The 63,802-nt window shown below is 42.0% G+C and overlaps 1 protein-coding gene across 1 annotated transcript; it reads left to right on the forward strand.

Annotated features, from left to right (window-relative positions):
• The first annotated feature begins 3,973 nt into the window (after nt 1–3,973).
• Nucleotides 3,974–56,348, forward strand: TYMP (thymidine phosphorylase). The gene is made up of 11 exons (XM_089655329.1): nt 3,974–4,262; nt 19,646–19,676; nt 27,097–27,222; nt 31,337–31,539; nt 38,762–38,860; nt 39,240–39,369; nt 48,319–48,437; nt 49,221–49,383; nt 49,632–49,844; nt 53,604–53,744; nt 55,659–56,348. Exons 2-11 carry the CDS (start codon nt 19,646–19,648, stop codon nt 55,844–55,846), a joined length of 1,413 nt encoding a protein of 470 aa, XP_089511455.1. The 5' UTR covers nt 3,974–4,262; the 3' UTR covers nt 55,847–56,348.
• Nucleotides 56,349–63,802: the final 7,454 nt, after the last annotated feature.

Consider the following 63,802-nt stretch of genomic DNA (forward strand, 5'->3'; position numbering starts at 1 on the left):
AAAGGGGAAGTAGTAAAAAGGTATAAAAAGACGTATTCTAATACGAACATAGAAAATAATATGTAAAAGGAATAAGGAACAAAATAAACAAAAAAGAATAAAACAGAATAATATATAAAGAAAGTATAAAAGATGTATATGAAAGACGTATATGGAGAGGAAAAAAGGTATAAAAAGCAAAAAAAAAGAAAAAAATAGAAAACAAAGAAAAAAATTAAAAAATGCTGCTCCACTCTCTTTTCTCTGACTTTCACCTGTATTGAGCCTTGAGCGGCTCCACAAGTCTCCCATATGGTTAATACAAAATGTATGGAAGCAAATTGTACCGCAAAGGATGGCATGCGATTTCAACAGGAATGTAGTGCGATTCCTGTCCAAATCACACGCTGTATCTCTACTGCTCCTTTGTGAACCCAGGTTTGTCATAGCCTGAATTCTCGCAGGAGCAGTGCGCAAAACCTCCCTGCAAACCAATCCCATGCTGTCACAGAAGGATAAGCAGCTTCCCAGGTCTGGGGATTTAACATCCTTGTGGCTTTCTCTCCTCTCTGTGCAGTGATGACACTGCATACCTGTTCAAATTGCATGTGATACTTTGTGGTGCAATTTGCGTCCATAAGCGCACTCCAAAGGATCAGTACTTGGTATCAGTGAGTACTTGACAAAAAGTAGCAGTACTCGTACTAGCCAATCAAAAAAGGGTATCTGTACATTAGTAATCACTATAATTGTTGTCTGGACTCCAATGTTAGTGGTACCAGAACATCACAACTACTACCAGATTCTCTAGCCACACTTTTCTGGCGGTATGGCCCTTTAAATCAGCCTTTGCTAGATTTAAAAAATCCCTGCCAACCATATCGGTAGATTTACCTGAAAAGGGAAGTTCCATTCCTCCTACCATCCATCACCGTCACTGTGCACAGGTACCCACTCCCACTTCTGCTCAGCTTGCCTTGGCAAGCAGAGCAGATGTTCAGCACCACCTCCCTCCCCTGTAACCTCCTGGGACACATCACAGGTTCCAGGAGACTGTGGGACAAAGTGTGTTGGGGAATTCTTGTTTGTGACATTCACAAAGTTCCGCATGTCTCATGCATGCACAGTAGGAAGCTGACTGTGAAACACCATAAAGTCACAGCCAGCTTCCCACAAGCTAGAGCAGGGGTGGGCAAACTTTTTGACTTGAGGGCCGCAATGGGTTCATATATTGGACCCGGGGGCCGGACCAAGAGTAGATGAATGAATATTCCCCCATAGTAAGCATAGTAATTAATCCCCCATATAGTAATTCATCCCCCATAGTAATTCATCCCCCATAGTAATTCATCCCCCATATAGTAATTCATCCCTCCTATAGTAATTCATTCCCCATATTAATTCATCCCCCATATTAATTCATCCCTCATATAGTATTTCATCCCCCATAGTACTATTCCCCCCCAAGTAGTAAGCCAAGCCCCCCCTGTGTCAATTTACTTACCTTTGCTCCGCGCATTCCTCTCGCCGTGTTCCCGCGCCGTTCCGGTCTTCAGGGCGGACTGTGAGAGGAGCCTAGCTCCCCTCACGTTCGTCACGCTGCCCCGCCTACACACATCCTGACAGCCAATGTTTGCCTGCCCTGGCTGTTTTTTTTTTTTTATCACGCTCCGCGGGCCGGATTAAAAAGGTCCCGCGGGCCGTAGTTTGCCCATTGCTGAGCTAGAGGGTGGTGGAACCGGGGATCGATCGGTGAACTGGCCCAGGCAGAGCCGATGCTTCCACTAGGCAAAGATGCACTGCCACCTAGGGGCACCTGGGCATAGAACAGGCCAGCACTGTGTGGGAAGCCTTCACGTCATGAATGATCCTTCTGCTGAGAGGAAGGGTGACAGAAGGGAGGAAGAAAGGATAGAGGAAGATGCTGGTTGTCTTGAGCCAGTGTAGCAGCTAAACTGCCGCTCCTTCTAATGTTCCTCTCAGACTTAGTCCCTTACTGCAAGCTGGCTGGTGATCACTGCAGTTCCAGCCATTCTCTTTCCATTCATCAGCAGAGGTAGAGCTGTGCTTGCGGAGGAAGGTAATATCTGAATCTGATGTCTCATGTCTGTGTGAGTGTGTGACCTGGCCGGCCATCCATCACATGTGCAATGTGTCAGCGAGGGATGACATCATCCCAATCCCACAGCCTGCTCTTCTAGAGCCTGCTGATCTGTGCCAGTGTTAGTGTGTTGTGTCAGATCTGTCATTGTGTGGGATCGCTCAATTCTTGTGGGGGGGTGGGGGGGGGTGTGTGTGTGTGTGTGCGTGCGTGCGTGCGTGCGTGTGTGTGTTGCTTGCTGTTACAGCGTTTTAGCCCCCCATTGCCTGGGCAATTCCAGCCTGGGATCTGTCAGTGTGGCTCCATCATCCTCCACTCACTGCAACTGTCATCCTGCCACTGCCAGCCACAGATACAGTCCATCCTTGGCACTGATTTTGTCTTTGTCTTTAATATTTGTGCTGGTGGCATCTTATGGCACTTATTTAAAAAAACAAATAGTGGGGGGAGGGGGGGCACAAGTAGTAGGTCTTCCCTAGGACACTAAATAGTCTAGCACAGGTGATGACAGCGCTGGATCCCTGGCCTGGTAAGTGTTTGTATATTAAAAGTCAGCAGCTACAGCATTTGGAGCTGCTTACTTTTAATTTTTTTCATATTGACTGTTCTCCAAGTTGGAATACAGAGACAGGCAGAGTGCCTGTCTCTGAACACAGTGTACCAGTGTTTGTCACTGTTTCCCCCTCCCCTTCCCACCTGCCACTGGTTGTTAGGGATTGTCAGCTTCACAGCCTCCTGGGTGAAGCCTGATGGTGAAGCTGTTACTTCCCCATCAGGTCTGCCTCTCCTTGATAGACAGCAGGCAGTGGGCGGGTCTATTGACAGTATATTGTCAAAGGACCCGCCCACTCTGTTCTGTGAATGAAAAGTGAGGCAGACCTGATCTTGAACTTGGGATAGGGTTCCCCAGGCTCCGCCCACCCAGTTCAGATGCTGTTCTGTTTGACAGCTGTAGTAGTGGGGAGCAAATACACCGAGCGGCCATAATTAGTGCCACCTAAGCAAATCAACAACCAAATGATGTGCAAAGATATGCAATAATCCTAACCTGAACAAATGACTACATTTTCCTGCACTTCAGTCTGATGATTGTAAAACATTGTTCACCCCATATACAAAAGGATTCTGATTGGACGTTCTAATGGGCAGCATTTGTATGCCTCAGATATTTCATAGTCACATTATAACTGCTGTAATCCTTTTAGATCTAAGAAATGAGTTTCATCCCTCTGTTACAGGACCCTGTGCAGTCTGTATGATGGTATAGATCTTCTTTCAGCTGCTATAGCAGAAGACATGGATTGCACTGTACCAATGTCATCTCTACGCTAAAAGCAGCAGAGGGCACAGTCTGCGCTGTACCAGTGTCATCTCTACGCTAAAAGCAGCAGAGGGCACAGTCTGCGCTGTACCAGTGTCATCTCTACGCTAAAAGCAGCAGAGGGCACAGTCTGCCCTGTACCAGTGTCATCTCTACGCTAAAAGCAGCAGAGGGCACAGTCTGCCCTGTACCAGTGTCATCTCTACGCTAAAAGCAGCAGAGGGCACGGACTGCGCTGTACCAGTGTCATCTCTACGCTAAAAGCAGCAGAGGGCAAGGTCTGCGCTGTACCAGTGTCATCTCTACGCTAAAAGCAGCAGAGGGCACGGACTGCGCTGGATCAGTGTCATCTTGGCGCTAAAAGCAGCAGAGGGCACAGACTGCTCTGGATCAGTGTCATCTCTGCGCTGAAAGCAGCAGGGGGCACAGACTGCGCTGCACAAGTGTCATCACTGCGCTGAAAGCAGCATAGGGCACAGACTGCTCTGGATCAGTGTCATCTCGGCGCTGAAAGCAGCAGAGGGAACAGACTGCGCTGGATCAGTATCATCTCGGCGCTAAAAGCAGCAGAGGGAACAGACTGCGCTGGATCAGTGTCATCTGTGCGCTAAAAGCAGTAGAGGGAACAGATAGCGCTGTACCAGTGTCATCATTACTCTACATTCCGGGTCATGTCCCCTGACCACATTCAGCATGGTGTCACTGCCCCCTCCCTCCTCCCGGAACGCCTCTGTCACTCGGATTTTGTTTTGAAAAGGTTTGTTTATTGAAAAGTCCAACCGACTGCAGAAGCATCCGAGGAAGGCTCCCTGATTGAGGGCACAAGACTCACCCTGGGCTCATTCTGCACGGAGAATCCAGGTGAAGTGATTATGGCATAGGCATCCCTCTCCCCTGCAGGATATGCATTCTCCTCTGGCTGGGGAAGGGTTACCCATAGCCTGACATTGTGTGCTACAAGTCAGAGTACAATTGATATTTCTAATATATAGATATAGACTATACTGTATATATTTGTTTATTATTTTTAATACGTTATCTATTTCTATTTCTCTTATATTATTTCTGAACTTTCCAATCTTTACTGTTCAAACATTTTGCTTTCCTTTTAAAGCTCATTTGTACTATTTTCATTTAAATAAAAGCAGTATTGAACCCAAAAGTAAAAAAACAAAAATGTAAGATATCCCAGCTTATCAATCATTAGATGTGATAGATGCATTCGTTTTCCTTTTGGTTTAGTTTTTTTTCCTTCTGTTTTCACCTGGGGATCTGGCCAATAACACACCTTGTATTAGAGCGCCCCCACTCTGTATGAATGAGCACAAGGGGCACTTCTGGGCAGCAGCATTGTCAGTCTGGGGGTAGGGGAGTGTTAGATGTACTAGCAGATTTAGATACACGAACAAATTGAAGCAAACTGTTTCTTTTTTCCTTTTGGGATAAAGGTTTTATAGAAATAAATAAAATCTGATCATTGTAAGCACCCCTGTCAGTGGTAAATGGTTTGTCTGAACCCTCTAACTGCAAGAGATATTCTGTTGAAAAACAAGATCTTTTGGCCAGATCACCAAGTGGAAAGAAAGCCAAAAAAAAACAAATGCAGCCATCATACCTAAGGATTGGTAAACTGCAATATAATACATGTCTGCTTTTGGGTTCAGGCTCTGTTCACACCAATGCGTTTTTTAGTGCTTTTTGCAGAAATGCACTAAAGTCCATTTAACATGGTTTCCTATGGAGCATGTTCACATCTATGCTTTTTTGAGCTGCTGCATTTTAGGAAAGGGTCAGGGACTTTTTTAAAAGCAAAAAGCAGTGTTTTTTGCTACAATTAAGTTCAATGGAGAAGCTGCTGAAATGCATGGTAGTGTGTTTTTGCTGTGTTTTGCATTTTTATTCTGCCCAGCAACAAAAAAATTTCACTTTAACAAAAAACAAAATCTGATCAAAACACAAAGCGGTAAAAACGTATGTAGAAAAGGCAAAACAAACTGCGAAAAGCACTGCAAAATGGACAAAAAGCATAGGTGTGAATGGAGCCTTAATACTGCTTTAGGCTAGGTTCACACCTATGCAGTTTGCGTTTGATCTGTTTCTGCAGTGCTTTTTGCAGATGCATATTTGCTGCAATTTTGCTGCGTTTTTCTTTTTTTAAATTTTTTTTGCTGGGCAGATTAAAACGCAAAATGCTGCAAAACGCACTACATGCTTTCCTGCAGCATCTCCATTGAAGTCTATAGAACCAAAAATGCAACTTTTTGCATTTAAAAAAGTCCCTGACCCTTTCCAAAAAACGCTCCAGGTGAAAACGCGGAGATGTGAACCTGGCCCATAGGAAATCATGTTAAACGGACTGTAGTGCGTTTTTGCAAAACGCTTAGGTGTGAATCTAGACTTAATAGTAATATATTTTTGTTGCTGCTGATTGTCTATCTTGTGCTTTTTGAGCCTTCATGAAAACCTGAGAACTAAATTGAAGTAGCTGCTCATAGCGTCCAATCAGATAATCTTGTTCAGTTTTCCCATAAGATGAAACTTCACTGTTTGCTATTAGTAACAGCTCACAGCCTTGTTCTTTTTCTTTTCTCAAGTTTCTATGCTTTAGTTCCATCATATAAATAGGGTCCTTTCAGATGGGTGTTCCGATCAGATCCATTTGTCAGTTTTTCAAGTGAATCCAAACGGTAGCTCAGTGTTAGTCTATGATGAGCAGGCATATGTAAACAGACATGCATCCATTTACATGGGAGTATCTCAGGGGAAAAAAAACAGAAAAGGTTTACATCCTTTTTACATTTATTCAGACCTAAAGATGGCGGATAGAAGCTTACATGGTGCATGTCCATTTTCTTCCACCTGCCCATAGAGCTAACAGGGGTCCATCCAGTGCAATAAGTAAAAAACTGAACGGACACATCTTACAAACGTGACATCCGTTCTGTTCTGCACACATTCAGCAGGGGTTCTAAGACACAGACAATCTACTAGGACCCTTATAGATCCATTAATTCCATTATCAGGACTGCGTTGTAATTTTCACTAAACCCACAACAGTAAAATCAGTCTGCATATGCAGTAAAGTATGCTTGTTATACTCACTGTGGAACCTAAGGGGTTAATTCTCTGCATTGTGTAAAAAGGATGTTTGATCCTGTCTTCTCTGATCCTCCTTATACTGTCCCCAAAATATTTCCTGATAGAACAGAGCTTTGGGGGCAAGCTGCACATGCTCAGTTTGGTGTGTATTGCCAGAGAGTTTTTTTTCCTTGGGAGAGTGCATGTGATCAGCACAGGACCAATCAGCACTGTCCAGACAGAGGGTCAGGGGTCCTGCAGTCTCATAGGGGAGAATGAAAACTCCTACAAGCTTTAACCAGTGCTCTGCTGAACACTGATAGAAGTCACAAGACTGCTCTAACTGCTGATGAGAAAAGGTATTTAGCAGTTTATATTTACTAAAATAATTGCATTTCCATGTTGTGTGTACTGTGGGGGACCAGATATAGTGAATGCAGGATCCTGGGTTTAACACTTTTAACTAAAATAATTGCATTTCCATGTTGTGTGTACTGTGGGGGACCAGATATAGTGAATGCAGGATCCTGGGTTTAACACTTTAAGTCTTGAAACATTAGTTTTTCTGTGGCTCCATGTTTGAAATTTGTACCAGAGCTGTGTTAGCCATGCAGCGTTCCCAGCATCTGCCTAAAAGTTGTGATTTTTAGATCTGCACACACCTAACACATATGGTATCCCAGACATTCACACACCTTGCATTAATGGCAGCCAATGAATTTAAATGGACCTACGACTGCGCCAAACAAGACTGATGCAACAATTTTACCAGTGCAAAGCACCACAACCATACGTTGTATGCACTGTGTTGGGAAAGATGCATTGTGGTGCAGTTCAGAATGGATGGCACCACAATGCTCCAACTGGCATAGCTTGTGAATCTGGCCTTACCGTAGGTTCACACCTAAGCACTTTCTGCAGTGCTTTGCATTGTACAGAAATGCAGTACAGTTCATTTAACATGATTTCCTATGAGACTTGTTCACACCTGTGCGTTTTCACACGGTGCATTTTTTGGAAAGGGTCAGGGACTTTTTTGAATGCAAAAAAGTTGCATTTTTGTTTCTATAGACTTCAATGGAACGCTGCAGAAAAGCATGTATTGCATTTTTTATGCATTTTGCATTTTAAATCTGCCTAGCAACAAGAAAAATTAAAAAGAAAGAATGCAAAATGCATCAAAAACGTGGCAAAAATGTGGAGAACTGAAAGTGCAAAAACGCAATGCAGAAATGGCTCAAACACAACCTGCATACAGTTGCAAGAAAAAGTATGTGAACCCCTTGGGATTACGTGGAGTTTTGCATGAATTGAGCATAAAATGTGCTCTGAACGTCATCTAAGTCACAACAATAGAAGAACACAGTCTGCTGAACATAATACTACACAAACATCAGATGTTGCCATGGTTTAATTGCACTTAACATGTAAACATTCACAGTGCAGGGAGGAAAAAGTATGTGAACCTTTGGACTTAATAACTGGTTGACCCTCCTTTGGCAGCAATAACCTCAACCAAACGTTTCCTGTAGTTGCAGATCAGACCTGCACAACGATCTGGAGTAATTTTGGACCACTCCTCTTCACAAAACTGTTTCAGTGTAGCAATATTCTTGGGATGTCTGGTGTGAATCGCTCTCTTAAGGTCATGCCACAGCATTTCAATCGGGTTGAGGTCAGGACTCTGACTGGGCCACTCCAGAAGGCGTATTCTGTGCTGTTGCAGTCATTGTTTTGTTGAATTACTTGTATGCTTTTGGTCATTGTCCTATTGCATCACCCATCCTCTGCGGAGCTTCAGTTGGCGGACAGATGGTCGTACGTTTTCCTGCAAAATGTCTTGATAAACTCTGGAATTAATTTTCCCATCAATGGCAACAATCCGTCCAGGCCCTGAGGCAGCAAAGCAGCCCCAAACCATGATGCTCCCTCCGCCATGTTTTACAGTGGGGATGAGGTTTTGATGTTGGTGTGCTGTGCCTTTTTTTCTCCACACAGTGTTGTGTTTTCTTCCCAAACAACTCAATCTTGGTTTCATCTGTCCACAGTATATTTTGCCAGTAGTGCTGTGGAACATCCAGGTGCTCTTTTGCAAACTTCAAACGTGCTGGAATATTCTTTTTGGACAGCAATGGCTTCCTCCGTGGTGTCCTCCCATGTATTCCATTCTTGTTTAATGTTTTCCTTATTGTAGATGTGTCAACAAAAATGTTAGCATGTGCCAGAGATTTCTGTAGGTCTTTAGCTGACACTCTGGGATTCTTCTTTACCTCATGCAGCATTCTGCGCTGTGCTCTTGCAGTCATTTTTACAGGACGACCACGCCTAGGGAGAGTAGCAACAGTGCTAAACTTTCTCCATTTGTAGACAGTCTGTCTTACCATGGACACATGAACATCAAGGCTTTTGGAGATACTTTTGTAACCTTTCCAGCTTCATGCAAGTCAACAATTCTTGATCGTAGGTCTTCTGAGAGCTCTTTTCTGCGAGGCATGGTTCACATCAGACAGTGCTTCTTGAAACCAGTAAACCCAAAACAGGTGTGTGTTTTTAAAGGGCAGGACAGCTGTCAGCAACACATCCAATATCATCGCACTGATTGGAGTCAAGGTTGGCTCACTCCTGGCTCCAACTAGCTCTGGGAGAAGTCATTAAGCTAAGGCCTCACATACTTTTTCCTCCCTGCACTGTGAATGTTTACATGTTATGTGCAATTAAACCATGGCAACATCTAATGTTTGTGTTGTATTATGTTCAGCAGACTGTGTTCTTCTATTGTTGCAACTTAGATGATGTTCAGAGCACATTTTATGCCCAATTCATGCAAAACTCCACGTAATCCCAAGGGGTTCACATACTTTTTCTTGCAACTGTAGGTGTGAACCTAGTCGCAGACACAGGGCCGTGTTCTGCTAACATGGTGATGCACAGGTGTTTCATCCATTCCCATGCAGGCAGTTCCATTGTTGTCAATTAGGATGCAGCGGCTGCACAGACATCAGCACTGCCCCCAATATGACACCAATGCAAGTTCGAGTGTACAGCCCCGAATGCACCTTGAGTGAATTCAGGGACACGCACTTGCACCCACTTGGATGTCATATTGGACACAATGGCTGTGTCCTTGCAGTTGCTGTGTCCCAATAGACAGCTGGCACAGGGATGCACAAAACACCTATGCATCCCCATGCTGGCAGAAAACAGGCCCTGCGTGGGTCATGTATGTAATTGCCCTGTATGAACAAGGCCTTTAATGCATTATGATTCTGTTTGTAATCTGACAAAGGAAAATAAACAGTTAAAATGATAGATTTCTCATGACATGCTGCTGTCACTTGAGAATTCATGTACTGCTACAGTATATTAAATAAAATCTGTAATCTAGCACAAACAGACTCCAAAGGGAAAAGTAATTCCCATGAAGTATGTGCCACATAAACTTTCACTGGGTTGGCTTACTAAAGGAACAAACAAAGTTTGATAAGTGAAGAAAGTCAAACAATGTTTGTGAAAATCATCCAGTTATGTAATTTCACATGATTGGGCACTTAATATACCTCTTGGCCATATTTGTTCAATAATGTCAGCCAACATCCATGACCCTTTGTTAAATTCACCTGCGAGCCCGAAATCTTTCCGTTCTAAGGCATGGCTCACATCTGTGCGGGTGATGCCACTGCGAGACCCGCACAAATACCTCCACCCACACAAAGGAATGCGGGACCCGCGGGTGGCTGCCATTAATTCTAATGGCACGCACTTGCACTGGAAATCACAACCATACTGAGAACCTCAGTTTCCGTGCGGGCTGCTATTTTCTGAAGAAGTGCAGGGACTTCTTCCCTGCTTGTCCTGGGACACGGGAGTCCTTTCAAATGAATGGGCTCTCGTGCCCATGCAAATCGCAGACTTCACAACTGCACATATGTGATCCTGACCTTATAAATGTCCTTTGAGATGGACATTGGATCTTCATCGTTGGAAGATGTGATTGACCATAGATTTACACTGTGGAACATTTTTTTTTCTTTAGGGGGCTGGCTTTTTTATAAAGAAGGCGTTACAGCACAAAATGCTTGATCAGTGCGGGGCTCAGGTTGCAGAACTTGGGGATGGTTATCGTGTAACTATTTTTGCAGCTTCAGATAACATCTGTAACTGCACTGTTCAGGCACTGTAAATATCTGTGGCTGTTGTCTCTCAAATACTCTCACTTTTCTATTTCAAGATAAAACCCATCTTGTGTCTCCCTCTTATTTGTCAGCCTAACCAAGCTGCTTACATGCTATCCAGCCATTAAACAATATTTGTGGCTGTTGCCACTCAGAAAATACCCTGGCCCAAAATATTGGGCCCACACACATGAGACAGCGGCAGCAACCTTAATTTATTCTCCCCTTTTAATAATAATAATAATAATAATAATAATAATAAATTTGGGTTACTGGCCGTTTAGGATGTACTTCTTCAAGAAATAACTACTATTTACTTACATCCAGATGAGGTTAAAGTGTATCATCTGCATCTCTATGGTGCTTCTAGGAAGACTGATACTGTATTTCTATTAAAAGGCTGAGGAGACTCAATCTAAAACAGCCTTTTTCAACCAGAATTCCATGGCATCTTGGGGCGCCTCCTGGGTTCCTCAGGGGTGCCGTGGCAAAATTCATAAAATTTTCCCAAAATTTAACAAAGTGTCCACAAGCTAGCAAGTGGATTAAGCCTGCCTTTTTGTTACATGAAGCCACAGATTTGTATTGTGCAGCATTACAAACAGCAGCAGGTGTCCGGAGAACCATTGAGCAAATTGGGTGGTCCTTGTTTGCCCCTCTCCTGACCCTCTGTCGGCTCTAGGGTCATGTTCCTGGAGTAAGGAAGAGAAATTAAGGAAGAAGAGAAATGCTGGAATACTAGTCAGTACCAGTGTGGATCGGTGTATATGCTTTATTAGAATAAATGACCTGTAATGTTGGGTGTCCTACGTGTGGGAATGTTGAGTTGTGTAAAGTTATTAGTTTTAGCTTTTTACATTTTACAATGGGGTGCCTCGACATTGTGCAGAGTTTTAAAAGGTGCCGTGATTGAAAAAAGGTTAAGAAACACTGATCTAAAGTCACAAAACCTCGCTACAGTATTTCTCTACTAGCAGAAGTGGAACTCTTTTTGGATAAAATAGAATGCTAGCTCTAGGAACCAACTTCCCAATACATTGACAGCAGTAATAGCCTCAAATTCAATGTAAATTAGGCCATACTCCATTAGTTGTATTATTTTACTTCAGCACACAAACACGGTGGATAGAGGAATCTCTCCTACGGAACATTGTATCCTGACAGCGGCATCTGCTGCTATAGTACCCTGAACAGTGGCTATAGCTGGTTGACCAGAGCCACTGATAAATAAAACATTTTACAACATGTCCTTTCATCCATTCCAGCATGTCTCTTCATCCCTTCCACCATGTCCCTTCACGGATTAAATAATCGACTTGTGTCGAGAAGGGACTGCAACATACTGATTGAAATTTGCCCAGTCCGTACTGAACCAGATGAATTTTGATCAATGTATAACCATCTTAAGATTCCAAAAATTTTTTTCATTAATCAGGAAAATTAGGTTTTTTGATTGCTCTTGGTGTCCCTGTTAGAGATTTCCCTTCATTTTTTTTCTTTTCTTTTCAGACTTTTCTGACAAGAAATTTCTTTAACTGAATGCAAATTTTCAAATGGAAGTGGAGTACAAATTATTTTTCACACTGAATATCCAATTATGTGCAGATGAAAGTAAACTGGAAATTGTTTTTCACATGATTGGATAATTGAAGTGAATATTCTCACAGTTTGTGTGAAGATCCTAAACGTCTTTAGTAAATGAGTCTCAGTGTGTAGACTCTCCTGTTGAGCCGGACACACATAGGGCTCTTTATGACAGGCATCCTCACACTTGTCAAATTAGAAGGGCTATGTTGGTGCAGCCACTGCGATCCCATAGACTTACAAGGGCTGCCTGCATGTGGGACCTGGACAGCCAATTCGCGGTGTACAGGGCTCAGCCCCCATGTGAATGAGGCCTTACAGGACCTACCTAAATGATAAATTACATTTATTTTATGTTTAATCAGGCAGGCCCTCACATGCATAGTTGCTGGAGATTGTACAATTAGAATGGACTGTGTGTAGCCATTTTCAGATGAAGAAAACCATCTAGTTTTAATATGTCCAGGAGCACAACACAGGCTACATTGATCAAATAGCAAAGTGTCTGGTGAGGGAAGAGTTGGGGCTCTGACATAACTCCCATTTCGAAATGAGTCTTCAGTAAATACAGACTATAAAAGAGGTGTTTATTGTTCATGTTTCATGCTTGCGAAGCACTCTTGGATTAAGCTGAATAGCTCTATATACAAATTTTCCAGGCAAAGAGGTTACTTTGGGTCAAATTGCATAAAAACTGCTGTATGAGGTTACATGTGACCTTTCAGTGCATTCTTCTCCTGGAGATGCTCTGACTGTGACAAATGCAGCCAGTGCAGCCGTCCGAAATTTTGGGGCCCCTTATACAGCTTTAGGCCAGGGCCCCCAGGGCCTGACCACCAACATTCCCCAGGGCCCCCCCCCCCCCACTGGCCATCCCACTGAATCCACCCACTGGCCATCCCACCAAGTCCTTCATTGCACCCACGTTTATTTTAACACTCTTACAACTTAATATATCCTCCATCCCATGTGTCCTTCTCCAGTCCCAGCTCCTTCATCCCATGTCTTCCTCCCCCTCCAATCCAATCGCCTCCATCCCATGTCCTCCTCCTGCAGTCTCATCTACTCCATCCTATGCCCTCCTCCTCAAGTCCCATCTCCTCCATCCTTTGTCCATCTCCTCCAGTCCTATCTCCTCTTCCTCCTCCAGTCCCATCTCTTCCATCCTATTTCCTCCTCCTTCAGTCCCATCTCCTTAATCTCATGTCCTCCAGTTCCATCTCTTCCATCCCATGTCCTCCTCCTCTAGTCCCATCTCCTCCAAAACATCTCCTCCTCCTCCTCCGTTCCCATCTCCTCCATCAGATGTCCTCTTCCTCCTCCATCCCATGTCCTCCTCCAAAACATGTCCTCCTCCAGTCTCGTGTCCTCCTCTCCCTCCAGTCCCGTGTCCTCCTCTTCCTCCAGTCCCGTGTCCTCCTCCTCTTCCTCCAGTCCCGTGTCCTCCTCCTCTTCCTCCAGTCCCGTGTCCTCCTCCTCTTCCTCCAATCCCGTGTCCTCCTCCTCTTCCTCCAGTCTCGTGTCCTCCTCCTCTTCCTCCAGTCTCGTGTCCTCCTCCTCTTCCTCCAGTCCCATGTCCTCCTCCTCTTCCTCCATTCCCATGTGCTCCTCCTCTTCCTCCAGTCCCGTGTCCTCCTCCTCCTCCAGTCACATCCCCACCCCGATCCCATGTCGTCCTCCTCCAGTCACATCCCCCCCCCCCGATCCCATGTCCTTCTCCTCCTCCTCCAGTCACATCCTCCCCACCATGTGTCCTCCTCTTCCAGTCTCATTTATCCCATCACATGTCCTCCACTTCCAGTCTCATTTATCCCATCACATGTTCTCCACTTCCAGTCTCATTTCCCCCATCACGTGTCCTTCTCCTCCTGCCCATATATACTGATCATATATACTGATCATATACAATATACTGATTCTATATTCCTATATACTGCTCATACATCCTCCTCCATCAGCTGCTCCTGATTAAATATCGAAGTGACTTTTTATTATCTCTGATGATAGTTCTAAAACACTTAAAAAGCAATATATAGTGAGCGCTCTCAGATGTATACAGCAGCTAGAACACTTCAGGTAACCACAATACCTTTAAAATATACGCATATCAATACAACAAAGAACAGTGCAGCGCTCAAGAATTATTAACTGGATGAAGACAAAAAAGTATATATAAATGTACACATATAAAGTCTATGCAATATCCGCAGTATTGTCTGATAAGATGAATATACTTCCGAGGTATGTACTGCCTTGAAATAACAGCAATGCGCACTCACCAGAAACGCATGGATTATGCGCATATAGGAATAATCATCCCAGGTATCCGATCCAACGAAGACCGAGTGGTGGGCGTCCTGTTCACTGTGGGTCATCAGAAACAACACGACAGGTCCAGAGGTCCCCTTAAGGCTAGTCACACTGGTAGTGTTGATCCCTCTTCTGGCTGGTGAGGGCACCCTTTCTGTGGGAGTAACAGCTCCAAGAAGGAGCCCCAAAAAACAGGTGCCAGAGATAGTGTAGTATGTTCTTACGGTGATTTTATTAGTCAGACATAGCAATAGGGCAGTATGCACATCACAGCAAATGTGTATAGGTAGAAGACAGCATTACTGACCCTAGTAAAGATGGCCGCCGGGCCTCCTCGTGGCTCCGGCGGTAGGAAATGACGTCACGCTCTGCACAGCTCCTCCTTAGGCCTTTCGTGCTACAGGCACATCATCAGAGGGGAGGCTCCCCTCTGATGATGTGCCTGTAGCACGAAAGGCCTAAGGAGGAGCTGTGCAGAGCGTGACGTCATTTCCTACCGCCGGAGCCACGAGGAGGCCCGGCGGCCATCTTTACTAGGGTCAGTAATGCTGTCTTCTACCTATACACATTTGCTGTGATGTGCATACTGCCCTATTGCTATGTCTGACTAATAAAATCACCGTAAGAACATACTACGCTATCTCTGGCACCTGTTTTTTGGGGCTCCTTCTTGCAGCTGTTACTCCCACAGAAAGGGTGCCCTCACCAGCCAGAAGAGGGATCAACACTACCAGTGTGACTAGCCTTAAGGGGACCTCTGGACCTGTCGTGTTGTTTCTGATGACCCACAGTGAACAGGACGCCCACCACTCGGTCTTCGTTGGATCGGATACCTGGGATGATTATTCCTATATGCGCATAATCCATGCGTTTCTGGTGAGTGCGCATTGCTGTTATTTCAAGGCAGTACATACCTCGGAAGTATATTCATCTTATCAGACAATACTGCGGATATTGCATAGACTTTATATGTGTACATTTATATATACTTTTTTGTCTTCATCCAGTTCTAAAACACTGACAGCCCCTGATCCTGTAGATGAGTGTATGGTGGGATCTGTGGGTTCTCCTGTGGGATGTATACAGGGAGGAAATCCATATCCTCTCCCTTCCCTGGGATTAGAATGGTGCAATCACAGAGGATTATATTGCATAGGAATCAGTGGATTGTCCAGCTGCCATTGAAAGTTTGAACCGTCCTTCCTCCATCCCTCCATGCGGGTCCCATAGGAAGCACCTGATCCCTCTTCCTCTTCCCTCTGTCCAGCTGTCAGGGTCTTGTGTAGACAAGGGGGAGATCCCAACCCTGGTGAAGATCGTGGCCTCCCTTAAGATCTAGCCCAGTGATGGGCTGGCCTATTTTTAAGTGCATGGACATGTCGGGTAGAGGTTCGGCCAGAGTCGGACAACTAAAATTACTGCCTGGGGCCAAGTACAAGATTGGGGTCATGCTGAAAGTAGCGGATCTGTGTGTGCCACTGTGTGGATGCTGAGAGCAATTATTGCGGGGTAAGACAGCCTTGGTTGGGGCTTGGGCCCCTTGGGACACCTGGGCCCCCTACATGTGTATGGGCTGTCTCCCCCTGATGGCAACCCTGAATGCAGCATGCTAGGTATTGGAGTCAGGAGTTCAATGCTGTTAGTTCTCAGTGCTCAGTGCAAAACAAGTAAAAATTAGTGTTCAAAAATGTCCCTAGCTTGTAACCTAACTCTCAACTTCACCCTCAACATAACCTAATAGTTTCTTTATCCTAACCTTTAAAATAAAGTGGTATTAAACCCAAAACCAAAAATGTAATATACTGTATTGTAGCTTACCAGTGAGATGTGGTAGAACCATTAGTTTTCTTTTTTAGGCTTTTTTCCCTCTATTTTCACCTGGTAATCTGGCCAGTAATACACCTCTTGTATTACAGTGCCCTCACTCTGGATGAAGGAACACAGAAGGCACCACTGGACAGCAGCATAGTCAGTCTGGGGGAGGGGAGTGTTATATGTACTAGCAGATTTAAATAGACAAATAACAAATTGAAGCTAAACTCCAGCTAATACTTTATAATCAGTTATGACCGTTTTTTCATAAAAGTTTTACATAAACAAGAGCTGGTCATTGTACAGCCTTGGCCAAAAGTTTTGGGAATGACACAAATATTAATTTTGACAAAGTCTGCTGCTTCAGTGTTTTTAGATCTTTTTGGCAGATGTTACTATGATATACTGAAGTATAATTACAAGCATTTCATAAGTGTCAAAGGCTTTTGTTGACAATTACATTAAGTTTATGTAAAGAGTCAATATTTGAAATGTTGACCCTTCTTTTTCAAGAACTCTGCAATTCGCCCTGGCATGCTGTCAATCAAATTCTGGATCACCATCCTGACTGATGGCAGCCCATTCTTGCATAATCAATGCTTGGAGTTTGTCAGAATTTGTGGGTTTTTTTTGTTCACCCGCCTCTTGAGGATTGACCACAAGTTCTCAATGGGATTAAGGTCTGGGGAGTTTCCTGGCCATGGACCCAATATTTCGCTATTTTGTTCCCTAAGCCACTTGGGTTTCACTTTTGCCTTATGGTAAGGTGCTCCATTATGCTGGAAAAGGCATTGTTCTTCACCAAACTGTTCTTGGATGGTTGGGAGAAGTTGCTCTCGGAGGATCTTTTTGTACCATTCTTCATTCATGGCTGTGTTCTTGGGCAAAATGGTGAGTGAGCCCACTCCCTTGGCTAAGAAGCAACCCCACACATGAATGGTCTCAGGATGCTTTACTGTTGGCATGACACAGGACTGATGGTAGCGCTCACCTTTTCTTCTTCAGACAATGATTTTTCTGGATGCCCCAAACAATCAGAAAGGGGATTCATCAAAGAAAATGACTTTACCCCAGTCCTCAGCAGTCCAATCCCTGTACCTTTTGCAGAATATCAATCTGTCCCGATGTTTTTCCTGGGGAGAAGTGGTTTCTTTGCTGCCCTTCTTAACACCAGACCATCCTCCAAAGTCTTCACTTCACTGTGCAAGCAGACGCACTCACACCTGCCTGCTGCCACTCCAGAGCAAGCTCCTGCAGCTGAATCAACTTTAGTAGATGTTCCTGGCGCTTGCTGGACTTTCTTGGACACCCTGAAACTGCCTTCACAACAATTGAATCTCTTTTCTAGAAGTTCTCGATTATCCGATAAATGTTTGATTTAGGTGCAATCTTAGCAGCAATATCCTCGTCTGTGAATCCCTTTTTGTGCAAAGCAATGTAGACTGCACTTGTTTCCTTGCAGGTAACCATGGTTAACAGAGGAAGAACAATGATTTCAAGCACCACCCTCCTTTTAAATCTTCCAGTCTGTTATTCCAACAGTCAGCATGACAGTGATCTCCAGCCTTGTCCTCGTCAACACTGATACCTGTGTTAATGAGAGCGTCACAGACATGATGTCAGCTGGTCCTTTTGTGGCAGAGCTGAAATGCAGTGGACATTTTTCTTTTGGATTAAGTTCATTTTCATGACAAAAAGGGACTTTGCAATTAATTGCAATTCATCTGATCACTCCTCATAACAATCTGGAGTATATGCAAATTGTCATTGTAAAAACTGAGACAGCAGACTTTGTAAAAATTGATATTTGTGTCATTCTCAAAACTTTTGGCCACAGCTGTAAGCACCCCTATCAGTGGTAAATGGTTTGTCTCATCACTGTAACTGATGCATATACAAAATAGCATGGTCTTTTGAAAAACAGAATTACTGACTGGATCACCAGATGAATACAGAAGAAAGAAATCCTAAAAAAGAAACCTAAGGTCATGGGTGGAACAAGTTTTAGAATTTTTATTGTCTGGACTTAAGTGTTTTGATTCCTTTTGGTTGCATATGTGACACCTTCATGACTTCCTTCCCTTTCTCTGTGTTTGATATTGCTCAGTTCTCTGGTATTATGTTGACATTTTCTCCCAAGGCCTCCTCTGGTGTTCCCGAGGTCCAGTCTAACCTGTTTGGATGTATGGATTGACTTTGTATGTAGCTTTGAGTCCTCGTGCACAGTTTTTTTTTTTTTTTTGGCTAAAAATATATTTTTTGGTAAAAAAAATGCTAACACAGAGAAACATGGCAAAACAACGCTAAACACGAATGCAAAAATGCTAAAAAAAAAGCTGAACAACTCACGTGACTTTACACAGCTAACGTTACCAACATTATCAAAATGTCCAGTGTGCATGAGGGCTTAGAGTGGCTGTGATAGCTCAGCATTCAGCAGTCGTGCTCAATCAATAGACACACAGTGGGGTTTATTTACTAAAGCTGGAGAGTCCAAAATCAGACTCCCTTCTGCATAGAAACCAATCAGCTTCTAACCTCAGCTTGTTCAATGAAGCTTTGGCAATGAAACCTGGAAGCTGATTGGTTTCTATGCAGAAGGGAGTCTGATTTTGGACTCTCCAGCTTTAGTAAATAAACCCCACAGAGCCCGGCTGGGAATCAAACCTCCATGAGTGCTGCCATAGCAAGCAGCTTGCTATGGGAGCTTTCAGGAAGTAGGAACCAGGAGCGCCGGCAATGGACCTAAGAAGAGGAGGATTGGGGCTGCTCTGTGCAAAACCACTGCACAGAGCAGGTAAGTATGACATGTTTTGTAATTTTTTCATTCTGCCAATAGCACACTTTCTGTACTAGGGTGACAATGCCCACAGAAACTGTTATGAATACAGAAAAACTTTCACTCTCCTCTTCACAACATTTTAATGGGATTGTACTGGACCAATGGGAGCAAATAAGAAAAAAATGTATATTGTTTGCATACACTTCAATGTTACCTTATAGGTTAAAATAGAATTCCAATCTAAATCTAACTAGTCTTACAATTACATTACATTAGGCTCTGCTGAGGGGTGAGGTCTAAAGCCATAGATACTGGGTGCTGTTTCACAGAATCTGTCAAAGAGCTGTGAATATAGTTGGGTATAACTTTGGCCTTGTGCGGAATGAGTAGAATTAGAAGGTGTAATCAGTATATGGAAAACATTGTTTAATTGAACCATCACTGCCAATAAGACTATAATCTGTGTATATACAGAACTGAATTTTCATTTTCTTCTTATTTTTCAGATGGCTTCCACAACAGCGGAGGGATGTAATGGTTCGTGTTCGATATTGTACTGTATTTTACTGCTATAGTATACTGCCATATCTATTTAAAATTAAGTATTCTTGTGTTTCCTACTGCATATTTTCTTTTGAGTATAGAAGTATTTAGCATACTGTATATTAAGACAGTGATATTGTGTATATAATCAGGGCATCTGCACAGATAAACTGTGGATTATAACATTTGCTAGCATGTATAAACCTTCCTTATTCATCTAGAAAATTACATTGACTCCCTTCTTGTTTGGGTTGAGAGAAGAGAAATCACAAACAGCAAAATAATTTTGACAGAGAACCCCAACTTTCCACACTCTAATCAAAAAAATAAATCAAAGTTTTTCCTGGAGAAAGACTCTAGGGCCGATTCACACCACAATTCTTGAGATACGGATGCATTTGTGTATGCATGTTATTTTATGCATTTTGGTGCATTTTTCCCCTCTTCTTTTTTTTTTTCTTTTTTTTTTTTTCATCTCAGTTGAGGACTTTAGGTGCATTCTGCTGCAGTTTTGATGCATTCAGCCACGTTCCAGATGTTTTTCATACAGAAAAATTTGACACGTTCTACTTTTGTTGACTGCATTGGAATGTACTGCACTGGTGTGAACTAGGATAATTGGAAGTCATGATATACACTGTCCATGCGCTTTTGATGCAGAATAAAAATGCATTGGACTTTATCTGGTGTTAACCAGCTCTAACGACTCATTCACACCAGCAAAACAAACTGATTGCATGGCCACTACAGTGCCAATGCACCAATCCCTTTTGTTAAAACTTAACTGAAATGTCACAAGAGATCTCATTAAGTTGCGTTGCAAAAAAGTAGTTTGTGACGCAACACGCTGCACTGAAAAAAGTACGGCATGCACTCATACAACTGCCCTCATAGGGAACAAAGCCCTTTGCCTTGTCTTGTATTGGGACTGCGCTGAACAAGGCTTCCCAATGCAGTTCCATTACACAATGTACTTTGTAGCCAATCAGGTAAGTAGTATGTTCTCAAAACTCTCTACTTTTTGCATATGCCCGTGTGTACCGTATATTCATGTTTTTGATAGCACCAGCATATAGCTGAGAATAGCAGCAGTGTCATATGCAAATAAAATCTTATTGAAAACTTGTTGAAATAAATGTTTTGGCAGCAAGATATCTTTAAGCCTATCAAATCTTTTAAGAGTGTTATTGGTATTACATGTCCAAGATAAGATTTTAATATATCTGGCCTACAGATATAGATTTCGTATTGTATTTAAATGGCCCTTTAAGGGCATTTGTGGAGACTAGTGTTTGAATGCACAAAACCTTTGCCTACCCACTGTCCAAATTTTAAGAGTTGTAATTTGGGAGTATGGGCGGGTACCCTGAAACACAGAGCTCCAGTAATAAATAAAGAGCAACTCCACTTTTGGTGAGAAAAAATAACAAGCCCCTTTGAGTGATGAATGTACATTGCAAGGTTTTTACCAAACTTTGTTGCAGACTCCTACCTTTTGTTGTTTGAAAGAAATAGCTGTTTGGTTGTGTCAATGTTCAAAGTGAATCTGAATGGAAACGACTTCCATTATCAAGCAACTGATGCAATGGAGTGTTCTAATAAGGAAAGTAGAAGGTTATGCATCCCTTTAGAAGTGACTAACCCTTTTGGAGCATTTCACCAAAACTGAACCCTTTTGTTGCAGAGGATGCCTAAAATTTCACTTGTATCTAAATGTAGGTTTCTGGGAAAATTATTGAATCATTCTCACAATTGTATATGCTACAGTATATTTCTTTTCTTTTTTGCAATATTTTGCTCCCACAAAAGTGGAGTTGCCCTTTACGTTAAGTAGAGAAAAACCAACTATATGTGAGAGAAGTTGTAGGGAAGCAAGTACAATTCTTGGTCTTTTCTTTGACCACATAAGAGAAGTAAGGGTTTGGTGAAGTTTTTAAATGGTGTATATTTTCATGAACTATCCCATTTAACGACCCACAAGCCTATGGTCACTATTCTGTATTCTTACTCTAGGACCTCTCTGCTGCCTGTGATACAATTGACCACCCCCTCCTCCTCAAAAAACTCTATTCCCTTGGTCTCTCTGATTGTACTCTAAATTGGTTCTCACCGTACCTATCTCACCGCACCTTCAGTGTCACGTACAGCTCCACCTTCACCTCCTCCTCTCCTATTCCTTTTTCCATTGGAGTCCCCAAAGGTTCTGTCCTTAGATCTCTCTTATTCCCACTTTACACCTCCTCCCTGGATCCTCTGTCAGCTTCCCATGACTTCCGATACCATTTCTATGCTGATGAGACCCAAATCTATCTTCCAACCTCTCAACTTACCCCATCAGTTTCCTAACACATCACTAAATTACTAACAGACATATCAATATGGATGTCACATCTACAAATATATGTTGCGCTCCTAAATACTTCTCAATAAATAATAATTAAATTATTACCATTAAATTAATTCAAATTATGATACAAATAACTAATAAAAGTGTATAAATACCAAAAAATTTTTAAATAGATAATTTCAACTAATCAATCTCCTCCAAATAAATATCAAAATAATTCCACATGAAATACTCCTCTAAAAAATATTTTACCAAGTGCTCATAAATCATCTATTAGTGACATGATGTACTTACTAATACCCTCAATTTCATTTATATTCATAATATAATATACTTAATATACAACATAATATGGATGTCATACCCCTTCCTCAAACTCAATCTATTCAAAATGGCGCTCCTAATATTTCTTCCCTCACATATCCTTTCCACCCCAACTTCTCTGTCAAGAATGATGGCACAACTATCAGTCTGTTCCCACATGCCAGAGTGCTAAGGGTAGCCCTGGACTCTGAACTCTCCTTTCTGCCCCACATCCAATCACTGTCTAAATCATGCCGCTTCAACCTCTGCCACATCTCCAAAATATGCCCCTTCCTAACCAATGATACCACAAGCTCCTAATTCACTTCCTTTTCATCTTTTACCTTGATTACTGACACAACCCCCTCATTGGCTTACCTTTACATAGACTATCCCTCCTTCAGTCTTTCATGAATGCTGCTGCCAGACTCCCCCACCTTACACCTTACCAACCATTCAGTGCCTACTCCTCTCTTCAATTCTCTCCATTGGCTTCTGCCTAACAAATAACATTCACAATTCTAACAACTTACAAAGCCATCCACAACTCTGCTCCCAGCTACATCACTAACCTAGTCCCAGAATACCAACCAAACCGCTCCTTCGGTCCTCTCAGGACCTCCTCCTCTCTAGCTCCCTTGCCATGCTCTCCCATGCTCACCTCCAGGACTTCTCCAGAGCCTCTCCCATACTCTGGAACTCCTTACCCCAATCTGTCCAACTTTCTCCTAACCTATCCAACTTTAGGCAATCCCTGAAAAACCATCTCTTTAAAGAGGCCTATCCTGCTCCTAACTAATATACTGTGTTTTTACTTTCTCCATCAACTCATCCCCCACAGTTAATACCTTTTGTATCATTTGACCCTTCTTAGATTGTAAGCTCTAATGAGCAGGGCCCTCTGATTCCTCCTGTATTGAAATGTATTGTAACTGTAATGTATGCCTTCATTTTGTAAAGCACTGCGCAAACTGTTGGCACTATATTAATCTTGTATAATAATAATAGTTAAACCTTAATTGACGCAACATTAGATGCATTTCATGACCTTGCCAGGGTCGTGGGTTTTGCTAGTTCTCCGGGTCCTCTCACTCCTATTACTGGTAATCCAGAGTTTCCCCCCTGGGTTAGAGACTGGAATGATTCCAGTTGACGAGTCAGGTCTATCTTTGTTGGAAAACCATTGCCTCAAACATGGGGGAGTCAAGTCCAAAGGAGAGCTCCAGGAACTTTGCGGAAAGGTTTCGATTCCGTACTGGACTTATTTTCAAATACACAATTACCTGACTAATCACAGATGGAAGGAAACTTTTTCTAGACCCCTCAACTCTAGAAATGCTTTGTTTAAAGGGGAAACTAGTCGACAAAGCCACCTCTTTGGCCTATACATGGCTTCAAAACACTCACTCTGATCATTTTTGGACGGGTTGGGAATCAGCCCTTCAGGTAAAGTTCTCTGAGCAATGGAAAAAAACCTGCATTTTTGCTCACAAATGCTCCATTAGCACTAGAATCCAAGGAACCTCTTACAAAGTATTAACAAGATGGTATGCTACACCAAGGGGCGAACTGACCATTCGGGTGCTCGGGCACTGTCAAGGTCCTACCTTTCCTCAGGGCTTGTGCTGCTCCATGTGCTGGCATCCATCTTAGGTGTCTGCAAAGCATTGTGGGATCCTTTATGCTTTCATTCTCTGCGGCTTCTCCCCCAGGAGGTGGCGCCTTATCACATATAAGTCTGCTGTTTGTAGCTGTCCATTGCATTCGTGTCCTGTCTGTTGCACAGCAGCAAGCTGCTGTTTAGTTCTCATTGCTCTCCTGGATACCAACTCGGCTTTGGCAAGACTCCTTCCTGGCTTCTGACCCCGGCTCTGGCGACCATCCTTCCTGGCTTCTGACCCCGGCTCTGGCAACCATCCTTCCTGGCTTTTGACCCCAGCTCTGGCGACCATCCTTCCTGGCTTCTGTCCTACCAAGTCATCCACTGTTGCTGTTGGACTTGCATAGACTCTGTCTTGTTTTTGTACAATAAACCTACCTTGAATTGCACCTCCTTGTGTGTCTGGCTCCTCACTCCCTGACAGGCACTGCCCTAGGGCCCAGGGTAAGTAGGGGGCCCCAAGAGATGCCCCTGGTACCTTTCATAGGCTTTTTTGGGTGTGGTTTGAGTGTGGCGAGGACACGGGCCCCATGATCCCCTATTGCCCGGAGGCCACATGAGTTGTCGGTCTGCCCCCGGCTACACTGGATAGGTTAAAGAGGTGGTTCCCCCAGACGTCAGGCTTATGTTGGCGATGTGAGTCAGCTGAAGATACCCTGTTACATGTTTGGCAATGTCCACAGCCTTTGCCATTCAGGGAGAAAGTTTGCAAGTTGACATACTCTATTACTGAGACCACATTACCCTTAACCCCCAAATGCTGTCTCCTCCACATCTGAGTGCTTATTGAAATCTTTGTTCGGCACCTTTTTGAATGCGGCCAGTCCCTAATCCCCAGGCATTGGAAGACTACTCATGCCCCCTCGATCCAAGATTGGATAAGAGAGGTTAACGTTATTCAGGAAATGGAAAGAAATTCTAGTCTAGTTGGTATGCTTTCACTTTTTCAGAACCTTATAGAGGGCTGATGGGCGAATAACACTTTTTTACTTGTCGATGTGCGCGTCATGCTGGTGGATACTTGACACCACTTGCGAATCTGGATCTGTTTGTATGATTGCTGTTCTTTCTTTCTTTCCTAAGCTTCATTCTTCTGTTCATGCGCTTCTTATGTCAGTTTTGATGTTTGTAAATGCGATTTAAAAATGTCTCAATTTGTGACTGCCTCATCTCATATAGACCACTGATCTGATTGTACTATTAAGCTTTTCCTGAAGCCAACATTTTGTTACCGTGTACTACATGACTTTATAACCTGCAAAGTTTTGTGTTCACTGATGTTTATATGCTCTGAATTTTATGAATAAAGTCAATTGTTTAAAAAAATATATATATATACCTAGGGATGAAAGTAGTTTTTTTTTTTAAGTTGATTCTCCGGACTGTGTAAATGGGAGGGTATTCCCAGAAGCTGTTTTAAGTACAGGTGCAACATGTAACTTGAAATACTGTAAGATATCTTTTGTTAAAATTTACTTTCAACGTATTTGAACTGCTGTTCCAATTGAAGGGAGGTCTGTGAGTCCAGAGCATTATGGGATGTTTGAATTAAAAAGGAGTAATATTTTCTGACACTCATTGGCTTGGCATATGTGGTACAATTTAGAAATATTCATCTTTGGATGGAATAAACTTGTTAATATATATGCTCTGGACAATATAAGTGGGGTCAATAGTGAATAGTAAGATAGCACATGGCACTTCATTATACCTTTACCTTTACCCTTCAGTACTGAAGCGTTACTTTGCTTCATGTAAATTCCATTACAATGCACTTACAAAAAATGCTTGAAATGGAAATCCAGGTCAGAAAAAAAACACCCTAGATGGTTAAGGAAAGGTTAAGGAAATCAGAAGGCAGTACTGCATGCAGCAAACCAACCTTAAGTTGGCAATACAATCGTAGAATTTTTCATTTTAAGAACATTCCTTAAGCCTGGGTTCACACTGATGCAGTGCAGAATTTGCAGCGGTTTCTGTACGAATTCCACACCGCATCACAATCGCACCCCGTTCATGCAAACCGCTGCGGGTTTGTATGTTAACACCCCGTAATCGGTCTGCAAACCGCAGTGCGATGTGCAGAATCATATCGCATGGGTGTGAATACCCATGCAATCCGCACTAGAATCAATTCTAGTGCGGATCAAAAAAGGGTCCTACACCTTTTTGGTGTGGATGCGATGCGATTTCAGCCATACAAAATGTATGGCTGAAATCGCATCGCACAGAATTCGCATGTGATTTGTACTGGAATGTGGTGCAGTTCATGTGCGAATCACATGCGATATACTGCACCACACAAGTGTGAACCCAGACTCCATTTCCTAATCATTAGTTGGTTCAAATTAATGTTCATTTTTGATCATAGTGATAAGAATATTCGGAATAGCAGGATGGAAAATTTTTCTCAAACAAATTAATTTCTAACATTTATCTGGGCATGTCAGCTAGCAGGAGATTTGGTTTTGGAACAGCATAAAGAGAGTCAAAAAATACAGTACATTTTTTTTTCGCATGGCGGTTTTACATTTAAGCATTTGTTTTCCCTATAGGTGGAATTAGGGTCCTTTCACAGGGGCGTTTCATTTTTTTTTCATCAGTTCAGTCACGTTTTTCAAAGAAAAAACAAATATGTTTACCTTAGTTTTTCATCAGTTTACATCAGTTTGTTTATCAGTTTCTCATCATTTTCTCTGCAGTTTTTACATCAGTTTCGTATATGTCTGTTTACATCTGTTTACATTAACTTGCGTCCGTTTTTCATCTGTTCCGGTTTGGGTTTATTTAACGTAAGAAAAATAGGGTTTTTCATCCGCTAGTCCATAGAAATACATTGGTGTCCTTTTTTCATCCATAAATGGACAGATGAAAAATGGACATGCGGAACGCCCGTGTGAAAGGACCCTTATACTTTGAGGAAAAGTTAGAGGTATCATACTAAAAAGATAAACACATAGGTGAGAGCCAAGCTTCAGTGGTTTCTTGAACTGTCATTAATAAATAAGGTTGCTTACATCTCTATGTATGTCTTTATTGTTACTTTTGTATTAGTAATACTTGTATATGTCCTTAGTTTATTATTTTCCTGTTGTCTTTTCAAGATACTTTCCAGTTTCGAATTGCTGATATAATTGCTAAGAAGCGTAATGGATTACCGCTATCATCACAGGAGATCAGGCATGTGGTGAAAGAGACAATGAAAGGCCAAGTTCAAGACAGTCAACTGGGTAATCAAAATAAACAATGGGTAATCCCTACCTTTTAGAGCTAATCCTAGATATTGACACATTTAGAAGTGTACAACAAATACTCTGGAACCAATGTACTAACAAAAGGTTTAGCCATTTAAAGTTAAACACTAGGTATTTGCCTGAACACCTTGTTTTGTAATGAATACATAACAAGATAATTCAACTGTATGAAAACCTTAAAATGAGAATTAAAGTGGTTATAAGCCCTACATATACCTGAAGTGACCAACCTTAGGTGATACAGAGATGAAACTATCCTCATACAAAAGATGTGCCTGTTTATTTGCAGCCCTTTCCTTTACAGCCATTCAAAGGATATCATTTATACAGCCTTTCTGAGCTTCAGAAGGCAAGGCATGTAGATCTGATGTCACATACTGCACAGCATGGAGCAGAGAGCTGAGTGTAATCTGAGACCTGAGTAGAGGGAAAGGACACACCCCCCTCCCTCTACACACTCATAGGGAAACATGCACAGCTAAGGCTGTCAATCACTTCTGTGTGCTGGAGGGTGGGGCAGGGCCATCTCCTGGGATTGCCTGTTATCCGTAAAAAGTGACTCATGCAGAGGGAGGAAAGAAGAGATGGGAACCACACTAGTTGGACAGAGGCAAGTGCATACTATAAATCAGGGTTAGGCAACTTATCAGAAGTTGAGATCTACCTGGACAACATGGAGGAAAGCAAAGATCCCCAGGGGAAAAAAATATCAAGCCCCTAATAAAAAGACAGCATGAAGAACAGTTTTTCACAGCAGTGTCCTCTGCCCCTCTTCACATCCCCCCCCCCCCCCCACAGTGGTATCCTTTTCCTCCATTCACATTACTTCCCCGTACAATAGTGTCCTCTGCCCCCCCTTCAAATCCCCCACCCACAGTAGTCTCCTCTGCTTCCCTTCACATCACCCCTACAGTACTGTCCTCTGCACCCCTTCACATCACCCCCAGAGCAGTGTCCTGTACCCCCCAATGCTGTGTCCTCTTCCCCCTTCACATCACATCACCCCCCCCTCCCCACTGTAGTGTTCCCTACCCCCCATAGCAATGTCCCCTGCACCCCTTCCCCCAAAGTATTGCCCTATACCCCCCAAAGCAGTTTCCTCTGCCCCTGTCACATCACCCCCCCCCCCAATGTAGGTTCCTTTGCCCCATTCCCCTCAGTAGTTTCCTGTATCCCCCCCCCCCAACAAAAAGTGTCCTTTGCCCCCTTCACATCCCCCCCCCCCCCCCGCCTCTGCCCCCGACAAAGTGTCCTCTAACCCCTGAGAGCAGTGTCCCCTGCCTCCCCATCCCCCAAAGCAGTGCCCTCTGTCCATTTCTCATCAGTATCTGTGCTGTGTAGGTAGTACCATCTGACAGCCTGTGTACAGCAGGGCAGAGATCAGGAGACAGCATAGTGCTGGGTGGAAGGCAGGAGCAGTAGCTGCCAGAGTACATAACAAGTTGGTGATTGGATGCTAGGACCTCCTAGCAACCAATCACTGAGGCAGCTTCCGCCCCCCTCTATCCAGCACTATGCTGCCTCCTGCTGTCCGCTCTGCAGTTAACATGAGAGTGGCAGAGGCTGAGGGTAGGCAGAACCGTGGTCATGATCCACCTGACGGCTCTCGTGATCAACAGCTTGCCAACCCCTGCTATAGATGGATATGCTTTGCTCATTTTTCATTTCAGAGGGTTACAACCACTTCAAATAATGACTTATCCCACACCTTTTATAGTGTACACATTTTTTATGTTGTCCCTGTATTTCACCTTATTTTACCATGTGATCCTACCAGCTCCAGCCCATGTTTCAACTTCCTGTGCTTGGGTAATAGTTCTCCCTGAACAATTTGTCCCCTTTGCAGAATCGGTGTTGTCACCCTAGATACTGTATATGCTGACATGCACTTTGCAAGCTCACACAACCAACCCCCAATGAATGACAATTTTGATTTGTCTGTATCTGCACACAAGCAGACACACAGTAGTGGGGGGAACATTCTAACACAATGTAGTTTTTTATTTATTTATTTTTTTAATCAGATATTTCTATTGGAATAATTAGCTTACATTTTGCAGTTTCCTTATTGTGGGTATAGTTAAACTGGCCATTTATGGCTATTATATATGGCCCAGTTTTGTTTTCGTTCGGGAGGTGGGCTGAACAAAATACTGAACCTATTCCCTATCCATACCATTGAGGTGGATGCAGGAATCCTGCCCTCTGTGTCATTGTACTATGACAGCGGAGGAGTGAGCTGGGCTCCTCTGCTGTCAGAATACACTGATCAGCACTTCATCCTATTGGCTGCTTTCTAACAGGACTGGCCAGAGATGGATCAAAATTTTGGCAATCAATGGCCACCTTAATACTGCTTTGTAACCTGCCTCTTGTTGTGCAATCCTAGGCTGTGGTGGGTTGATTTGGTGACCAAACTTTATTACTTAAAGCACATGTGGACTTTTAGTAAAAAGTGCACTAAATCATTCTCCCTAGCCCACTAACCTAAAATAACCTAAAAAAAAACTCCACACACAGATACCTACCTACAGCATTACAACCATGACCTGATCCTCTGTTTACATTTTCCAGGCAGAAATCACAATGCCTGAACATAGATAACCCATAGGCCTCAATGGGGTCTAGAGGCACTTGGAAAAATCTTTCAACTCCATAGGAACTCGAATGGGGTATTACTAAAAATGCACTTGCCCTTTAACTGTGGTACAGAAAAACAAAGATGTCTATTTGCTTGTGGTGTCTAGCAGAGGTGTCTGAAGAAAAAGGTAAAGGAGGATTGAAAGAGTGACTATCTCATAAACAAACATGGGTGTGTGGTGAGGATACACCAGACTTAAATTGGTTGTGAAGGCTGAAGGTTTTTTTACCTTCACACATTATCTTATGTGTGCTGCTGCCCCCACAGCCCCCCTAATACTTACTTGAACCCGTTCCCGATCCAGCGATGTGAATAGGTACCCCGGCTCTCCTGGGTCTCTTTCCTCGTTGTCTTAGACATAGCAGTGGGAGCTATTTGCAATCTCAGATTATAGGGGCTCGGGAGCAAGCATGCACAAATACCCCCAGAGCAAGTGGCTTGCTCTGGGGACACTCAGCAGGGGGAGGGATAATGAGCACTGACAGGGGACTCGAGAAAAGGACGATCAAGGCTGCTCTGTAAAAAACCACTGCACAGGGCAGGTAAGTACGACATGTTTGGGTTTTTCGTTTTTTTTAAAATAAAAGTGCCTTTATTATCACTTTAATTTGTGTAATGTTGGTCCATATATAGGAACATAAACTACAAATATTTTACACCTGTTTAAACAAAAGGTTTTTTGGCCATACTTCTCTTGTGGGTCACAGAACTGCACTTGTTTTTGCTCTCCTGCAACCCAAAATCAGCCAACAGAGGGCTATAGTCCACTGTGAGCTGATGTGGCAGAGTCGCTCCAGGCTCTGGAAGGATCCCGACCATATCACTGGGATTCACCCAACTCCTTCGCCCCCCCCCCCTCCAGGTTGACACTCCAATGAGCACTGAAGGGGTAGAGCGGAGAGCAGTGACTGACAGTCACTGTTCTCTGCTCCAAGCAGACCAAGAACTGAATGATCAATGGTCATATGATCACTCAGTTCTTGGTGTTAGAGCCATTGGCTCCTGCCGCAGTCAGTCAAATTCTGGGAGGAGGGAATGAAGAGGAGTGGCCAAGCCATGCTGTGTCTATGGATGAACACAGCCTGGATTGGGAGCATACCCACACGTGTGTGTCCTGTGGGAGACCAGATATAGCGAATTCATGTTGTGTGTCCTGTGGGAGATCAGATATAGCGAATTCAGGTTCCTGGGTTTAGTAACACTTTAAGAGCCTAGGAGCAATAAAGGGCATTTCCCAGCTTCCAGAAATATAGATAGCACATGGCTTGCTATAAAAGCACACGCAGGAGAGGAGTGGAGAGCACCAGTGGGGGACTCCAGAAGAGGAGGTAAGAGGTCGCTCTTTGCATTACCATTATTTTAATTTTTTTAAGGAGACACAGCTAACTGTGAGATGACATTATTAATATCACAGGCACTATACAGTAGATTACATATTTTTACCATTAGGTGCACTCCTTATGGCTATCCGACTGTGTGGAATGAACTCAGAAGAGACCATGACTCTGACCAAGGAAATGGTAGCTTCAGGATGTGTGCTGACATGGCCAGAAGAATGGCGTGGGTTGTTGGTGGACAAGCATTCAACAGGAGGGGTTGGAGACAAAGTAAGCCTGCCTCTGGCACCAGCACTCGCTGCCTGTGGATGCAAGGTATGGGCATACAGAGAAACACATTCACCCTGCATTATTATAATAATATCCACTGTTAATACTTAATCACTACATCAATATGTTATTTAATCATTTATAAAGCACAAATAAACCATATACTGTATGTGATTATGAAATGGTATGGCTATGCTTAACACCAGAACACACCAGTCATTGGCTGTGAGCACTGATCAGATACCGATTAGCAGAAATTTTTCCATCATGCCCCATTCTACACAAGCCGAATGTTCAGCTGGCTTCTGTCGGACAGGCTGCTGTACCTATGGGCCGAATGTTGAACCTGCCAATATTTGTCCCGTGTGTACCAGGCTTAAGTTTCAATTTAAAATTATTCAGAGCTGCCAAAGATAACAAAGATCCAGCATATGTGCAGAATAAATTATATCTGATGAAAGGAGGAAAGCATTGTTCAGATTGTGATCATGTTAATTAAATTATTACCAAACCCACCACAGTAAAATCAGTCTGTAAATGCAGTAAAGCATGCTTGTTATACTCACTGTGGAACCTAAGGGGTTAATCCTCTGCATTGTGTAAAAATGCTGTTTGATCCTGACTTCTCTGATCCTTCCCTTCTACTGTCAGTCCATCTGCTGATAGTACAGAGCTCTAGGAGTCACTCTGCACATGGTCTGTTTAGTGTGTATGACTAGAGAGGTTTTTTTTTCTTTGGGAGGGTGCATGGGATCAGCACAGGGCCAATCAGCACTGGCCAGGCAGAGGGTCAGGGGTTATATGCCTCATAGGACAATGAGAACAGGATAAAAACTCCTCCTACAAGCTTTAACCAGTGCTCAGCTAGACACTGATATAGGTCACAAAATTGCTATATACTGCTGATGTGAAAAGGTATTTAGCAGTTTATATTTACTACAATAATTGCACTTCCATGTTGTGTGTCCTGTGGGAGACCAGATATAGTGAATTCAGGTTCCTGGGTTTATTAACACTTTAAGAGCCTAGGAGCAATAAAGGGCATTTCCCAGCTTCCACAAATACAGATGGCAATACATACGGTATACAGAAATGACTGCTTCTAGAAAGCTGCTGATAGCACCTGTGTTACATAACAAAGGAAAAGCAAACATGGTTTAAAGTTTAGTTTTGAACTTGACCTATTCAAGCTAACACATTCTGCTGTTTAAGTACATTGTGAAATGATGTAAAAAACTGATAAGGCAGCAGCGTTTGTTTATGTTTGTGAAGACTAAAATGCCTATTAAAATAGAAACATACATTTCCAATCAGTTTAGAAATATAAGACTTAGAATGTAGTCTTCTATCAGCAAAACGTTTCAGATGCTGAAGGTTACTCTTTCCTCTTTCATTATTTCATCTTTCATCATTATGTTTTATTTAGATATTTCATATTTCCGATTGCCCAACGCATAAAATTCAAAATATTAACATTGATGTACAAAGCTGTTCATAACACTGCCCCAAACTATATCACCGACCTGATATCCATCTACCACCCAAAACGTACTCTCCAGTCCTCACAAGACCTCCTACTCTCCAGTTCCCTGGTCTCCTCCTCCCATGCCCGTCTCCAGGGCTTCTCCAGGGCTTCCCTCATCCTCTGAAACTCACTACCCCAATCCATCAGACTGTCACCTTCCCTCCTCACCTTTAGTCGCACCCTGAAAACCCATCTCTTCAGAGAAGCCTCCCCCGCCCTCACCTAATTGCTGATCTCCTCCACTCCTCCTACCACTCCATCCCCCACAGCTATTTCCTCCTGTACCACTCTCCCCCCCTCCTAGATTGTGAGCTCCAAGGAGCAGGACCCTCGAACCCCTCGTGTATTGTATTGTTACTGTGCTGTCTCGTGTACTGTCTCACATTATAATGTACAGCGCTGAGCAAACCGTTGGTGCTATATAAATACTGCATAATAATAATAATAATAATAAGGAAAGCATGCTTGTTATATTCACTGTGGAACCTAAGGGGTTAATCCTTTGCATTTGTGTAAAAAGGTTGTTTGATCCAATCTTCTCTGATCCTCCCCTTCTTCCAATGTCCCCCTCTGATCTCCTGAAAAGACATAGTGTGGAGTCACTCTGCATGTGCTCAGTTTGGTGTGTATTGCTGAAGAGGTTTTTTTTTCTCTTGGGAGAGTGCATGCGATCAGCACAGGGCCAATCAGCACTGTTCAGACAGAAGTCAGGGGTTCTGCATCCTCCTAAAGCAAAAAGCAAACTCCTACAAGCTTTAACCAGTGCTCTGCTGTACACTGATAGAAGTCACAAGACTGCTCTAACTGCTGATGTGAAAAGGTATCTAGCAGTTTATATTTACTAAAATAATTGCGTTTCCATAATCTGTGTCCTGTGGGAGACCAGATATAGTGAATGCAGGGTCCTGGGTTTAGTAACTCAAAGCTTGATTGGAATTCACTGTACTGAAGTCTGACTGATACAAAATGGCTTTTAATTGTTTGCTATGGGTTACTACTCTCTAAAACGAGAACTCTTGATTAAATAAAGTGGAAAGTTTCTGATCTCCTAAATGACACAAATGTCACCTGTTACATGAAAGAGACACACATTGATACATTTTGGAATCAAAATATCTACATTGGCAAACCCATGTTAAAGAAGTATTAAACCCTAAACTAAATATTGCAGCTTACCAATTATTAGATGTGGTGGCTGTATTAGTTTTTCTTTTTTCCATGTTTTCACCTGGTGATCTGACCAGTAACACAGCTCCCTGTATTAGAGTGCCCACACTCTGGATGAAGGAGCACATTTGGACAGCAGCATTCTCAATCTGGGGGGAGGGGAGTGTTAGACTAGCAGATTTAAATACACTAACAAATTGAAGACAAACTCCAGCTAATACTTACAGGAGGTTGGACGAAGACATGGAAACACTGCATGATTTGTAGATGTGAAAGTGATGACATGTTTCGCATTGAAAGTGGAAGTGATGGAACATTCTTTTGCTTCTACTGTGTGATGAGACACCTAGCTAACAGGTGGGAAGCCTTACTTTCATCATTCACTGTGTGGGCTACTAGTAGTACGGAGTCATGTCAGAGCTTATTGAGCTTCAAAGAGGGCAAATTGTTGGTGCCCGGTTAGCTGGTGCCTCTGTGACTGAAGTTGGCAATTTATTTGCCGTGTCTCAAGGTACATTATCAAAGGTTATGACGGCATGTACAGTTACCGGGAAAACGTCTGATAAGCATAAACGTAGTCAACGTGGTCAGCTGACTGAAAGAGACAAAAGGACATTGCGCAGGATTGTGACCCGGAATAAGAAAACTGCTGCAAAAGTGACTGCAGAGCTCAATCTCAGGCTTCCAAAGCCCGTGTCCACAAACACTGTGTGAAGGGGATTCTATAAGCAAAACATTCATGGGTGAGCTGCAATTACCAAACCACTGGTGACTGATATTAATGCTCAGAAGAGGAGAGAATGGTGCAACACCCATAAATCTTGGACTATCGTTCAATGGAAGACTAATATGGTCTGATGAATCGAGCTTCACACTGTTCCCACCCAAACACCATTCCAAGCTTATGACCTGTACTGTCTTGTGCCAACGGTAAAGCATGGTGGCAATCATGGTTTGTGCAGCCATATCTTGGTATTCTGCAGGCCCCATCATCACCTTGAAAGATAGTCACTGCCAACAATTATGTACAAATTTCTGCTGACCATGTGGGCCCCATGGTGCAGACATTGGTAATGCTCCGATTCTGTCAGGGCAGGAGCTGGGGAATGGGCAGGCAGGCCTAATAGCAAAGTAACGCACTGACTGACGACAACCACCACCCACAGACCGAAGTCCCTCAGGGCGCGGAGTCTAAGTCCCAGGCTGCTCTTCACCAGGGCCCCTGATGGTGGGGATGGACTTGACGCAGCCAGGAACCAGGTCGCGGCCCCCGAGACACCTCAGTTGCGGTAATGGCCGCTGCCAATGGCGTGTAGTTGGTGGAAAAGACAATAGAGTAGTCAGGCAGGCCGGGTCGACAACAACGGGACAAAATGGTACAGGACAGCAGACGAGAATCACAGGTCACAAGCCGGGTTCAGCAACGGAGGGTCAGATCAAAGGAGAACACACAGAGTAGTCGAGTCACAAGCTGAGTCAGATACCAGGAGAGCCACGAGAGTCAGAACAGAGTAATAGCGACACAAGTGCAAAGGGCATGTGCGGACCACAGGCTTATATGTAATCAGCCACACCCCTCTGGGGGATGGACCTCAGAGACCTGAAGGCATAAAAGATTCCCACCATGCTCAGCAGAAATCCAAGATGGATGCCAGCACATGGAGTAACATAGCATCTGGGAAAAGGTAGGACCTTGACAGATTCACACAGCTGGTGTTGCCAAATTGTGAAAAATAGGACCCTAACCAAAAAAAAGTACTGTGGCTTTATTAGGCACCATACTGACAAAACTCCATACACAAATTATAAAAAATGTATAGTTTTATTGGACATCCTTAAAAGCGCAATTGAAATAGAAAATTTGAGCATAGACATACCTCAATATAGAAAAACATGTAGCCATTACATATTGTGACTATACAAAACATCAGGCTTGTTACAAAATACTCCAAAGGGTTCCCATACACAGTACAATGGGTATATGTACAGCTTGTATGTAATGTCTTTGAAATTTTCTCCAACGCATTTCCCAGGACAAAAGCCTCCAGGGAGATTTAACACACAGTTCTAAAATTATAAACAAAGCCATGATAAACAAACTGAAACATATATATACGAAAACCAAAAACATCCATCACCAAAATATTTAAAATTTACCAGACAATGGCATCTGATTTTTTTCATGAAGCAACCAAGGAGCCATGACCATATGAATCCCAGAAGACTCTATAGTCAGCAGTTGCAAAAAAGGAAAAAAGATATGGGCCTGCCAGATAATAGGATTAAGCCCATTCTGTCTTTTGTCCCATTTGTTTCTTTTTGGTTAGGGTCCAATTTTTCAGTGTCTTTTCATTAAGGGGTGTGGCACCAGTAAAATCCATTATCAAGGGTAGAGACTGTAGCAATCGTGCACACAGAGATGGACGCGGTCATCCATTTTGCTCCAAACCCTCCATCTTGTATCTCTCACTCCTTCTCCAAAATCCCCCCTCCCTCTCTTGAGTGACATGTGGTCTGTTTGATGCAGAGATCACAGGCAATCAGACTCAGTGGGAGAGCTCCAGGACTATAAAATCCAGACTTAGCTGGTGCCCAGATGTCTGTTAGCTTCTCAATCTGGGATATCGTAAAGCCATAAAACCAAGTCCTTCACTGAGCTCAAAGACATTCCAGATAAACCGTAAACCAGACATCACATTTAAAAATCCCCTTTTTCCCCTATGATTTCAAATCTTGGATTATGAAAGACTTACATAAAAACCAGCCATATATTCAGATTGGTCACTTAAATACAAGTCACCTGATATATTACACCCCCTAGCTGACATCTACAGGAGAGCAGAATATTATATCTCCTTACCAGTCTCAAGCAGGTATGTCATATTTCATATCTAAACATTCAGCAGATGCGTCTGCCTATTAATCTACTAGTGGCAAGGCTGCTAAACACACCGAGGGTAAGTTATGGGTCATGATATAAGCGGTGAGGGATTTTGGTTCTAGCTGGGTCCTCCGCCTACACCTCCCTCCCCAAATGAGGCGATTGGTTCTCTGCTTCAAGGAGACACCCCGCTGTGTTCCTAGAAAAGCTGTTATGCTTGAAGCAGAAAGCTGAGTTGAGTTGAAGTTGAAGAAGCTCCCTTTTAACATCGGAACTAACTTTGGGAGATAAGGCCCTTTTGCTCAGAAAACCTGAAAGCTGCTTTATCCAGGACTTTTGGCAAGTACTCTATCTCTCTAAATTTCTTTCTGTTATCTCTTTGCTGTGTTATTGCTCTCTGTATATTTATATATATATATATATTGGCTACATCTTTTTTTGTAAATATTTTTATTGCACCCTTTTGACCTTTTAGTAATAAATCCTACTTTTTGAAAGTGTTGAACTGTTTCTAAAGCTCTTTAATGCAAACTAAGAACCCCTGTCTCTGAAACGCGCTACTGTGTGTTTTAAACGTCTGCATACATCTGTCTGCGGTGACATTGTGTATGCAAACGAATATTCAAACATCATAGTGTTATTGCTGATATTGCCGAGTTTCCTCTTTCTCTGTACAAAAAGGAGGTGGTGGCAGTGTGAAGGGTTAATTGCGTAATTAACCTGACCCAGTAACAATTGCTCCCAGACTGCAGGTACACAGATTGTGGTCCATTACCTGGAAAATCTTTGTGCAGGGTGCAGCGGAGCGTGGCATTGTTACGCACGTGACAGCGCAGTTTTAGATTGGCTAGTCCTTCGGTCACGAGTTTGGTGAGAAGGGCTGGGGTCTGACATCGCGACCGTCACAGAGACCATTGTTTATATGTCTCTCTTTCTCCATTTTTCTTTGTAATAGTGTTGTAAAATTGTAGTTTTATGAGCATGCAGATTAGGTCTCTCACCTTCCCTGGGTGCTGCAGTTGCTGGACCTCAATATCACAGAGCCACTATGGTCAATTCTAGAGAACAAGGTTCAGGCTCGATTTCCACCTCTTGCATTTCTGCAAGAGTTGGAGTGATTTTTAACAAGTGGTATCAGGTTCTATTGTCCACCATCCATTTATCAATTCCTTTGAGAATTCAGGCCATCTTGGATGCCAAAGGCGGTCCAACACCATATTAGGTAACGATATTGTTCTTTACATGGTGTTTCCATAATTTTGTCCAACTCCTGCATAAAGCAGTTACAGCAACAGTTTTTTTTTTCTTTTGCAATAAAGGTTTTACATAAATAAAACTGATCTTTGTAAGCACTTAAGTCAGTGTTTCTCATTCCTGTAACTTAATACATCTGCAAGAAAGCTTGTTCTTTTGAAAAACAGATTTACTGGGTAGATCACCAGATAAAAATAGAAGAAAGCCTAAAAAAGGAACGTAATGCAGCCATCACATCTAAGAATTAGTAAGCTGCAATATATTAAATGCTTTTGGGTTTACTACCAACTCTATTCTTTCAAAGAAACATTTGATCTTCCAACATAGGGGTACACCATACACAGTGAACTCTGGGAACCTTGGTTTTCTGTCCTTGGGTTAGCACCATTATCTTTGATTTTTCAAAATGTATTCCTATGTTTGTTTTCATTTTATGAAAGGTTCCAATGATCAGTGGAAGAGGACTGGGACATACTGGTGGCACACTGGATAAGTTGGAATCAGTTCCAGGGTTTAGCTCCAGGCACAGCCCTGAGCAGGTATGTAAATACAGTGTAAGAGACATATTGAATATTGTTATATTATTTTTATTTTCTATTTGGAGCAGTCAAAGATTTATTGCAATTCAAGAGCACCTGCAAACACACCACTAGTGCTACCCTAGTATTTTACTACACAACAATAAAAAAAAATATTATTTGCTTTTGTGGTGACAAAATTGCCTAGGCCATTACTTGATATTTTTTTTTTTTACACTGTGCCACAAATCTTTGAACAAGTGCCTTTATAAGATAAATTAATACAATGTTAAAATCAAAATAAACAAAAGTGTGATTTTTCATCTAAAAAATAAACTGAATACTGTAAGGTAGTTTAGTTTATTATATCTATAAGTAAATCTTTGTATTATATTTGCAGATGTTAGAAATCCTTCACTCTGTTGGCTGTTGTATTGTTGGGCAGTCTGAAAATCTTGTCCCAGCAGATAAGATACTCTATGAGATGCGAGATGTTACAGCGACAGTGGACAGTTTGCCTCTGATAACAGGTAGCGGCAACATACATTGAGTGTTATATGAATAGCTTTTTGTCTACTGATGAGGTTTAATTAAATAAGCACTATTAAAGCAGACCCTCGTGCACTTTAAGAACTCTACATACACCCCACCCCCCTTTCCCATTACTCACTTAGACATTGGAAAAAAAAATTCCTAAATACCTTTTTTTGAGGGACCAGGCCCTGTGCTTCCAGCATTATGGTCTAGGCTAGAATGACGTCCTCCCCACTTCCCAAAGCCTGCTTGGATCATCACATCACTCATCACATTAGGCTTTCCAGGCAATCTCGGGCTCACTGCGAATGTGACACATCATTAGGAGGGCAGTTGCAAGAACATGGAAGAGACAGCCGGCCACCTGATGACATGGGAGGAGAAGATGGCAGTGTTGGACCTGGAATGCAGCGATGGAGTGGCAGGTTACACCAGAAAATGCTGAATATTTTGGGCATGTGAGTACGTTTTTTAAGTACAACCCAGTGGTCAAGGTAAAGCTGGGTACACACTGACAGTTTTTTTTATTCAACCAGCAGATTGAACAAAAAGAAACGGACAGATCTCTACGCAGGGGCGTCCCTAGGGTTGGTGTCACCCAGTGTGGTAACACTTGGTGTCACTCCTCCGACGATCCCCGCAGGATGGATTGGATCTGCGGATTGAGCATAATGGAGTCCATTATGGGATGGATCGGAGTCCATCCCATTATGCTCCCCAGTCCGCAGATCCAATCCATTATGCAGGGATCATCAGCTTGCAACCTATACGGGGTTAACTGATCTCTCCACAAGCTCCATGAAAAGGTAAGTTTTAAAGCAAGCCAACAATCCCCACAAGATGGATTGGATCTGCGGATTGGGGAACATAATGAATCGGACTCCGATCCATTATGCTCAATCCGCAGACCTGATCCATTTTGCGGGGATCAGCAGCTTGCTTTAAAACTTACCTTTTCGTGGAGCGGGTCCAGTGTCACCCCGTGCGATATGTGTCACCCGGTGCGGCGCGCACCCCCCGCACCTGCCTAGGGACGCCACTGTCTCTACGTCAACACAAGTGATGTGTGGTCTCTCCCTGACAGAGGGACTCCACCCCCCATCTATGCCAAAATACACTGATCAGTGCTCACAGCTATTACTTACGAGTGCTGATCAGATGCTGGTTTGCCAGCATGTCCCTCTGTTGGGGAGATAGCTATACACACTGACCAACAATAGGATGGATCCTGCTGAACTGGCCAATTTTTGGCCAGTGTGTACCCAGCTTAAGAGAGGAAGAAATAAAATCTTAAAGTGGTTGTAAAGGCTCAAGGTTTTTCACCTTCATGCATTCTATGTATGAAGGTAAAAAAACCTTCTGTGTGCAGCAGCCCCCCCAATCCAGCGATGTAAACAGCCTCGGCTGTCCCGGGTCTCTGCCTCCTCATTGGTTGAGACAGCAAGAGGGAGCCCTTGGCTCCCACTGCTGTCAATCACAGCCAGTCAGCCATTGAGGGGGGAGGCCAAGCAGCGGCTCCGTGTGTGAATGGACACACTGAGCAGAGGGTACCCCCACAGCATGCTGCTTGCTGTGGAGGCATCCGACAGGAGCGAGGGGCAAGGAGAGCCTGTGGGGGACATAAGAAGAGGAGGATCCAGGCTGCTCTGTGAAAAGCCACTGCACACAGCAGTTAAGTATAGACATGTTTGTTACTGCCCCCCCCCCCAAAAAAAAGATGAACCTTTAGAATCGCTTTAAATAGGGGAATAAAGTTCCTCTTCAAACTATGAGAAAGGAAACATATAAACTCAACTTTGCTGAAACAGCAATACCTAAGTATTGTGCAGACCGTGAAGAGACAATTGCTAAATACTTACCCTTTCCTTGCTTTAAAAGTTATTTTTTAAATATAGTTCATTAAAACTGTTCCAAGAGTTTAAATGGGTTTGTAGAAAACTGTATTTTATCAACCAGAGGAGAGTCCTAGACAGGTGGATTTTTCAGGAAGCCCCAGATAAAAGCTTTCCCCCCTCCCCCCCCCCCAAAAAAAAACTGCACCCCTTCATTTTTTTTTTCAAAATTAGCAGCTGATAACCCCTTTGGTGGCAGGAAGATTGCCTATGGTACTTGAATCTTAAGGGAACTCAAAGAAATTATGAACTAACCACTGACAGGACATTTTATGGGATGTCTTTTTCGCCTCACATCACTTTACATCCCAAATCAAAAAGGTAAATGATGTGGTCTCATACATAGTGCACTGTCCCTTTAAATATAGTAAATACAAGCAAACCAATACTATGTGTCTATGTAAATGTGTCCACAATTGATATATATATAAAATTTCAATGTAAACAAAAAAGCTAAATACTTAAATCAATACATAAATGCATGAACAATTCATAAATAATTTATGTACAATATATAAATAAATAAGTCTTAAAATCAATCATGAAGAAAAGTGCTCTGTGCTGTGAAACTTCATACAAAGTGCTTCTGTGCTCAGAAAGTGCTCTTCAAAAAACAAGCAAGCCTCTTTCAAAAATGAGATGATCTCAAGCTATAAAGATCAAGTAAACATATGCATCATAACCCGAGACTGGCACTCTGACAAATCACCAGAGAAATGGCTATATTCACCGAAAAGGTTTGCGGTCCCACCGAGATTTCACTTTAGTTTCCAGTACTGCTCATCATAATGGTATAGAAGGATTAAACAAGGGAAAGCCTCATAGTGCAGTAAATTTAAAAACCAACTATTTATTAAAATATATTACATTTCCAATCAGGTGACTAGAACAGGCAGTGTACAGAATATGAAATTGTTTTGCCGTGGTCTCAGTGCTCATGCTGGTACGTGATGACATCACATAGACTCTGCCCGACATGTTTCCCCAAAAATGGTGTCCTCTGGGATTGGAGATCACTTGTGCAACATGAGAAGCTGTCATTTTAAAAGGAAAGACCCCGGAAGGACTTCTCAGAAAAATATAGTCACAAGATGAAGCCAAAAGTTCAATATCAGCCCAAAAAACAGCTCAGACTGGCTGAAAGAGAATATAAATGCTCCACCAAAAACAAACTATTTTAACCGCTTCCCCGCCGCCATATAGCAGATATACTGCTACAAGGTGGCAGGGGTGCGCAAGATCACGTATATATACGTGATTTTACATTTCCGAATAGGGGGCGTACGTGCCCTACCCACACCGCCATTCGCAGCTGTCAATCACCGGGTCCTGGCAAGTAATTACCCGCCGGCGCCCGGTGATTACCGAGCATCTCTGACTGTTTTGTTTACTAACAGTCTTCCTCCCTGTCGGCTCAGGCACACTGCTCCTGGATGGCTGTGCTGTGCTTACAGTGAAACATACACCCCCCGCCCCCTAGTAAAACACTCCCTGCACATATTTAACCCTTTGATCGCCCCTCATATTAACCCCTTCCTGCCCAGTGCCATTAGTACAGTGTCAGTGCTTTTTTTTAGCACTGATCACTGTATTGGTGTCACTTCCCTCCAGTGTCAGAATGTCCGCCGCAGTTTCGCAGTCCCACTAAAAGTTGGTGACCGCTGCCATTACTAGTAGAAAAACAAATCCCAGTATCTATACTGCCATTTGTAAACACTATAACTTTCACATAAACCAATTAAGTTACACGTATTGGGATTTTTTCAGCAAAGACATGTCACAGAATACATTTTGGTGTAAATTTATGACAAAATTAGATTTTTTTTACTGCGCATGTTTAATATGAAAGTCCAAAATATGGGGGTTTTTTTTCAATTGTTGGTCTTTTTTTTTATAGCACAAAAAATAAAAAATGCACAGGCAATCAAATACCACGGAAAGAAAGCTCTATTTGTGGGAAAAAAAGGACATAAATTTAATGTGGGTGCAGTGTTGCATGACCACGCAATTGTCAGTTAAAGTAACGCAGCGCAGTAATGCAAAAAATGGCCTGGTCAGGAAGGGGGTTAAATCCCCAGGAGGGTAAGTGGTTAAAATATCCCAAAAATATATACATCAGTGCTATCACAATGAACACCAGATAAACAAACATAGCACCATCTTGTGGTTGCATATGAATATGATAAAAATTCAAAAATACACAAATACATCATATGCATATTTAAGCAATATAATAAGATATAACCAACAGTAAAAACTATTGCAATGAAAGAAAATAGTCTAAAAACAAAAAAATTAAAATAAATTTCATAGCAATGAAAAAATCCCTCATATATACAATTAATAAAAAAATTCTTAAGAACATAAAAACATTTAAATTATGTGGCATAAAAAGGGAAATATATCATCATTTACTAATCTGCAAGCAACCTATAATAACTGCTCTTTAATTATATAATCAATATCTTAATTGGTATTAATAAAGGAATTAATATCCCATTCAACATTCAGGCCCCATGGTTGATGGGTCTTAAGGTCAAAAATCCATCGTGTTTCAGGACGGAAGATCTGTCTTTTCATATTACTCCCACTCCAATGTGGAGAATATTTCTCTATGCCTTTTACCTGCAAGGAGGAAGGATCTCTATTATGATGTGAAGCAAAATGTTTGGACAGACTGTGTGTGATGGAAAACCCTTTTTTGGCCAAATGCTCCCCAGTTTGAACATTCAAAGATCTTGTGGTCCTCCTCATATTGGAGGCCACATGTACAACTTAGGAGATAAACCACCACCTTGGTACTGTAATGAAATCACAAATCTTATATTTTTTTGAGGTGACGCTGGATGGAAAAGGAGGTATGAACAGGCTGTACGTTTTTACACACCTTACACTTCTTACATGGGTAAAAAACCTTAAGGACCTCAAGCATTTCATTTTGAAAGGACTTTTCTACCAAATTAGGTGCTGATGAAAATGATGTGATCTGCCTTTGTTCAACTTCATGTTCTGAGGTTACCAGTGATTACTTTTGTGAGTGGTGAGCAGGCTGTGGGAGCTGTATTGACATCCATTGATTTCAGCACAACAGATCTCTTATAATCTAGACCAGTGTCTCTCAACCATTTTTCGATCAAGGCACCCTTTATAATTCTGCACAATCTCGAGGCACCCAATTCCAAAATGTAAAAACTAAATTAATAGTTTTACATAATGCGGCAACATCCACACACATAGGGCACCCAACATTAGAGGTGATGTATTCTTCCAAAGCAAATTTTCCTTTGCACACTGGTACTGACTAGTATTCCAGTGTTTCTTTTCTCCCTCGGTTTCTCTCTCTCATGTAATGTGACCCCAGTGGTGACAGAGTGGGGCAATGGAGGCGCAAATAAGGATGGTGTGTAGATGCCCAATGTCCTCCTAATCAACTGGTGATGTCATTGGTTGTCAGGACATTGGTGGCCAGAAAGTTGAAATGGTTCACAAAGAAAACCTGTGGCTTTGCGGAATTGAAAGGCAAGTTTGATCCTCCCTCCAGCTTGTATACAATTTCTGGTAAATGTTTAGGCATTTTGCTACGGCACATCCTGAATGAATCTGAAGGTACCTCAGGGTGTTAAAAAAGGCTCATCTAAAGATCATTGATGTCTGGTAAGACACTTGGTGGTGTGAGACATTATTCTTGTTATACAGGATTTATATAGCACCAACAGTTTGCTCAGCGCTTAACAATATAAAGGGAGACAATACAGCAACGATACAGTTCAATACAAGACGGTTAGGAGGGCCCTGCTCCTTGGAGCTTACAATCTAAGAGGGAGGGGCTAGTGGTACAAAAGGTAATAACTGTGGGGGTAAACTGATAGGAGAAATAGAAGATTCGGTTATTAGCTGAAGGCAGGATAGGCATCCCTGCAGAAATAGGTTTTCAGAGAGGTTTCAGTAGGCGATAGTCTGATAGATTGGGGTAGAGAGTTCCAGAGGATGGGGGAGGCTCTGCAGAAGTCCTGGAGATGAGTATAGGAGGAGGAGACAAGCGAGCTAGAGAGCAAGAGGTCATGGGAGGAGGAGTGGAGAGGACCGTTTGGATGATATTTGGAGACAAGATTGGTGATGTAATTTGGGGCAGAGTTATAAACGGCTTTATATGTTAATGTTTTGAATTTTATTCATTGGACAAATGGAAGCCAGTGGAGGGATTGGCAGAGAGGGGTGGCAGATATGGAATGGTTGGTAAGGTGGATGAGTCTGGCAGCAGGATTCATATTAGACTGAAGAGGGGATAGCCTGCGAAAAGGTAAGCCAATGAGGAGGGAGTTACAATAATCAAAGCGAGATATAACAAGGGAGTGAATAAGTTGCTTAGTGGTTTCAGAGGTTATCTTGAAGATGTTACGGAAGTGAGACATGAAAGGAAGCACTGGATTGCACACTTTTAAGGTTGCAATATTTATTGTGGACATGCTCAACTTTCATTTTTTGGCTATTAATATACACTCTGAGGGTTAGGCACTAATTTTCACTTCATTTATGGAATTTTGTTCACTGAATAAGTATGTTATTTATTTATGCAGTTATTATTGATTTAGCTCTTTGAAAGGACTCTGCACCAATTTATGCTTTATTTTGTACTTGGGTCTTGTATTCAGACTGGTTGTGTGCTGCATCCTGCTGACACACATTCATTATGCACAAGAGATTTTTTAAGAAGTGTCAGGATCATAGCCCAGCATGCATAGCCATGTGGGTAACTGAATCACCTTAATCCAACCACAATGGAATACAATGAGGCAGCTGTTGATTGTCCAAGAACACACAGTGAGGTGTTAAAGTTTGTGAACCCCCATCCCAGTTCTCCAAAAAAGTCAGGGACACATTTTAATCGTCCTGTTACATGGCTGAAGGTATGAATTATTGGCTAACATTTTTTCATGTCAGGGGAGACAGAAAACATACGAATAATATCCAGGACAATGCACATTATGGACACTGAGACCATGTATCCAAGTGGGTGTGCTGAAAGATAATAATCGGCAGTAGGCTGTGGCTTTCATTAACTCAAGTGAGCCCTTCAACTGAACCAATGTATTGTATTTTTTTCGCTGGTTGATATTATACTGTGGGGAGTTGGTCTGTACATAAATAACATAGGGTCACAATCCACTAAAGAAACACGGTTACCCTATCTTCTCTCCACCTTACTGACTAGAGATATATACCACTGCCTTAAGCTCCTTTTTAAGTTTATTGTGGAATATTTTTCTAAAGGGATGTTGAAAAATAGCTCTCTCTTATGCAGCTCAGAGGGGTCACTCCTGATGTGGCAGAGGTAGCTGGGAAAGTGAGCTGCAGCCAGGTGGGTGGCCCTTCACTATCACAACTAGCATGTGGGCAGCCAGACCAGAGCCTACTAGCATTTAGCTTCTCTAGAGTATTTCATGGGGTGGCACTTTATCCCTGGGCCTTGGATCCCTCCAGCTGTTCATCTGTGTTACCAGAGCTACCCTAGACACTGTTTAATGTGATATTTTACTGAAGCTATGATTCTCAGCTTGACTCTCTGTTGCTATGAAGTCCTACAGAGACTATTCTATGCAGCAACATGTTACCTTGATTGAGTCATAGCGACATTGCTGTTAAGAATCCATGTTTTGCAATGTTCTGGGGTATATGCATGCTCTTTGCCTTTCTTCCCCTATTTTGCATTATTTATTCTAACTTTGCACCTTTTTAGTAAACAGTTAAGCTACTCTGATCATTCAGCCAAGTACGTGTCCTGTTGCAAAGCCACTGTACTAAAATGAGGAAGAAAGCCTGTAGGTTTTAGATTTGTGAATTAATTGATGATATATACATACTTAGCCACTTCAAGTCCGGACACTTTCACCCCCTTCCTGTCCAGGCCAATTTTCAGCTTTCAGTGCTATCACACTTTGACAATTGCACATTCATGCAACACTGTACCCATATGAATTTTTTTGCATTTTTTGGAGACAGATAAAATTTTATTTTGGTGGTATTCACCACTGGGATTTTTATTTTTTTGCTATATAAATGAAAAAAACCAAACATTTTGAAGAAAGTGTTTTTCTTATAAAATTTTTCAAATAATCTTTCTTCAGAAATCTTGTCCAAAATGTATTCGGCTATGTTTTTAGTAAAAAAAAAACCCAAATTAGTTTGTAACCTAAAACTTATTTAAAAAAAAAGTTTTTACATTTTTATTTTATTATATTTGTTTTTTTTAACATACTGTCACCCTAGCAGTACAGTGTCACCATAGTGACACTGTACTACTTGTGGGGGGTGATGATTTTTTTTTTACACTGATTGCTTTTACACCCATAAAGGCAGTAAAAGCAATCATTTCATCTCTCTGGCTGCATTCTTCCAGCCATTGAGAAATACTGAGAGAGCTGGGATTGGTCACAGCTTGTCACATGGTACAAGGCTGTTGTAAATAGCCTTGTACCATGTGACCTCTGTGATCATTCACAGATTTCACTAGTAGTAAGCAATGATGTCAGCAAGTGACATCTTGCTTACTACTATTCATGTGATCACTGATTGGCCAAATACTGTAGCTGCTGAGTTTTAATTAAAGGACACCTACCTGCCCAGGCATCTGGTCCAGCCTCACCTGGGCTGTTTCTTTGCCAGTCATTGGGTACTCAGAGCTGGCATGTTTACGAAGGGAAACTAGCGTTGACACCTTGTGGCTTCACAGCCAGCTTCCCACTACGCATGTGTGAGCCATGCTGCACTTTGTGAATGGTCCTGCAGTCTTCTCTGGGACCTGTGACGTGTCCCAGAAGGCTGCAGGCAAAGGAAAGGGGCTTAACTTCTGCTTGCATTGTCTAGGTGAGCCAGGCGGAATTGGGAGCAGGTACCTGTCAAAACCAGGTACCCCCCCCCCCAAAAAAATAGTGGTAGAGGAGGGTGAAAAGAGATGGAAAAGCAGAACTTCCCCTTTTCGGTGAAGTTCAGCTTTAAGACAACTATGCTGGCAGTATAGCCATAACAATGTCCATTGTGCTGATCTCTCCACAGCCTCAGTGATGAGCAAAAAGGTGGCTGAAAGCCTTTCTGCACTGATCCTTGATGTCAAGTTTGGTGAAGCAGCTCAAAGTCCAACCATTGAAGATGCAAGAAGGCTGGCACATAGTCTTGTAAGTGTTTACAAAACTCTCAACTGTGTTATGTATACGTATCCTTATGATTAAGCACTGTAGTGCAAAGCCCATTACAGAAGTCTGATCGCTGTATTGTGTTTTATCCATTAAACCTCCCCGTATGTACTATGGAAAAATGCAGCACTAGTTGGAACATAAAGTCCCATACACAATAATGTAGATGACAGCACAGTCCATGTAGGTTTCCCATATAAAGAGATCAAGAGCCATGCAAAGGAAAGGGGTTCCAATCCAAGAAGGGGACCACTACCATACATCCAAATAAGTTGGCCTCTTACTAAAAGTGTTGACTGCACAAGTCGGTCAACATAAGCAGTATCACAAATCCAGCAGGTTCTGCAACTGGTTCTTGCATAGGAAATGCTCACAGGGTCATCCAAGATATTCCTCCAAAAAGAGCTTCAAATGGCAAACTCCCCATCAGGCCCCCAAAGCACCACATGAAAAGAATTGCCCACAACAAGATGGCCACTGTCCCTCCAGCGTAGCTCCACTCTACGTGTTTCGTCATCAATAGATGTCGTCAGAGGCAACGCATCAAATGATATAAATAGAGCCAAGAGGGAGACTGCCCCTCATTGAAGAGTGTTCCACAGAGCCAAGAGGGACATTGCCCCTCACTGAAGAGCATTCCACAGACCGGAAACAGTGCCTCAAACCGAAAAATGGAGGCAGGAATTAACCACATCCACAAGTAGTTATTTTGGAGTTATTGATGTCTGAGATGTATACATTTACATGCATATGTGTCTTTCTCAGGTGAGTGTAGGAGTCTCTCTTGGAATCCCTACAATTGCTTTAATAACTAATATGGATAATCCAATCGGTCATTGCGTTGGAAACAGTTTGGAAGTTATTGAAGCACTGAAATGTCTGGAAGGAAAAGGGCCAGAAGATCTCAGGGAACTTGTCACACGCACAGGTCAGTAAACATAGTATTGTGGGACATGTACAGAATATACTGCCTGCTGCAGGACCTGACACATATATACCTGTCCAACCATTGGACTCCAGACAACACATGGACATCTACTTTTTTTATACCATTGTGTCATTTGGGGGTTTGCATTGCTTGCCTGTCAACAAACACTGTAAGGATCTGTGAAATATAAACATCATAGAGCTGTATCTTATCTATTCAATGCAGATTTTTTTTCCTTTTGCATACAGGTGGATACCTCCTCTGGCTTTGTGGTCAGGCTGTGTCAGACTCTCAAGGTGCTGAGAAAATTGCCAAAGTGTTGGATGATGGATCTGCTTTGCAATGTTTCCGAAAGATGATGGAGGCTCAAGGGGTGCAGCCTGACATAGCAAGGAGTCTTAATTCTAACAGCAATTTGGGAAACGCATCTCACATAGAAGAGCTGATAGTGCAGACAACAGGTCAGCATGTTTATCTCACTCACAATGGCAGTCTGTCATTACATAGGTATGATGTATAAATGTTTGCAGATTTATATACACTCACCGACCACTTTATTAGGTACACCTTGCAAGTGCAAGAAAATACCCCCCCCCCCCCCACTATTACACCACCAGCCACAAGACACAAGACAGGATGGATCTATGCTTTCATGTTGTTTACGCCAAATTCTGACCCTACCATCTGAATGTCACAGCAACCAGTCTGCCCATTCTCTGACATCAACAAAGCATATGAGTCCACACAACTGCCGCTCACTGGATATTTTCTCTTTTTCTGACCATTCTCTGTAAACCCTAGAGATGGTTGTGCATGAAAATCCCAGTAGATCAGTAGTTTTTGAAATACTCAGACCAGCCTGTCTGGCACCAACAACCATGCCACGTTCGAAGTCACTTAAATCCCCTTTCTTCCCCATTCTGATGCTCAGTTCGAACTTTAGCAAGTTGTCTTCACCATGTCGAGTTGCTGCCATGTAATTGGATAATTAGCAATTTGTGTTACCAAGCAATTGAACAGGTGTACCTAGTAAAGTGGTCGGAGACTGTACACTAACAAATATTTTTTTATCACTGGAAGTTAACACATTTTTTCCCATACAATTTGTGTCAGTTGTCATTATAGCTCTTTTTTACTCCTAACTTTAAATCTGGTTTAGTACATGGGTTAAATGACCGAAATTCCTTGTGCTGTTTACACTTAAAGTGATATTAAAGGCAATTTTGTTTCTTAAAAAAATAAACATGTCAGACTTATCTGCTTTGTGCAGTAGTTTTGCATACTGCAGCCCCGATTCTCCTCTTCTAGTGTCCACTGCCGGTGCTCCTGGCCCCTCCCTCCTGCTAAGTGCCCCCCAGAACAAGCGCCTTGCTATGGGGGCACCTAAGCAGGCTTGCTCCCGAGCTGCTGCTCTGCATGTCCATTCACACACAGAATGCAGCAAGGCCCTGCCCCCCTCTCTCCTCATTGGCTCACTGGCTGCGATTGACAATGGCTGCCACTGCTGTCTCATCGGCTGCCACTGCTGTCTCATCCAATGAGGAAGGAGAGTCCCTGGAGGCTTTCGTACACATCGCTGGATCGCGATGGGGCTCAGGTAAGTCTTAGGGGGGCTGCTGCACCCAGAAGGTTTTACAGTCATGCATAGAATGCATGAAGGTAAAAAACCTTGAGCCTTTACAACCGCTTTAATACTGAGGCGTTCGCAAATGAGCACTGCAGATATGCAGAATGAGTCCCACCTTGCATTGCATTTTATTGTTCAAAAATGTGCATCTACTGACACCTAGTGGTAGGATGGTGCCTATACAACTTGTTGTTGTGTGCATCTGACATACAGTAATTCTTTGCTTCCCCCTTTGGTTTGTGTTAGTTATATCAGTCCTAGGTAGACCCTCCCTTCTCTTCCATGTTTCCTTTTCCACTTTTCATCACAGACACTAGGCTATAAATGTTTATTTTTTTTTTTTTCTTTTTCATTCAGCCAGCAGGCAGCTGGTACACAAACGAGATGGATGGAGAAATCCCCCTAGCCAGGACATTGCATTCTGAAAGCAGCACCCTCTGCTGTCAGAATACACTGATCAGCAACTGCCAGTGTCATGTATGTAAATAAATATGTAAGGCTTGATGCACCAGAAATGGATTTATACATTATAGTGTATACAGTATAGTTTCTTTATCACTTGATAGTTTGTAACATATTGGATGATACTTGAAAAGCTTAACCTTCAGAAAATACTTAAACATACCTAAAAACATGCAGAACATAAGCATGTCCCTGTGGCAATGATACCTTTTACATTGTGTATTTGTGTACTGACCTAAAGGATAGGTTAATCCTTTGTAACACGTTACACCCATATTCATGGCATAACATGTAACAAAAGGACCGGCCCCCACTCTTTCTTGCTCCCCATTGTGACAGCTAGCGGGGGAATCTTCTCCTCCCTGCCAGCTGTCACAATTTTAAAGAAACATGGCTGTGAGGAGCTCTGCCCACCTGGCACGTCCTTCATTCACTGTGTTCTGTGAATGAATGAACTACAAGTCCCAACAGCCTTTGCGACTGTCAGCTTGCAGTTCTCAATGAACTAACAGCGCTTTGGAGCACTGTGGCAGTTTACTGATTCTTCTTGTCAGTTTGTGCTTGCCCATACATCCCATACGGTCAAGCAGATATGCTGACAGGTCTTCAGGAGACCTGCACGGCACCAAAGATCTGCTGATCGCAGGAGCAATGCTTTACAGGATCCAGAAACAAAAAATAATAAATGCACATTTTTTTATCTGAACACAAATGTGCTTCTATTTTTTAGTCAGAAGGTTAACTTATCCTTTAATACTAAGACATATGAAAGGCTGTGAGTGAAGCATGTGAAATTGCATGTAGCAATTGAACAGCACAGGGGCCTCACCATTACTCGTTTTGTGTAAAACCATCACAGAATGAGAGAATGAGAAGTCATGCAGAATACATTTAAACTACAAACAATGCAGCCATTCTGTCTGGTCATTTAATGTGCGTCTGCAATTACTATGAATGGCTGATTTGATACCAATCACCACCCTATATATTTTATAGAAATGCACATGTTGCTTGTATAGTATATAATTTAAGATAATCCTGGGTAGTGGTGCATCGAAATGAAAATTCTGGTGCCAAAACTGAAAATTCAAAATGCACAGTTTTTAAAAATGAATATATATTTTTTTGAAAAAAATACACTTCGATTAAAAAAAACTATATATACCCCAACTGTTTTGTAAAATATGAAAGAAGATGTTACAGCGAGTAAATAGATACTCAACATGTCACGCTTTAAAATTGTGCACGCTCGTGGAATGGCCTGAAACTACGGTACTTAAAAATCTCCATGGTTGATGCTTTAAAAATTTCTACAGGCTAGCAGTGTAACGTTACAGAGGAGGTCTAGTGCAGGAATTATTGCTCTTGCTCTGACATTCGTGGCGATACCTCACATGTGTGGTTTGAACACCATTTACATATGTGGGCATGGCCTACGTCTGCGGTCACCACTATGTGCGATCCTGGGGGGACAGAGGCACTTTAAACTTTTTTTAAAAATGTATATCTTGTTTTTTGGGGGTTTTTTGCACTGTTCCTTTAAAAAAAAAGTTAATCACTTATCACAAGAAATGCATGCATCCCTTGTGATAAAAATAATTAGTGACAGGTCCTCTTTATGGAGAGATATGGGGTCAATAAGACCCCACATCTCTCCTCTACAATGTAAAGCATTGGATCAAAAAAAACATTGATCTAGTGCTTTAAAAAAAAAAAAAATGGCCGGAATGAGAAATGACATCGCTCTGGTCCTCCAAGGGCATAGATATGTGGAAGCCATCTTTCCTTCACTCATCTCTATGCCCAGCGCCAGGATCGATGGTTTCTCAGGTATGGGTGAACTACCAAGCGGTGGCGGGGGTTTTTTTGGCACCTGTATCGGCGCTTCTTTTCATTTCGGCCGATGGCCAAAAGGGGTGTTTTCGGCCAAAACGTTTCAGCCACCGAAATTTTGGTGCATCCCTAATCTTGGGTACTCGCCTTTATTTATAAAAATGTGTCTTTATGTAAACTATAGCAAGGTAAACCATAGGGTATGAATCATATATAAGAAAAATCCACATTCCTGTTTAATACATGAATTTCACACCTAGAATATTTGTGTCATTTGTGTATTTTTGTCTGTTTCTAGGCACAGTGGAGCTGATTCGAGCCAGACCCATAGCTGAAATCCTAAATGCACTCGGAGCTGGGAGGAAAAAGGCAACAGATGTAATAAATCACAGTATTGGAGCAGAACTCCTGGTGAGAGTGGGACAGCATGTGGAGAAAGGTAAAAGGAACTCAGACATTCTTGTAATGCCAGAAATCAGAATAGTCTTTGTACATCTGTATCTGGTACACTGCAGAATCCAGTGGTAATCTGTATAAACCCCAGACTGGGGTGGAGAATTTTGGTTTTAGTGTTTTCAATAATACTTTGGGAGTTGTGGAAAATGCAGTGGAGTTGAATAAGGAAGTTGAAGCAGTTGAATAAAGAAGTTGAAGCAGTTGAAGGATGTCATAATTAATAGGAAACGGTATGGTCCAAGCTCAACCCTAAAGTGATTGTAAAAGTAAACAATTTTTTTAATAACAAGCATGTCAAACTTAACTGCTGTGTGGAAAGGTTTTGCACAGAGCAGCCCCAATCCTCTTCTGGAGTCCCCTGATGGCATTCCTGGCTCGCCCCCAAGCCACATGCTATGGGGGCACTTGTGTAGGCTCAATACCCAGCCAGGCTGTGTGTGTCCATAGACATATGCTGTGTGGCTTGGCCCCAACCCCACTCCCTTCTCACAGGCTGTGATTGACAGCAGCAGGAGCCAATTGCTCCCGCTGCAGCCTCCATGTCCAGTGAGGAGAGAGAAAGGAGAGAGCCGCTGTTCTCTGGACAGCTCTGGATTGAGATCGGCTCAGATAAGTATTTAGGGGTGGCTGGGGGGAAAGTGAACACAGAAGGTTTTTTCTTACCGTAATGCATTCCATGAAACCTTCTGCCATTAGAACCACTATAATTGTAGGACATTACTACTCATATAATTGGAAGCAGTGATAATTGCTGTTGACCAATTCATATTTCTTCCCTCAGAAAGGCGCACAATAACTGTATATGAATAGGATTTCAAAAGTAATCCCAATTGCCTATTTATAAGCAATACTAAAACTCATGGTATGTGTTGATGTTCTGCAGTGCCTTGTGAGTGCCTTCTGCAGCATCTCAAAACTGAACTAGTTCCCCACCAGTTCTTTCAGATTAAGCAAGTTTTTTCACATTTGTATTGTACCTGAGATCATTTAACATCCATGCAAAATGAAATATGGAGCACAGACAATAAATTACACAATGTCTTTGGTTCTTCTAGCTGTCCTTCAGAACTTAAGATGCCATTGACTTTGAGGTCCATGACCTGCTGATACTACTTCCCTGCACTAGAAGTCAAGTCCATTAAAATTTGCAATCTAGCAGCTTATCGTACCATTGGTCTTACTGGAGCCTGGTAACCTTGAGGCAACTGGGTTGCTCTTCTGAAGCTCCAACCAAATGGACTCCATCATTAATAACATGGGCAACCACTGGTTCATATTTTTCCTGCTCATCACCAGGGTCATTGTTTACCTGGCGTTTAGCATTCACTCCAACTCACTAGGAAGGAACTGATGCACCTTCAGGGGTCACCAGTCACACTGCATGCACTGCCACCTTCAGCAAGGGTTCTTTAGCTAACTCAATGTAATATAAAACTAAACAAGATTGTGTTCAAGATTTACAAATACGGGAAACAAACTACCATTTAATTACTTCAATTTTAATTGCTTGTCATGATTATGTGAGAAAAACTTGCATGTCTGTGCCTAGGGAAAAAGGAGAGGGAGCACTGGTGCCAGCATAGCAAAGGGTAAATATATCCCAGGCAGTCAATTCTTCTCCCAAGCATGAATGTAAAAAAAATCAAGCAACCAATCTCTAATATCTCTTGGACCTTTAAAGGTTGTGACTCGTGGAGTACAGAAGTGAGTGCAATTTATTCATCTCCAACTCTCCCTCTACGTCCAATACTATTTTTTTCATTTGCTCTTGTACTTGTTGAAAAGTTTACCCTTCTAACTCTAACTTGTTTTGGTCTTACAATGTAATAAATATTGTTGTTTTTTCACATGGGAAGATAAACCAGCTGTTGAAGAAAACCTCTTTTCTTTCCTCCAGGGTCTCCTTGGATCAGGATTTATTATGAGAAGTCTCCTCTTCATGACACAGAGAGACAGGCCCTTCAAAATGCCCTTTGCATCACAGACCGGCCTGCTTTTATACCACCATCTTTAATCAGGGATATCATTGTTTCTCATGACAAGGAAGAAGGGAATGATACCACAGTACAAAAAACAAATAACTGAACTAAGTGCATCCTTTTAAAGCTTGTGTTTTTAAAGCTCAAAACTTAGTTTAACGTATTATTAAATCCTCCATAAGAATTACCCTAATATATATATATTAATGTAATATATACACTAGTTGCCTATTTTTTTTAAGCTGTACATGTATAATCTGCATTGTACATTAAGATAATATTTCTAAGTAGTAAACATAAGGGAAAACCTAATATTTGAATATTATTGTACTAATCCGTACTGTAAAACTGTGGAATAATGTGTTTGCCGAAAAAACGAATGTAAATAATTAAAGCCCATCATTGGCACTCCAGTAATTCTGGATTTTTAGCATTTAGAATTATTGAAAAAATGTTAGCAAAAATAAATTGCTTTCAGTTTGCCCCAACAATTTTCTATTACTGAAGTGTGGGGTCTTGTGAGCTACTATGGTGTATGCTACAATATTTAAAAATTACCAATGCTGTGTGGTAAAATCAATACAATAATAAAAATGAAATTATCATAATTGCGTAAAGAAATATGCGCAAATTAGAGGTTCGCTTACACTTTACACATACCATTGTCTCATAGAAAATAAAAATGAAATCAGAAGTGGTGAATTCCCCCTAATGAAGCCACGTGACCCAGTGGCGTAACGTGTAGGGGAGGTGCTCTGACGTCACAACACTTAAAGCAACATACAGCAAGTATTTAACAATATTGGAAAACATTACTGTGGATTCAAATTTCAAATTATGTTTTAAAGAGGATAAGGCACTACATTTTGTATTACATTCCATGGCCGTTATACCTATGGATAAAAATTCCTAAGGAAGCAAGGAGACCCCCTAGTGGGAAGAGGGATATTCCTGTCCATCTATCTGACTCCAGGAGAATCCATAAAGAAGCAAGGAGACCCCCTGCTGGAAAGAGGGAACACTCTGTCTTTCCATCCATCCATTCATCCATCCATCCATCCATCCATCCCAGGGAAAGAGGGATCATCCTATCCATTTACCACTTAGTACCATTAAAGGGGCACAAGCCTTATATGACCTCACTTAACGCTCTGGTCATATACACCGGGTGAGAGCACAACCGGTCAAGGTGTATAACATTTTTTTATGATTGGTGAACTGCACAGTTATTAATTTTGCATCACAGCACTGGAAGAAGTGTCAAGGTCAAGGATTTAATGAGGACATGTTTGCAGCAATAATATAATTGCAGAGATAAGGTTATGCACTCTTTCGAAGCTGGACTGTTTATTTATTCACACTTTTTTGCAATTGGTAGTGGAGCACGACACCACTTCTGATTTCATTTTTAATTTTCTCTTAGCGTTCTAGATTTAAAACTGAAACAACTCAAAAAATGTTTTGAAATGCAGCAAATTAACCTATAAAAAATATAAAAATTGCTATAAAAACCTTACCTACAGAAAGAGAATTTTGAATTTCCACAATGGATGGTCTAGTGACAATTGCCTCAGCGATGCTCAGGGTTGCCAACCCCCCACTTTTTTTTTACCAAAAACTGCAATATGTACTGACAAAGCATCTTTTTTACTGACAACCTGAAATATGACAGAAACCTTTATTACGAATTAAGAATCAATATTTAAATGGTATAAACAATATGTAAACATTGAGAACATCCATAACAAATAATCTGCCTGGCTTTAAAATTAAAAGATCAAAAAATCAAAAGAGTGTGACAAATTGTGAAAATTATGAAAGACCTGTGGTACCCCGTACATCAGTGTCACCAGAGCCACCCCCTCTTTATACACTATTTTGCCAAAAGTATTGGGACGCCGCTCCAAATCATTGGATTCAGGTGTTCCAATCACCTCCATGGACACAGGTGTATAAAATCAAGCGCCTAGGCATGCAGACTGCTTCTATAAACATTTATGAAAGAATGGGTCGCTCTCAGGAGCTCAGTGAATTCAAGTGTGGTACTGTGATAGGTCGCCACCTGTGCAAGTCCATCCCTGAAATTTCCTTGCTGCTAAATATTCCACAGTCAACTGTTAGTGGTATTATAACAAAGTGAAAGCAACTGGGAACAACAGCAACTCAGCCACCAAGTGGTAGGTCACGTAAAATGACAGAGCGGGGTCAGCGCATGCTAAAGCACACAGTGCGCAGAAGTTGCCAATTGTCTGCAGAGTCAATAGCTAAAGACCTCCAAACTTCATGTGGCCTTCAAATTAGCACAACAACAGTGCGTAGAAAGATTCATGGAATGGGTTTCTATGGCCGAGCAGCTGCATTCAAGTCTTACATCACCAAGTGCAATGCAAAGTGTTAGATGCAGTGGTGTAAAGCATGCCGCCATTGAACTGCAGAGCAGTGGAGATGTGTTCTCTGGAGTGACAAATCACGCTTCTCTGTCTAGCAATTTGATGGCCGTGTCTAGGTTTGGCGGTTGCCAGGAGAACGGTACTTGCCTGACTGCATTGTGCCAAGTGTAAAGTTTGCTGGAGGGGGGATTATGGTGTGGGGTTGTGTTTCAGCAGTTGGGCTTGGCTCCTTAGGTCCAGTAAAGGGAACTCTTAAGGCATCAGCATACCAAGTCATTTTGGACAAATTCATGCTTTCAACTTTGTGGGAAGAGTTTGGGGATGGTCCCTTCCTGTTCCAACATGACTGCGCACCAGTGCACAAAGCAAGGTCCACAAAGAAATGACTGAGCGAGTTTGGGGTGGAGGAACTTGACTGGCCTGCACAGAGTCCTGACCTCAACCCGCTAGAACACCTTTGGGATGAATTAGAGCGGAGACTGCGAGCCAGGCCTTCTTGTCTGACATCAGTGCCTGACCTCACAAATGCGCATCTGGAAGAATGGTCAAACATTCCCATGGACTCACTCCAAAACCTTGTGGACAGCCTTCCCAGAAGAGTTGTAGCTGTTATAGCTGCAAAGGTTGGATCAACTCAGTATTGAACCCTACGGACTAAGACTGGGATGCCATTAAAGTTCATGTGCGTGTAAAGGCAGGCGTCCCAATACTTTTAAATAAATAATTTGCGCTAGTAAATGTGTATAAATATATAAATATATATAAAGAAATCATCAAATCATAAGTCCAGAAAAAAATATATATATGCCAATACCACAAAAAAATACTTTTAAGTGCAAAAAACTTTTGTGCAAAAAAAGTGTCTAAATATGAAAAATTTCACCAAAAAACCTTGATAATATAATGGCAGATCATCCATAAATATATCTTCAGAAACGGAAACTCTGCAACACACCGATCCTCATCGATCGAAATAACAGGATGAAAAACTTTGTAGTTAATCGAAAATCCACTTCTCCAATAGATAAAGGACCACCTTCAAACGTATCCATGGGGGGAAATGCCAAGCACTCGAGAGAAACAGAAAGACTTCATGGTGCAATATTATAAAAACCAATTCCTTTATTAGGTACTCATTGCACTTACTCAAGAGGTGTCCCAGCCGACACCAGCATCAACAGCATAACAGCAATCACATAAACAAGCCTGGCTACTCAGCACATGCGCAGTAGCTGGCAGCCAAAAACGTAATGACGTCACATCAATCAAGCTCCGCCCTACGCGTTTCGTCATCGACGTCCTCACGGAGCGGATGTAAGGACGTCGATGACGAAACGCGTAGGGCGGAGCTTGATTGATGTGACGTCATTACGTTTTTGGCTGCCAGCTACTGCGCATGTGCTGAGTAGCCAGGCTTGTTTATGTGATTGCTGTTATGCTGTTGATGCTGGTGTCGGCTGGGACACCTCTTGAGTAAGTGCAATGAGTACCTAATAAAGGAATTGGTTTTTATAATATTGCACCATGAAGTCTTTCTGTTTCTCTCGAGTGCTTGGCATTTCCCCCCATGGATACGTTTGAAGGTGGTCCTTTATCTATTGGAGAAGTGGATTTTCGATTAACTACACAGTTTTTCATCCTGTTATTTCGATCGATGAGGATCGGTGTGTTGCAGAGTTTCCGTTTCTGAAGATATATTTATGGATGATCTGCCATTATATTATCAAGGTTTTTTGGTGAAATTTTTCATATTTAGACACTTTTTTTGCACAAAAGTTTTTTGCACTTAAAAGTATTTTTTTGTGGTATTGGCATATATATATTTTTTTCTGGACTTATGATTTGATGATTTCTTTATATATATTTATATATTTATACACATTTACTAGCGCAAATTATTTATTTATTGGTACACTTTATATATGGTGATTTTTTGCAGCTGGTACACTATTAGTAAGTTATATAATTTTGACCATAGGCGCTATTATTAATTTTTCTTATTCTTAGTCCCAATACTTTTGGCAATAAAGTGTACAACACGGTCCCCTATGTCACTCCCCTATATATAGAAGGGTCCTCAGAGCCACCTCCTTCTTCTATTAGGGCCCTCAAAGTCCTCCTACTTGCATCAGAGTCCTCAGAGCCGGCCCTCCACACCTCATCAGTGTGAACCTAGCCTCTGTGAAAAGTAATCCACTACAGATTGCTTTTCACAGACAACTCAATTGTAAATGAGCCCTCACTTCCTCAGACATAAGTAAAACATATTTATCAAAACCCTTTATCAAAACAGGCTGATTCGCTTTGAAAATAGATTTGTCAATATTGGAAAATGAAGGTGTTGTCATATATAATTGGTCTATATTTTAAACTGGGTCGCCCACCAAAATTTATTTGTTTGCCCAATTTTTTGGTGAATTGGATGACATTCGAGCCAAAACCACCGTGCACGAAAAACTTTGATCGAGAAATCAAATAAGGTGGGTGGGAAAAAAGGTAATCAGAACTATGACTACAGACAATATGGCTGAACATGGACGTGGGTGGCGGCTGTCAGAATACATTATCAGCAGATGCATCCATTCATACTGTTCAGTATGGATTGGGAAATATGCGCTGAATTAGATAAATTTTGTGTCTTGACATGTAGGGCAAACATAAGCTTACTTCTGTCAGTGTCCCCACTGTGAAGATGTCTATTTACTTCCTCTCTTGGTGAACGGTGACAGAATAACAGGAAATCAGGGAAAAGCTCTCCAGCAGGATCATAGTCAGCAATGCATACCTTTATAGTCAGGAAGGCCTAGAACCTCTTACAGGTTTTTTTATTGCTGTTTGCATTAGGGAAATTTTCTTCTACTTCCTGACACTCTTGCCAAAAGGACAGGAAGTGAGGGACTGCAAAAAAAAAACCACAGCAGAGCGTCTAACCCTTCACCATTTGATAGAATACTTGTAATATATTATAAAAAATACATTTTGTCATATCCAGCTCTAATGTTTGTTGACAGAAAATAAAGTGGTCACAAAATTTAGTCTGAAAAAATTGAAACAGTGCGATTAGTATATCCACCACAAAATCAGATGTGGTAATATTTTAGCACTCTTCTAAAGAGAAGATGTCATACTGTATGTATCCGGTCATTCTCTGTATTTTAAATGCAACAAAGGTGCTTAAACTACCGGTAAACATTTGTAATGTATATTTTGCTAAATAAAGTTTTAAGGAAATAGAAAAATAAATTACATTGTGGGATTGTGTTTGTTTTGCGATCAATAGCCTTCCACTCCTGATCCTGCTAATGTTCCTAGAAAATGCACTCATACATACAGTTCTGATTAAAAAGAAATTATTGGCAATAAATGAAAGCAATTAGTGAGCTACTAATGCTTTCCGGCAAACACAAGTTCTTTAAACTCATAAAGCTTGCTCAGTTTAACTAATGTGAACTTTGTGTAGTCAGGCCTGGATTGTTTCCTAGATACACAGAATATAACTGGAAACTAATATTTATAGGTAAAGCTGATCCAGGGAATATCCGATTGCCTCTCGGTGGATCAAAAAGGATTTTTTTCCCAGCAGGAGCAAATTGGATCATGCTTTGCTGGTTTTTTGCCTTCCTCTGGATCAACTGTGGGTATAGGATTATAACTTTTTTAATGGTTGAACTGGATGGACTATCGTCTTTTTTCAGCAAGACTAACTATGTAACTGTGTGCAGGAGCCCTAATAGGTAATTATACAATATATTTTTTTAGCCCCAGTGATTCTATCCTCTGCACACAGGAGGGTAAATCCCCTGGAGGACAAGTGGATAATAAAGTCTTTCCTTGTATACTGTACTTAGTTGGTGCCCTCTGCTGTTTCCTTTATTTACATGTCCTAGGGCTCATGTACACTGTAGCTGATAAACTCACGTTTAGGAGCTGTTCAGTGTTTTTTCAGCAGCCCCTGAACTCACCCTAATGTTTTCCTATGTGTCCATGTACACATCTTCATTTACAGTCGTTTACAGGCCTTTGAGTTCACAGTTGTTTTTTTTGAACGCAGAAAACTTGCAGTTGATTTTATCAGTGTTTCAAACGTGGCAAATCGCGTTTATAAGCATTTTAATTTTTTTTTTAACTCTTCCAGTTTCCGATGCTGTCCAGAGCCTTTTTTCATCATGAAAAATGCATGCAAAGCGTTTTCAAGGTACTCAGATGGACAAAACACTGAACACAGGATGTTCCTACCAAGCTTGTCACACATTGTAATGACCAATTCACACCTCAGACCTCTCCCACCCTTGGAAACAAAAGATATGTTAATGCACATTCACACCTCAGATTCCTCATGAAGACCCCCTGCCAGGTGGCCTTAATGACTCACTCCACCAGACACCTTTCCCACCCTTGGAAACAAAAGAAATGTTAATGAGCAACTCACACCTAAGCTAAGCTCAACACATCACATACTGCTCTCTCTGCTTTTACTCTGTATTTCTCTGAAACAGTCTGAAATAGTTAATACTTTACCACTTTTCAGTGCATTCTGGGAATTTGGGAGGTTCTCCTGTGCTTATCTTTAAAAAACGCTTCTAAACGCACATAAACATGCATAAATATGCATAAATGCGTTATGCAAATGCAGCTAAACAGACTTTTTTTAACCTATGTTTTCCAGCAGTCAGTTTCCATCGTTCAGAAGTGTCCCGTGTACATGCATTTGTTGCCCATGCATGTCAAGTTACTTAGTTGGTGCCCTCTGCTGTTTCCTTTATATATTGCAGAGATCACTTCAGCCTCATTGAGGAGCTACCACGGATATTTTTGGACATATGGGCTTTCTAGTATAAGCCTACATCTCCACAGCATGTACATGTGTATGATTATGTATCCCTACCTGCACCTTTCTCAGTTATTCCATGCCTATGTACATAAATCCTTTAGGTGTGGGATTTAAAATCTATGGTACTGTTGTGTGATCATAAAATGACTTTAGTCACTTTATCATAAGATAGTGTAAACCGCATCACTACACAGGAAATAATGACACAGTTCAGAAATCTGAGGGCTTATAGCAAAACCCTGAATAAATATTGAAAACATGTTAATACAGTTATAAATTAATTAAACAATTTTTTTTTTAAATGCAAGTAGTGTAAGCACTTTTTCTTGATCGTAGCCTCCTATAGCCCTCTGTACAGCTAGACTGGAAGGTGGAAGGCCAGATTTAGGAGCCAATAAGACTCTGCTGCAGTGCACGTGTGTTGATAGGGAAAATGCTGCAAAGTGGAACAAACACATTGAGCCAACACCTCTCCATGATCCTCCCCTGTCCGCTAAGGAAGAGAGGGGAGGTCTAGGGCTGAGTTGTCCCCCCACTCTCAGTATACTTACTCAGTTCAGACTTCCTTCTCAGTGCAGTACTGTAGCTGGACAGCTAAGACCAGTCCTAGGTTGCTAATAAGGTTCACATATATGTGTATACCAAACCTGCCAATAACCTCAGTACAGTATATATGTGCATATGTTAAAGCCAAAAGCAGAATCATTGCTGTAATTTATGTCTTTGATTGTTATATGACATTTATATATTCATTGTGTTAGCAGAAGCAGAAAAGGAAAATATGCCTTTAAGAGTCAGTACTTAGGTGAGCCAATCACAGACAGCCTCACACTGTACAGAG

Source organism: Staurois parvus, unplaced genomic scaffold (assembly GCF_062004578.1).
Source record: "Staurois parvus isolate SC_StPar_1 unplaced genomic scaffold, SC_StPar_1.0 ptg000832l, whole genome shotgun sequence".
NCBI lineage: Eukaryota > Metazoa > Chordata > Amphibia > Anura > Ranidae > Staurois > Staurois parvus.

Bases quoted from the DNA above. Each gene is read 5' to 3' on its own strand.
- TYMP (XM_089655329.1), top strand. From the start codon at position 19,646: ATGGCTTCCACAACAGCGGAGGGATGTAATG. The intron at 38,861-39,239 runs GTATGTAAATAC...TTATATTTGCAG, and splicing joins CCAGGCACAGCCCTGAGCAG to ATGTTAGAAATCCTTCACTC. The intron at 53,745-55,658 runs GTAAAAGGAACT...TCTTTCCTCCAG, and splicing joins GGGACAGCATGTGGAGAAAG to GGTCTCCTTGGATCAGGATT.